Source organism: Astyanax mexicanus, chromosome 21 (genome assembly GCF_023375975.1).
Source record: "Astyanax mexicanus isolate ESR-SI-001 chromosome 21, AstMex3_surface, whole genome shotgun sequence".
NCBI classification, from domain to species: Eukaryota; Metazoa; Chordata; class Actinopteri; order Characiformes; family Acestrorhamphidae; genus Astyanax; species Astyanax mexicanus.
In genome coordinates, this window is record NC_064428.1 from 36,073,452 (window position 1) to 36,144,146 (window position 70,695).

A 70,695-nucleotide genomic window follows, 5' to 3' on the forward strand; every position below is an offset into this window, starting at 1 on the left:
AAAAATATATATATAAATATATATATATGAATAAAACATTTGGATTTATTTAGGCATAGTTGGGTTTACCACATAGTTCATTTAAATGTTTATTTTCTATTAATATTTTATAATTTCTACAGTTTAAATTAACTTGTTAACACTGTTTTCCTTAACTTTAATCCTGAACGAGTGGAAGAAGAACTGAAATAATAATCAGATTAGTTTTTGAAATTCTCTTTACAATGCTCATTTTAGTAGAGATTAAAAGTAAAGCAGAGTACTAATCCTTAAGGTAAATAAATAAATGAATAAATTACTGTAATCTACCATCAGTTAAAATATCTCTAATTATAAATTCAGTATTAAACTGTTTTTGTAGAAGAAGGTAAGAAATAAGTGCTATTAGGTTTAACAAACACCAGAGTGAAGAGAAATTAAATTATATTAATATTAAACTACTCATATTATATTAGCAGTATTCAGTGTAACCTGTAACAGAGGAGATTAAATACTCAAACACAAGAATATTAATGTGTAGTTTACAAAAACTAACCTAAATTATATTAAAATTAAATCTGATCTAAAAAGCAATACATGTATGTATACCAAGCTCAGACCTGCTAAAATATATATTAATAGAATACATGTATAAAACTATATAAACAAATATAAACATGATTAGTAAACCAAAACAAAAAAATCAGTAATTTGTGGGTAAAGGAAGAAAACATTTTCTAGGCGAGAACTACGCCTCTTTCCAGAACTGCGACCTGCTCTCCGATCTGTAGTTCTAACAGTTCTATAAGGACTACAAAAACCCGGTTGGTTCATTCTTTACAGAAGCTAACTAGTAGTTATGGGCACAGCAGCTCTTTTAGATGAACCGAATCATTACAATCTGTTCACTAAAAAGATTCGTTCAAAAGATTCGTTCATTTAAACGATTCTTTTGTTTTGTTCGTCTGTGCTGTACCAGAGAAGCTCCGGTAAGTTCAGAAAAGTACCAGATAAAGACAGATTATAAGTAAATCAGTGGGTATTTCTGTTTTTTGAGGAGCTTAAAATGTTAATAATCATTAGAATCCGTTCACTAAAAAGATTCGTTCATTCAAACGATTATTTTGTGCTGTTCGTCTGTGTTGTACCGGTGAGTTCAGATAAGTACCAGATAAAGACAGATTATAAGTAAATCAGTGGGTATTTCTGTTTTGTAAGGAGCTTAAAATGTTAATAAGAGAGTTAAAAGGTTATTAAAACAACCAGAGTGTAAATATGTGAAGTATAAGTTGAGTTAAAGTGTTTGTTTTAACTGCTAAAGCTGTAGGCTAGCAGGCGGAAGCTAGCAGCGATTAGCATTAGCGATTAGCATTAGCGATCAGGTTAAATATGTAAATATATCATGTTAAGTGTAAAATATGGCTGTTTGGAAGCTTAGCTTGCAGTATATTGCTCCCAAATAAAATATACATTTAGTCTGGGGTTTGTAAAAGCTTTTACTGATACTGTGTTTATGTTTTAATATTATTTCATGCTGTGCTTGTTTGGTGGTGAGGGCTAACAGTGCTACTCTGTAAACACACTGTTTTATCAGCTGTAGACACTGAAGAAATGTCTTGTTTCAGTCGTGTTTACAATAAAAAGTAGCTTATATTTAGTTGGATTTTCCGCTATTTATGTAGTACATTTTAGTATTAATAACAGTCTACTGTATATATTTAAAAATATATATGTATATGCCTATATGTATATGCTTATGAACAGGTCTTTATCTAACGTATATCCATTTACAACGATCATAACTTAGTAAACATATAATCAACAATGTTATGTTGGTATTGTAGATAAATTATGCCAGGAGATCCTACCTAGTGGGGCTTTAACTGCTTAAATTGTTTGGTACTCAGGTGATCTGCATTGAGGATCCAGAGCTGGTTACGCATCATCGGAAGGACTGGGATGAACAGTCTGTTTGAGGGAAAGACAGAATAAAGTAGAAATTAAGGTCAAATTAAGACATTTGATGTTTGTAGGAGTTCTTTCTGAATCTGAATGTCTGAGTAAATTGGATTTTTGAACATCTAGATCCGCTTACTGCAAGTGTCTCATACTCTTCATTATAGGATCTGGTCATGGGGTTAAGAGCTGTGTACGTGTCGTCCTGAGCATTAGCGTTCTGGAGAGAGGAGGGTTAGAGAACAGAAACAGTTTAAACACAGAACTAAATAAATTCACTCCTTCATTAAATCAGAATATTAATCAGAATATCCTCCTTTAACCAAAGCCTAGTTCTTCTGATCTGTTCTTCATTAAGTCTGCTTAATATCAGCACCTTGGACAGAGCTCTACTCTACACCTGTGCTTCTCTACACACAGGTCTTAGATCAGTACTGCCATCTACAGGTGAAGATCTGTAATAACTCCAGCTGCTGGAGTTCCTCTACACTGCAGAGTGGAGGGTTTACCCTGCTCTAACCCACTGAATCAATATATATGCACAATGTTTAATATAATAATAGATTAATTACAGAGCAATAAATACCATTATTAAATAATAACTAGTAAGCAGCCACAGTAAAAGATGAACAATGCATAGCGCATATTCAGCTCTGGAAAAAAAATAAGAGAGCGCTTAAAAATGATGAGTTTCTTTGATTTTACCAAATTGAAAACCTCTGGAATATAATCAACAGGAAGATGGATGATCACAAGCCATCAAACCACCAAACTGAACTGCTTGATTTTTTTCACCAGGAGTAAAGGCATAAAGTTATCCAAAAGCAGTGTGTAAGACTGGTGGAGGAGAACATGATGCAAAGTTATTCCACCAAATATTGATTTCTAAACTCTTAAAAAAATTATGAATATGAACTTGTTTTCTTCGCATTATTTAAGGTTTAAAAGCTTTAATTTGACTATTTCTAATTTCTGCAAATAAATTCTCTAAATGACAAATATTTTTATGTGGAATTTGGGAGAAATGTTGCCCGTAGTTTATTAAATAAAACAACAATGTTCATTTTACTCAAACATAAACCTATAAATAGCAACATCAGAGAAACTGATTCAGAAACGGAAGTGCTCTCCAGAGCTGTACTTATACTAGTAACAAAACCTTACTGAAACATGGAGTAAACTGCTACAAGTACATACTAAATAGGAAGAATAAAAAACCCTTTCATACCATGCATCCATTACAATGGACATCATTTATTTTCTTTATTATAAAATGTTTTGTTGCACATAACACTCTTTAAGAGCTGTTGTCCACCACGGAAACATTAGCATGGCCCCACCCACTGCACTGGAAAAACAGTAGTACTAGAACCATTGAGGCAAAGTAACAAAGTTTCTTTTTTACTATTTAGGGATGGTTTTATCTAATAAAAAGATCAATATGAAATATTACACAGAGTAATAAAAACTTGTATTAAATATTTTATTTAATTGGATTTGTTTGTTGTACAGATTTTAAAGTATTTAAATTCATATTTTTTCCCATCACTGAAGATAATTCAGGTCTGAAAGTATAACTGCAGTATTTACACTTTTTACAGAAAGGAAATGACAACATCTTTTAAATTCTTTTTTTGGCAGAAATATGAAAAAATGGGGAAGATATCACAAGTATGAAGCAAAACCAGTGAACATTATGGGATGGTAAGCCACATTTTATTTATCTATTTATCTGCTCACTTTTATTTACAGCATGTAGACTTTAATATCAGCTAATAGAATAACTAACCCAGAAACATTTTTTGGGATAAGTTAGAAAGTTGGTTATTAGGTATGTAAGTCTTGTCTCTAAATGCAATCAAATCTTCACAGCAGTGCTCCAAAATATAGTAGAAATTCTTATCTAAACACTAGAGACAGTTACTCCAATATAAGTATTATAAATCTTTTTTTTTTAAACTTAATTTTTTTAAAGAAACATTGAATGAGCAGGTGTCCCAATACTTTTGTTCATATAGTACATATTAACACTGTGCTAATGAGGGGAGCATGGAAAGCAGTACAAAAAACATATAAATTGCAAAAACATATATATATATATATATATATTAAAAAAATGTAAATAAGCATAAAAATGCATAGCCGCCAGCTATCTAAAAAACATTTAGATTAAAAATGATCTCAAAGTTACTAGTTTCTGACCACGATATTTGGCTTGTCAGTGTGTTGGCATTGTTGATTCAGATGTTTGTTGTTTTTGAAACTAATGAAATTCTTAAAACAATAAATCAATCAGAAGGTCTAATCAATACAATCTGATCTATCACAAACAGAAAGATGATGGTTTCCATACAGTGACAGTGTGTCTTCTCTTTCCAGTGGGGTTCCAGTAGATGTGCAGATGAAAGTCGTGTCCGTGGTCGAAACTTTTAAATGTGAACGTTGTTTATTTCAGGCTGCTGTAGATCACGGAATCATCCTCAATAAGGGGAGCATTAGACCTGAAATATCACAGCAAACACAGGAAGTGTGTGTACATGTTTACGTCAAGTCAGGCTGACTGAACCTAAAATAAAAGACTATTGTCTGTTGTTACCCAAATCTGTAAATAATACACAGCATGAACCACATCTTGTCAATTTATTCTGCTACTCTAAGTTGCACCCATTGCTGACACACATGTACCAATGCACACACAGATTGCCAATCCCTGTAGAAGAGGAATACTTTGAGAAACACTTTACCAATTGACTAGGACTCTCTGTAGCAGATAAACACATCTGAAACTATTGGCACTATGCCCTAATGCCAGACATGGGTTAAAGGTGTATATCAGCTGTAGATCAGTGGAACTGTGTTCCCTGGAATAATGGAGCTCCAACGAATAATTTTGGATGGAGTGAGTGTGGGTAATGCAATCAAATCCTCACAGCAATGCTCCAAAATCTGATAGAAAGTCAGTTACTCCAACAAAAGCAGAACAAACCCATTGTAATAACCATTAAGACATTTTATAAAATCAGTTTGTCTCACCTGCCTCTAGCACCACTTCGGGAAAATCGGACACTAGCGTACTCGACGTCGTCCCCTGCAGGTTTCTTCACCACTTTATCACGGCGGTGCTGGACAGTGGCATACTGGACCTCTTCATCAGTTCCATTAGAAGAAGCGTTCACTGCAGGGCTTGGTTTGAGTCTACGAGGTACAACTGTGGCGTACTGAACATCATCCTGATTGGATGGATGTGGATCAGGTGTTGAATTGGTGACAGCCGATATCTCTCCCACATTACTGTAGATATTATCCTGTAGTGAAAAAATATGTTGATGGAAGACTCAGATGTGCTCAGATGTGATAACAGGTGCTGTGATTAAGATTAACAATCAAACCTGTATATATTTCTTATGCTGTTAATATATTCAGTGTCAGAGAAAAAATACCATATCTAGATTGCTGCAAAAACTCAGCATGCAGTTAAGTCATATGTCAAAAGTCAGATATCTAAATAAAGGCTGTCAAATTTAAATCATTTAATCACAAAAATAATGAAAATGGCTCATGACTGAAGACCAGAGTAACGTACAGTGGCGTGAAAAAGTATTTGCCCCTGACAGATTTCTTTTGGTTTTGCATTTTTGTCATAATTACATTTTCAGATGATCAAACAAACGTTAAAATAAAAAAATATAACCTGAGTAAATATAAAAATCACTTTTAAATTATGATTTCATTTATCAAGAGAAAAAAACTATCCAAACCATTCTAGCCCTTTGTGAAAAAGTGTTTGCCCCCCATAAATTAACTGTGATTAATCACACTTTTTGGAAAATTGAGTTCAATTTCATTACTAAACACAACCAGGCATGATTACTGCCAGACTTGTAGAATCAAGAAATCACTTAAACAGAACCTGTCTGACAACATAAAGAAGATAAAAGATCTCAAAAACAACACATTATGCCCCAATCTAAAGAAATTCAAAAACAGGTGATAAAATAAAGTCATTGATCATCTATTAGTCTGGTCTTCCGCAGAAAACATGGAGAGCTATTATACAAATGGAGCAAAAACATGAACACTGGTGAACCTTCCCAGGATTGGCTGGCTGTCTGAAATTACTCCCAAAGGGCAGGGACAACTCATCCAGGAGGTCACAAAAGAACCCAGAACAACATTTAAAGAACTGCAGGTTTCATTTGCATCAGTTAAGGTAAATGTTAATGATTCAATAATAAGATAGAAACTGAAAAATTGAAAAATATTACTATGACAAAGAAGCAAAAAATAAAGCAAACTGTAGAGGAGGAGGCAAAAGAGTTTTTCATGCCACTGTATATAAATTTCATATCTAATCAGCACAGTAACAGAAATCTGCAATAATTCACCTCGGAAAACACTTTCCTTTCATTTTAATACTGTAATCACATACTTAATTCATGATTACATTCACAAATTATGTAATGTAATTAATTTCCTACAATTCCTTCTTGGTGCATTAATTTTCTTCATTGATTGGGGATGTTTATATGTGTATTAATCACCACCGTTATAAACTATAATAATACTGTGGAATTATAAAGTGTTTTAATTGACTTGCCTGTCTTGGATCTGCACCATCAGGTGAGCTGCCTCTTCTTTTTCTCCTAAAAAGTAATAATAATAATTATCATTATCATCATTTCAATACAAAAATGTGTTTTTACTGGTTAATTCTACCAAGTAAGATAAAATGTTTTTAATTAATTTTTATTTCTCCAGCTTGCTGATCATCTTCATTTTCTTACCTTACAAAGAAAATCACACCAACCACCAACAAGCAGACAGCAGACACTCCAACAGCTGTAAACACAACACTACTCTGAACACCTGCATGCAGATATAAGATGAGGTCAGTAAGCAATATTAGATTTTACTGTATGAATGATATTTTTTTATTTCACTAGTATTACCTCCTAGAGTGACCAGCACTGCAGCTGCTGTCTGAGAGCCGTATTTATTCTGGGCTACACAGTAGTAGGATCCACTCTCTACAGCAGTGTAACTGTTACCAGATCCTACAGGTGAGCTTCCACCACCCTCTTTAAACCAGGTGTAGTTCTGCACAGGTGGGTTTCCATCACTGCTGCAGGTCAGATTCACTGAACTGCCCTCCACTATTTCACCAGAGGGACTGATGGACACTGAGACGCTCTTTGGAGGATCTAGAAACCAAAGAACAACACCAGTGAGAGTATAATCACAGACTGTTAGACACTAGAAGTAAAGCTTTTATAGAAAACAGAATCAATAACTGAAACAAGTAAAGAAGAACTCACACAGAACATTCAGAGTTACAGTATCAGAGTATTTCACTCCATGTTCATTAATGCATTTACACTTGTATTCTCCACTGTTCACAGAGCTGATCTTGTTCAGTGTAAAGTTCTCTCCTTTTGCCACTAATGATGATCCTTTAAACCAGGTGTATTTCTGTACAGGTGGGTTTCCATCACTGCTGCAGGTCAGAGTCACTGAACTGCCCTCCACTATTTTACCAGAGGGACTGATGGACACTGAGACGCTCTTTGGAGGATCTAGAAAAATGTCATTAATGGAGCATCTTAAAAGTTTTGCCATGGCTGATTTTAAATTGTATAATTTATACATTAGAATCAAAGAAAATTTAGTACATAGAACAGTTAATGACTTGTACTCTGATGATTGAGACCCTTGTGTGTTGGTTGCCATGCACTGATATTCTCCACTGTCTGCAGATTTGATGTTTGTGATGCTGTAGATCTGACCGGTCAATTTCTGCTGAACGTCTTTATCCACCTTCTTAAACCAGGTGTATTTCTGTACAGGTGGGTTTCCATCACTGCTGCAGGTCAGAGTCACTGAACTGCCCTCCACTATTTCACCAGAGGGACTGATGGACACTGAGACGCTCTTTGGAGGATCTAAATATGAGCAATATCAACAAAACATTAATCACAGGAAATTCTATTTTTTAAGAAGAGAACTTTTACAAAATACATAATCAATAACAAGAAGAAATAAACAGTCACTCACACAGAACATTCAGAGTTACAGTATCAGAGTATTTCTCTCCATGTTTATTACTGGATCTACACTTGTATTCTCCACTGTTCACAGAGCTGATCTTGTTCAGTTTGAAGGTCTTTCCTGTTGCTACTGATGATGATCCTTTATACCAGGTATATTCCACAGGTGGGTTTCCATCACTGCTGCAGGTCAGAGTCACTGAACTGCCCTCCACTATTTCACCAGAGGGACTGATGGACACTGAGACGCTCTTTGGAGGATCTAAAGGTAAAAAGACACATTGCACTTAATGAGTCTGCTGCCAAATTTTAATAATACAAGTACAATTGATTTGAGGTATTTTCTATGTATTCAGTTCGCAAAAAACTGTTTTATTGCAGATATCCAAAATTAACTTCGGCATATGAAGATTACTGTACTGCTTTTACAGCTTCACAATTCACTTTACCAATTAACTCAGAATTACTGCTATTCAAAACTTCTCATCACTTTAGATAAACCATAAGAATTACATTACTGAACCCTGTATCACAGGTGAGTTCAGGTGTGTTTAAGTAGAGAAAACACTAAAACCTGCAGCTCACTGGATCTCCAGCACTGGAACTAAAATCTACAGTTTAACAGTAAAAGTGTGTTTTTACTGCATGAGTCAGGAAATCATGGTGATACTGAACACATACCATTACAGATTAAATAAAGATTAATGAAGTTACTAAATCAGCAGTAGCTTAGTTTTATTAGACCACAATTAGTTCAGCATGAATCCAGAATCTGTACTTACATCTGATATTAAGAGTGACCTCAGGAGACTGAAGGTTCTCACCCCAGAAATAACAGATATACCTGCCTGCATCCTCCCTGCTGACCGACTGCAGGTAGAGCTGTTCAGTTTTGTAGGATAAAGGAGATCTGTTTTTGTACCAGGTGAATGTAGTTCTGGAAGTCAGAGTGAAGCTTGGTTTACATGTGAGAGTGACTTCATCTCCCTCCATCACTTCCTCAGGACCCTCCACCTGCAGATCTGGAATAAACAGAAACAATGATTTTCTTACTAAACACTCTAAACTGTACTAAAAAGCAGCACAGACTTGAACACTTATTCCAGTTCTAGACTGTTTACACTTCTCAGAATTAGCTCTGCATTGTAGAGCTGATCTAGGATCAGATTAAATCTCTGTTAATAGTGATCACAATCAGACACACTGATCAGGAATCAGCACTATTACTATTACTGTACACTATTTAGTGTTTTCATAAACTGAATGAAAAAATCTGTACTTACATCTGACATTAAGAGAGACCTCAGGAGAGTGAAGGTTCTGATCCAGTACAGCACAGCTATACCTGCCTGCATCCTCCCTGCTGACCGACTGCAGGTAGAGCTGTTCAGTACTGGAGGAAAAAGTAGTTCCATTTTTGTACCAGGTGAATGATGTTCTGTCAGTCAGTCTGCAGGTAGTTTTACATGTGAGAGTGACTTTTTCTCCCTCCCTCACTCTCTCAGGAACCTCCACCTGGAGACCTGCCAACAAGAGATAACACACTTCTACTGCATCATCCTCACATTAGCTGAATGAATGCTTAGTCTTAATCAGCAGGAGTTCATTAACACTGAGAATTTACTAGAATGCAGCTAAATCTGATCTGATATTCAGTGAGAATACTGATCTAGGATCAGATCCAGTCCTGTTTATGAAGATCTCAGTCCCAGAAACTGATCCTAGATCAGCACTCTTACTCTGAAATGCTGTGTGGATTCTGGTTCTGCAGTTCTAAGCAGTGTTCTTCAGGTGTGGTTTGAAGGACTGATGTGATTATATTACAGAACTGCTGGAGGAATCCTGTTCAGCAGTGAATGAAATACAGTGTGTTATTTCTGCTGATGGAGCTTACCTGCTACTGAAAGATACACTCCATCTGCACCCGTATACTTTCCTCCTTCTTTATCTGTTATAAATCTGAAGTAGTAATTACTCTGGTCATTTTCTCTCACATCTCTCAGGCTGAGTCTGCAGGATTTATCTCTGAGGTACTGAACCCTGTCTCTGTACTCTGTATCATTTAACAGATCAGGAGGTTCTACACCTGCAGCTGGTGGGAGGGATTTTGTCCAGAAAGATGTTTTGACTGTGTAACTCTCTGGATATGAGTAAGTGCAGTTCATGATCACTGTAGACCCCTTTAGAGCACAGATAGATTTAGGGTAGTAAGTCACACCCCAATCAGACTGAGCTCCAACTCCTGCAACACAGAATCCAGAAGAGAGTAAATGATGAGTCTGTGGGGGTCAGTCAGTAAAAATGCTGCAGAAAGTTTCACTTCAGCTCATTTCTAAACCTGTTCATTTTAGCTGAGTGTGGAATAATCAGCTGCAATAAACTGAGATCATTTGGAGCTAAAAACACAAAGTGAGAAAATTCACAAGTCTTGCAGTAGAGTAAAAAAACTATGACTAAAATTTACTTTAAAAAAGTTTTTGCAACTTTCTGCATTTGCTTTTTTTTATAAGTAAATTTAATTTCAGATAAATTTAAGTAACTTCAACTCGGTTTCAAGACTTAAATGTTACACAGAGTAAATAAGTGAACTGAACTTCAGTCAATCTTTTCTTTTATTAAACTTTACATCATTTATTTTTGCTGAATCAATCCTTTCTTTTAGTAACCTTTACTTAATTTCTGTATTTATGTAATTTCCTAATTACGATTACTTTATTGGTACAATATTACTCAAATAATTTATGATACATAATATATTATAATTATTATTATTTTTAGTTAAAGCTCACATTCAAATATTTACATAATCTCAAAGATTTATTTTGTAAACCGACCAAGTCCACTAAAAAGAATGTATTACATGCCATCCATGTGTTGAGACAGTATTTTTAAATTTCAGGAATTATATTATGTATCAAAAATTAATTGAGTAATATTGTATAAATTAAGTAATTGTAATTAGGTAATATTGTATGCAGAAATTATGTAAGGTTTACTAAAAGAAAGGATTGACTGAAGTTCAGTTCACTTATTTACTCTATGCAAAATTTATGTTTTGAAACCGAGTTGAAGTTAAGTAAAATTTATCTGAAAATTATTCTCTTTATTTTATAAGGAAGAGAAAATATAATTTACCTGAGATGAAGATCAGGAACAGCAGAGGAACAGTCAGAGACATTCTGAGTGACATCATCACTTTATACACCTGTACAATCAGATCATATATGATTTTTATATAAATGATATAGATCTATATATAGATAGTTTCTATAATATGACTAATAACTGTTTAATAAACATAGCTAAAACTAAACTAAACTAAAATCACTGTTCCAGGTTAAAGCACTGTTATTTATTCAACTTTTAATCATGGTTACTTTAAACTACAGACCTTATGTTGATGATACAGTGATTATGGTACACTATAAATGTTCAAATATTTGTGGACGCCCCTTCTAATACATGCATTCAGCTATTTTAAGATGAACCCATTGCTGACACTGATGTGCAAATGCTCATCTCACAGATCAGATCTCACAGATTATTTAGTCCCTGTAGAAAAGTAGGTTTAGAATAGTTCAGTATTGAGCTGTGGAGCAGTAGAACTGTGTTCAATGAAAGAATGGAGCTCCATCCAATACTTCTGTAATGAGTTGGGGATGAGTTGGAATGGTGGAAAAGTGCCTGAAAAGGAGGAGAACGTTTTTCAGGTAGCTGAGTTTATTTAGTCTATACATTTTTTAATCCTTTCACCACGTTTGGCCACAACCTCCTCCCAAAGTTCACTAATTTAACAAAACCTGGTGACGTATTATTATTAGTTTTTTGTTTTGTTCTGTATGTATATAGGGCCATCTCAAAAAGCAGAATATCTTTAAAAAGTTACTTTATTTCAGTAGTTTATTTGTGCACAACTGTAGTGGAAATGATGGTTACACTTCACACACTCAATCATTTTGCCAAACACTGGCCTTTCACAGTGTTTGCACACCCTCTCAGTCTTCAGTGCAGGGTTGTGTTTCTGGGTCAGGAGCTCTGGCAGCAAGAAGGAGACAAAGGCATCTCTGGCTTTTGGTAAAACTTGAAGTAAGAACTCCTGATTGCTCTCTACACGTTGCACGATGACTTCTGATTGTGTCCAAAGAACAAAGTCACAGTGGCTAACACCACACACAAACATGTGAAGCTGAACTTGGTAGTAGTATGGGTGTGTGTCCTTAAGCACATAAGAAGAGTCCAGACAAAACTGTCTGTCTTCAGAACAGCCCTGTAGGCTCTCTCGATATTTGAATGGACATTTAATTTCAACAATTCCTTTGCCACAGCAGACACAGCTTGTTGTTCCATCAGGTGATGACCCAAGATAGGGCTCTTCTTGGTGCACAACTAAACCAGAGGAGGTGACTGTGAAATCTTGATGCGTTTTGGCTATATACTCAGTATAGCACTTCCTTGCAGTGTCCTCCATGCTTTTTCCCCATTGTACAGCTGGAACATTAAGGTGTGGTGTGTTGTATTGCATTATATCAATGATACATTCTATGGTCATTTTGTCAGTGGTGCATACTCGATGAAGTTTTGTGCTAGTTATACGACCTGCTCTATATGTGTGCCATGCACTGGATTGAGACTGCTGACGGGTGATAAGCTCAAGCCTTTCCCACTGTTGTGGCTGTGATGACCTCTTCAGTTTGTGAAACACATCTTTTCACATTTTACTTGCATTTCTTGTGGTGTGAGATCTCTGAGGGCCTCATCATACAGAGCTGTTAAAGGATCAGGTAAGTCTAGGTCTCCATCTGGGTCACTGTCTGAGGAAGCTGTATCAGTATCACTGTTGTCCATACTTGTCAGCACTGCAGCACCTGGGGCAATACTTTGAAGCTCCTGGATGTCATCATCTGTTAATTCTAATATATCCAGGGGAACAAAAATAGATAATTACTTTTTTGCCTGTAATGCAAGCTCGAAAGAATAAACCATGTACATGCTATGGAAATCTCTCAATGGAATATTTTCTCTTACTCTAAACTTCTATCTAAATCTTAAACACATGCCTCTAGAAGTGATACTGATTTTTCCTGACTTTGAAGCTGCTGAAAAGTCTGTCCCTGGTCTCTTTGGTTTGTCAAAGCTGATTTCCCTCAGTGGAGATGGCTTTACTTCTCTCCTGCACATGTCTTTCCATAAGCATGGTCCTGACGTAACTGCTGCCTTCTCAGTCCTGCCCATTCTAACACAAATCTCAACCTTGAATAATATTGCAGCTGCATGACTGCAGCATGAACCCAGTCTGAAACAAAAAGTGGAAGATATCACATATTGACATGTCTTTCTTTTTTCTCTCTTTCAAAAACAGCATAATTTTTGCTTAATAAATAATTGTATTTACAGTTGTATAGTACTAAGTAATAATAATAGTATATTGATAATAATGGCTTACAACACAATTACAAAACTAGAACAACACATTCTGGGTGTTTTTGTACTTATTTTAATCCAGTGACTTGTAGGCGCGCAGTTTCTCTTTAGTGTAAACACTAGGTTTCTCAATCAAATATGTAAAGATATCTGGCCACTGAACTGGAGGCCATTTAGACAAATCTTCCTCCCAGTCTACTATTCTGTAAGGATCTGGAAGAATTTCTCCTGTCGGCAGGGTAAGTTTGCTCATATAATTCATACGATCTTGATAATTAAGCTGATTGACATAGACACTTACAGTAGATTCCGCCATTATCTTGAAGGACAAAATTTTATCTAAACGCCTAGGTTTATGCATCATCGTTGTGTAAGAATAATAGTGGAAAAACATCTTGACACGAACACATACCATGTTGTATAATATTATTTTTTATTATTTCATTTATATATTAAAGAAAATGGATCAGCACTATGAATTAATGGGACAAATCTCCACTTCTGTTACCAAAGTGCGCGTGATCTTTTTGGTGACGTTGCTCGTGAAACCGTCTATAATGCAAAAAATAAGGTAGTAACCAAGACATCCCATCCTGCTAAATATACTTTCACTTCAAGAAAGTCTGCACAGGGTCGCGCCCCATTATGAAGAACGCCAATAAAGTTTTTATATATATATATATATTTCAGTGGCGGATGCTGGTCTTTCAAGGAGGGGAAGCTCAATTTCGGCCTACATCTTAACATATGTAGTTTTCTTTATACAAAAATTCTACTCTCCCTGAGATGTTTTTTTTTTGTTTTTTTTGTAAACAAAAGCATTATTTTCAAGTTTTCACTACACAACAAAAAGGTACCCATTCTTTACATTCAACAATTACATAAAAAAGACGTTATGACATGAATAAACATAAAATGATCAGTAAAAAAAAACATTACGCAAAATCTTTAAAGTTGGTAAAGGAAAAAATGCAGGCAAATTTAGTTCCTTTTTGGACAGTTTTAATTTTCTTGAATAATCCCTTTATTAATTTAAATTATTTAATTTATTTTTAATGATAACACAATATTAGTTGTTTTTATCAAAGAAAATGCCGCTATAAGGATCTCAGGTTCAACTCAGAACAGAATGAAAATGCACCTATCACGGAGTTTTACACTATGAGCTGATTCGCTCATTTCGCTGTCAATCAAAAAGGGACTCCGCCTCAGACAGATCATCCAATCATCACGCAGAAGCTGAGCGTCCGGGCCGGCCGAGGCCAGCCCACTGCTCCATAGACCCCCAGAGCGTCTGATGGGCGGGACAAAGCCCAGCGTTTATCCAATGACTCGTCTCCTTGTAATTTTATTTCTGATTTTTCCCCATTTTCTCCTAATTTGGACATCCAATTGTCCTACCCCTTTGTGCGTCCCCATCACCGGTGACGCCCGTGACCTTCGGAGGATGCAGACGAGCACACGCCTCCTCCGACACGTGTGAAGTCAATCACCCCTTTTTTCAAGCTGCTGCAGATGAATCACTGCCTGAGCAGCTAGTGCGCTCGGAGGAAAGCACAGCGGCCAGGTTCCGATACATCAGCTCACAGACGCCTCGTCCCGCCCAGCGCCACCTTAAGTGTGATGGGGAGAGAGCGCCATCTACCCACCCTAGAGGGAGCAGAGCCAATTTTGCTCCCTCTAAGCACCGGCAGCTTGATGGCAAAGCTGCATGAGCGGGGGTTCGAACCTGCGACTTCCTGCGCCAATAAAGTTTTAACAGATACTAGCAACAGATCCTATCACAGCTAGCAGTTAGTTTAAATAGTACCTGTAATATTGATAGTGATACATGTTCACTCCACAGCTAACATAGCCATGTAGGGCCTGTATTGGCAATGGGTTCCAGAAAGTTTGGTCCCCAGGTTCCATGTTGGCCCCACATATGGGTGGCTATGGAGTGAATTTTGTGCCAAAAGTTTTACGTAAAAAAATAAAATCCACAATCAAAATTTTAAGAATCAAAAGTAAAACATGTATGTTGCAAATTCAAAAGAGAAAAAATATATATCAAATATATATATTTAAATATACTTGGTTATTTTATTATTCTTTGCACTTATTTGAAAATTATTTTAGTTTGGATTTTGCCAGTCTTTGCTTTCATTTTTGGATTTTTTTGGATTTTCTGTGGATTTTTGTGGATTTTGCTGCTAAAGACTTTTGCTTCTGGAATCTCTCCTTTGCTTCTGCTTCATTTTTTTGGTTCTGATTTTTGGCACACTTTTCACGGGTGGGCGGGGCTTAGAAGAAGGCGTTCCCCTTTAATCTCTATTGGTCACCTACCCTGAACCCTCGTCTGAGACAGACCACGCCCACCCCGCCAGCTTCAAGCGCTCTTCCAAACATGGCGGAGCGAACGGGGTTCAGCTCACAGCAGCACCAGCAGGTACTTTTCCAATTAAATTTCATACAGACGTTATGTTTAATGTTATATTTCTTTTTTAAGTAAGTGTTTAACTCTATTAAGATGCTCATGTTAGCGGGGTGTGCTAAATATCCATGCTTAAATTATACTAGTTAGTTAGTGAACACTAACCTACCTAGTCAGTGAGTTAGCTAGTTTACCTAGGTCATCTGGTCAGTGAGTTAGTGGGTTAGCTAAGCTAGTTAGGTTACCTATTCAGTGAGTTAGCTAGTTAACCTAGGTTATCTGGTCAGCGAGTTAGCTAGCTACTTAACCTAGGTCATCTGGTCAGTGAGTTAGCTAGCTACTTAACCTAGGTCATCTGGTCAGTGAGTTAGTGGGTTAGCTAAGCTAGTTAGGTTACCTAGTCAGTGAGCTAGTGGGTTAGCTAAGCTAGTTATTATGCCCCAGGGTAAAGCCAAGTAAGTGCTGATTACGGTTAACTAGCTAACTCACTGACTAGGTAACCTAACTAGCTTTGCTAACCCACTAACTCACTGACCAGATGACCTAGGTAAACTAGCTAACTCACTGACTAGGTAGGTTAGTGTTCACTAACTAACTAGTATAATTTAAGCATGGATATTTAGCACACCCCGCTAACATGAGCATCTTAATAGAGTTAAACACTTACTTAAAAAAGAAATATAACATTAAACATAACGTCTGTATGAAATTTAATTGGAAAAGTACCTGCTGGTGCTGCTGTGAGCTGAACCCCGTTCGCTCCGCCATGTTTGGAAGAGCGCTTGAAGCTGGCGGGGTGGGCGTGGTCTGTCTCAGACGAGGGTTCAGGGTAGGTGACCAATAGAGATGAAAGGGGAACGCCTTCTTCTAAGCCCCGCCCACCCGCGAAAAGTGTGCCAAAAATCAGAACCAAAAAAATGAAGCAGAAGCAAAGGAGAGATTCCAGAAGCAAAAGTCTTTAGCAGCAAAATCCACAAAAATCCACAGAAAATCCAAAAAAATCCAAAAATGAAAGCAAAGACTGGCAAAATCCAAACTAAAATAATTTTCAAATAAGTGCAAAGAATAATAAAATAACCAAGTATATTTAAATATATATATTTGATATATATTTTTTCTCTTTTGAATTTGCAACATACATGTTTTACTTTTGATTCTTAAAATTTTGATTGTGGATTTTATTTTTTTACGTAAAACTTTTGGCACAAAATTCACTCCATAGGTGGCAGTGATGGGTAACATCAGGGTTAAACGTGGGCTCTTTCTGGGTTGTACTCTGCACATAAGGCCTAGACGCAGGGCTGCAGTGATGGGATGGATGTCCTAGAAACAACTCATGTACAAAACCCACTCAAAGCCCATAATGCTCACCTGAAATCCACATAGCTCTGAATTCACCTGTGTGATCCACACATGAGCATGTTGGCTGGGTTACCTCCACATGTCTTTTACAGTCATGAATAATAACACAGTCACTGCTGTAAAATGAGCAGCAACACTGTCATTATTGTAAATCCTTATTTATCAGGGGTTACTATAGTGCATTGTGAATTGTGTTTATATTCTGCAGGACTCTGGCCCTGTCCCATTACCCACAGATGGATTCTGCATCCATTGTTTGAGTATGGTGTTTATTTCTTAATATGGAGATATGCTCACAAACAGATGTTCTCACAAACGCCGCTATATGACTCATATGTCTTTCTCAGACCACTCTTTAATTATACTATTTTCTGCCACAGACCACTTCTCTGTTTTAGCAGCAGCTCGTTGAATCAGCATCAGGGTAACTGCAGTACTTCCTGTTTAAGCAGCGGTTTCATATAGAGTCAAAAAGACGTGAGGCGAACTGTGTCCCAATTCAGCTCTGAACTCCCTGATGCCTTTTACTCTTCAACAACTGCATAACACATAGGTGTACACTATAAGGAGGAAGCTAGGGCTTGGGTGACAATTGGGACAGGGCCCAACTGACCTGAACTGACAGAGTGCTTGACTGTAAACCCTGAAACCCACAGAGAAAACCGATAGGTCAACTTAGTCCAAACACTGACCAATCAGAATGTTTGCTTCCACTCTCTCTCTTTCTCACTTCCTGTTCTTACTCTCTCTCACTCACTTCCTCTCTCTAAAAAGATCAGTTTCCATAGCAATATACATACACTGCATGCACAAAAGTATTGGGACACTTGCTGTTTCATTGTTTCTCCTAAAAATCAAGGACATTAAGAAGAGTTTATCCTGCTTCTGTTGGAGTAACAGTCTCTACTGTACAGGAAATACTTTCTACTACATCATGAAGCATTGCTGTGAGGATATAATAGCATTCAATGACAAGACAAGTGTAAGTGAGGTCAGAATATTGGAGGGTCTCTAATCCACATCTTCATCCACAAATCCTCAGATCATCAACAACTCCCAACTCTTCCCAACTTCCCAATAAGTCCTGAATGGAGCTCCATTATTCCAGAGAACACAGTTTTAGTGCTCTAAAGCTCAATACTGGGGGGTTTATACCCCTCCAGCCCACACCTAGTAGCTCATGCCTGGCTTTATAGTGTAACTTGAGGCTGCCAGGAAGCGACTTTGAAACTATAGGGGCTCCAAGAGAGGAGGATTGTATGGGGGAAATGCTGTAACCAGTTGATCAGTTAACTATAAATCCATTCATTTTTACTCTTAGTACTCTTAATAAGACAAAGATCATTTTCCTACCTTCATTAAGCGACTCTCCTCTTCTGAACCCAGATATTAAATGCAGAGTTTGGGAGGAGTTTCACAGTTTTTACTGTAGAACAGTGCGTGGTTAAAGTGTTGCTGTTGACTTCTGTCTACAGAAGCTGTGAAGTGTTCTTCCTGTTGTCGCAGAATCAGTCCTTCCCTCTGTAAGTTTTACCAGAGACAGACCTCAATAATTAAAGTCCTGCTTCTAGAGCTGAATTAAAGTTCTGCTTGTGTTCTGTAGTCGGCGTGAGAAACTTCCACTAAGCAGTTGCTTAATTTTCTCACTCTAGATTCTACTCTTAAACCACCACACTCTGAAACCACGTCTCATTTGCATGATCAGATAAGTCCTGCCAGCTGCTGAGTGTCAAAGCTATAAACACACTGCAGCTCAACCTCTCACCCCCCACAAAAACAGAAAGTGAGAAGGTCCACAGATCTTGCAGTAGAGTGGAGGAGGATCAGATCATCATACACTAAAAACTCTAATATACAATATATACTAACAATATATTCTTATAAAGCAGAGTTTGCATTTTAATAAAAAAAAAATAATAATTTACCAGAGATGAAGATCAGGAACAGCAGAGGAACAGTCAGAGATATTCTGATTAACATCATCACTTTAGACACCAGTACAATCAGATAATATATGATTTTTATATAAATTCCACAAGTCCTACAAGAGAACTTTGTAATACTCAGACAAAAACATGCTCATCTCACAGATCTCACAGATTCTTTAGTCCCTGTAGAAAAGTAGGTTTAAAATAGTTGAGTATTGAGCTGTGGAGCAGCAGAACTGTGTTCACTGGAAGGATGAAGCTCCATCCATCCAATACTTCTGGGATGAGTTAAGAATGAGTGCCTGAAAAGAAGTTTATTTAATCTATGCATTTTCTAATCCCATCACCACGTTTGGCTGCAACCTCCTCCTGTAATTCATTCATTTATCAGAGCCTGGTAACATATTCGTTTTTTTTTAGCATTTTGAAATGTAACGACATGTGTAGGGGTTCCATTGACTAGTCGACTAGCACTTCCACTAGTCGCCACCGTGAGGAGCAGTCGACTAGTCGGAGGAAGAAAAAGCAGCAGCGAGGATGTAGGCAGAGGTCTGCACTTGTGAACCCGTCTGAATATCTAATAATAATAATATTAATGCATATATTCATTCATTCCATTTAACTAAATTTGATATATGTGTAGCAGACATTAACCGGACAATGGACACTGGACGAGAAAAAACAGCCACACTCCACACCGGAATATGATGCTCTGTGTTGTTTATTCTGAGTGAGACATGGGGCAGAATTAGTGCACAGGCATACACACACAGGCTCTGTCTCTCCCTCCCCTACTTCTCTCTCTCTCTCGCCAGCTCAGCAGCTGCAGTGCTTTTTTTTTTATATATATATATATATATATATATATATATATATATATATATATATATATATATATATATATATATATATATATTCACAAAATACATAAAATACATATAACTATAAAAATGGAAAGCTACAAAAAATTCACAGATCACTTGTATAGAACTAAATGCTAATAGAACAGCAGTATAACTAACTCCACATAGGAGAAACAATGCTCACATTTAAAACATGTATTTTCAATAACCAACAGTTAGCTATACTGTTAAACATTGGCAGAGCACATGACCAGTTAAACTACACAATAAACTAAAACAGAGAAAAATAACTGATTCAAATATTTTTTTTAATTCATTTTTTTTAACCAACTCTAAAGTTATAAAACATTAAATAAACCACTTTTAACATCGACTCATACCTGAGTGAGACATGGGGCAGAATTAGTGCACAGGCATACACACACAGGCTCTGTCTCTCCCTCCCCTACTTCTCTCTCTCTCTCGCCTGCACGAGGCATAAAAAACGGGTGGAGTAACACCAACATTAAAAGTATTAATTAACTTAAAAGTTTGAAAATATAAGTTCATATACATGTTAACCAGTGCTGTCAACCATATTTTCAGAAATCACTTAAAATATTAGCTTTTACTTATTTAGAAGTAGAAATTAACGGGAGAGAGTAAAATGCCTTCTTACCAGCTCAGCAGCTGCAGTGCTTTTGGGGCATTTTGCCGCGAAAGCTCAGTATCAACAGGAACGGTGCCACACTAATTAGCGCCCCACTCACAACAACAAAGGGGGAACCCCAAAAATAAACAATATATTCAATTATATTAACACTTTTTTTTTTTTAAAATATCTCTTAGGTTTTTACAATTTTAACTATTTAATAAAGCTTGGTGAAGTTCACTAAAAAGTTTAAGGGAGAAAAGAGCAGAGAAAAAAATATATATATAATAGAAATAAATATATATATATTTTTTAGAAAAAAATAAAACAATTAGCCGTTAACTCCTTTTACCATGGCTACATATGTTATATATATATATATACATTCCTGAATCAATCACTTCACCCAGTGTACGGACCAAAATCCACCTCTACTACAAGATTATTGATCTGGCTGCATTCAATGCTTGAATCCTGATCAATGGACTTCATAAGGATAAAAGATGCACGACTGGCACTCAAGCTGCAAAGAAAAACGAGGCGGTTTTAAGTTAAAAGCCAATGTAAGCAACAACAACAAAAAAAACTTAAAATATTACTGAGAATGGAGCGACGGACACACACATACACGCACACAGGTAGGACAATTTCAGCATCTCCAATTCACCTGGTAAAAAATAGGTCCGCACTATCCACAGCGCTATATTGCTGTTTTAATAAATATATAAGTAAATTTTAAGCACTGAATTTAATTAGTTCATATGAAAAGTGCATGTTGCGTCCCAGCGCGGAGTAAAAACAAGCGGGCGGGAACGGGAATAAAACAAGCGGGAGCGGGTTTAAAAAAGCAGTCCCAGCAGAAGGTAAAGAAGTTAGCTCTTTTAAACACTGTGCTAAACAAACCTCGATCTTGCCTAACTTTCCAAAGTGTATCTGGCTGTTCTAGCCACCAGTACCCGAGTGACAGGATTTTTTCCTGGGAGCAAGTTGAACACTTCATTGATGATGCTAAAAGGGAGAGAGTTTTTCATTTACTGCACAAGGAAGATATGTTTTAATCTTAATTTTATGTTGTTGCTTTATGTTCCATGTTGAAATATCCAGAATATTTCAAGTGAGAACGGGGGTCGGGTAGTACGTAATAGTAAAGTAATAAATGCATTTAATAAAAGGGCACTTTTCGGGCAGTAAGGGCACTAAGACCCAAAGGGGCAGACCCAAAGGGCACCCTCCGACACCCCCCCAACCCCAGCCACCCGCCCCCTTTGCACGTGCCTGTTGCAAATGCATTAATTTTCCTTTTTAAATGTGTTGCCAAAGAAACATTGAACATAGAGGTGTAATTTAGATTTCAGTTGTTGTTTAAAATAATATTTGACATATTTGTTTGTGTTATGAAGGATTGACGCAGCTATAATAAATAAATAAATGAGTAGAGAAATTTTGCATCTGCCGAAAAATACTCTCTCTCTCTCTCACTTCCCTTTCTTACACTCCCTCACTCACTTCCTCTCTATAAAAAGATTAGTTTCCATAGCAATATACATACACTGTATACACAACATTACAGAGACACCTCGCTTCTTCATTGCTTCTCTGAAAAGATAATTATTTTCTTTTATCCTGCTTTTATCCTGTTTTTGTTGAAAAAAAACAATTTTAACTGTCCAGGAAATACTTTCTACTACATCATGAAGCATTGCTGTGAGGATATAATAGCATTCAATGACAAGACAAGTGTAAGTGAGGTCAGGATATTGGAGGGTCTCTAATCCACCTCTTCATCCACAAATCCCCAGATCATCAACAACTCCCCAAATCATTAAAAACTCTTTTAAAAAGTCCTGGATGGAGCTCCATTATTCCAGAGAACACAGTTTTACTGCTCAAAAGCTCAATACTGTGGGTTTATACCCCTCTAGCAACCTAGTAGCTCATGCCTGGCTTTATAGTGTAACTTGAAGCTGTCAGGAGGCAACTTTGAAACCATAGGGGCTCCAAGAGAGGAGGATTGTATATAGAAACTGCTGTAACCAGTTGATCAGTTAACTATAAATCCATTCATTTTTACTCTTAGTACTTTTAATAAGACAAAGATCATTTTCCTACCTTCTTTAAGCGACGCTCCTCTTGAACCCAGAGAGCGAATGCAGAGTTTGGAAGGAGTTTCACAATTTTTAGTGTGTGGTTAAGTGTTGCTGAACTACAATAGAAGCTGTCAGGTGTTCTGTGAAGTGTGAATCAGTCCTTCCCTCTGCAAGACGTTTTACCAGAGACAGACCTCAGTAATTAAACTCCTGCTTCTGGATCTGAGTTAATGTCCTGCTTCTGGAGCTGAATTAAAGTTCTGCTTGTGTTCTGTGGTCGTAGTGAAGGACTTCAAATAAGCAGTTGTTTAATTTTCTCACCCTGGACTCTACTCTCAAACCACCACACTCTGAAACCACGTCTCATTAGCATGATCAGATAAGTCCGGCCAGCTGCTGAGTGTCAAAGCTATAAACACACTGCAGCTCAACCTCTCACCCACCCACAATGATGAAGACTGTCTTCAGCTTCTCCAGTGATGAGCACTGAAAGATGCACCTTCCCCTATTCTGTTCATCATCATCATCATCATCATCATGTAGAGAGAAATTAAGTTTATGGAAAATAAATGTAAATATAGAGATGAGTCGCAGTAAACTAGAAAAGAGCAGGGTTTAAACATAGAAACTTCTTCATGACTAATGTAATTTCCTGTGCTCAAGGGCATAGGAGCAGGTTTCCTATTAAGGGGGTGTTCACGTCTGCTAATATGAACTTATGTCTATTGTTAGTTACATTCAAGTAAAGGTCACATATATGACAAAAACTTTTGTTATCATCTAATGTTTAAAATAATATAACAGATGTGATTATTATTATTATTATTATTGTTATGTTTTTGCATGTCAATTCTGTTATATATTTGTATATTTACATTTACGCCGCTCTTTTTTTATTTATTTATTATTTTTTTGACTGAAAGTACTTCCTATGATGGTGATCAGTTATGTAAAAGAATGTAAGTTTACGTTTCATAGAGATTTTTGGCAGAAGTTAATAAAAACGTTAGTCTGTTAGTATCATGAACTTTTACTAAAGGACCAGATATATTCCATTAGCAAATTCATTCAAAACAGTACATCAACAATAGATTTCATTTAACAATGTAATAATGTAACCAAATGACTTGTTTCTAAATCGTTCTTTTACCTTTTACGACATGCTGAAACAAATTATTGACAGAAATATTAATAAATATTAGTCCTAAGGGGCCTACACTATTAATACTTTTTAAAAATGACTGATATATCCTGTATGCATACTCTTGCTTCTCTTAACCTGTTCTTTTTTTTTATTAGTTCAGTTCATTTCAGTCCTCGCCACATTTCCTCTCTCCTGCTTAATCATCTCTTCTACCCCTCTAAAAAATAAATTACACCACAGTACTTGGGAGCAAACTCTAACAGACCCTAACTCTAACCCTGGACTATTAAAATAAGTTCAATTTGCGACATTCACAACTCACCTATTAAAATAAAAATACTTTTGCAACATTCCCTTTCTCTAGATCAGTGTTTCTCAACCCTGTTCCTGAATATTCTACTGCATATTCCCACTGTCCTGCATATAATAGAGCTTTCTCTGCTTTAAAGGCTGAGATTCAATCATCTGAGTTCGCAAACCCTTTGTGTGGGTGGGGGGTGGGGGGGGGGGTGTGGGCTTCAGCTTCACGCTATTTCAGTGAAGCTGCCCCGAACTCATAGGGTGCCATCTACTGTTCCCACCCAGAGAGAGCAAGGACTATCATGCTCTCTCGGACTCTGGCAGCTGATGATCACCTGATCATAGTGGCAAAGATGTGTTTAAATATATATCTACGCTGATGGACGTGTGTATTGGTCTGGAATTGAGGTGTGTTCAGGTAAATTTCTGGTGAGTTGCTATCTTGGCAGTGAAAGACACTGGTGCTCCACTGACCCTGACAACAGTCAACTGACTGATGACATTCCTATCTTCACCTATTACAGGTTAAACACAAGTACTGCTGATTAATTGGACTCTCTGAATGTAGCAGATAAATATGAACCTATTGGCACCATACAGCTTCTGAGTATTGAGCTGTAGAGTAGTGGAGGAACTGTGTTCTCTGGAATGATGGAGCTCCATCCAATACGTTTGGGTGAGTTGAGTTGGTGTTGGCGATGAGGTGGTTGAAAATCATCTACTAACCTAATTTCACTAACTCTACACTGTAAAACCTAACTGCATTTCTTACTGAACTAATTAACTAATCCATAACTTAAATATTACAGAAACTTGGCATCACTTATGCTGATAAAGTTAAACTAACTCTAAACATTATTTGTTGCCTTTTCTTATTTATAGCTGCTCTTTAGAAAAGTGTTTGTTTCAAGTGTTTGATTTGAGTTAATGTAACATAAATCATTAAAGGCAGTCGGTTTCCTCAAATGAAATAAGTTGACGCTGTTTGATAGGAAGTTTTTATATCTACAGCCTATTTATTTATTTTACTTTAATAGTTATAAATGAGTTACCCTAACTTGATTTGCTGCAGTTGTTGTGTAAAAACAGGGACTTTAAGTTGTGTTAAGTATAATTTAGGTCTGTTAAGGCAGACATACTTAATTTTAATGAGTTGGCACAACTATTATATTTACATCCAAATGGAAAACTTTGAGTTAAACCAATTTATAATAACTGAGTTTAGTCTGTTGCCATTAACAACTTCTTTTCGATTGGCTTCTGGCACAATCTATTTGCATATTGGGTGTGTCCTCTATTTTACAGTGCATATGAGTCCAAAATACTTAAATAAACTAACAATTACACTGTGAACAGGGATCAGTACAAGCCAGTGATTTACTTAATTCTATATAACAATGATTATGAACATTTTTCATACTCATTTTGAAAAAATAATTTTTGCTCAAATTGTTTGAGTTATTAAACTTAAATGGTTTAAGGCAATCGGTTTTCTTTAAATAATTTGAGTTTACTTGATTTGTCAGGTTTTACAGTGTACTCTTATCACTGAGTGCCACTCAAATCCTCACAGCAATGCTCTAATATCTAGTAGAAGGCCTTCCCTAAACAACAGACAGAGTTTTATACTAATCTGGCAATTAGGCAATTAGTTAATTAGCAGAAGATTTAGATGCTACAGCTAGCAAACAAAAACCGTTGCATGACCTGGTTTCCACCATCCAGTTTTCAGGCAGCAGTATTAACCACTATCTTAAAAGCTCCAGATATCAGTGAGTCAGTGTTGGGTCTGTGGTACTGTGTTACAGTGTGTGTGCATGTGATTAAAACCTATGTTCCTCTAGATGGCAGCATATACTAAGTGCTAAAAGAGCTTGGATTCTCTGCCCGAACCAAAATTTCCCACCACTTTCCTCGAGCCATGTCTGTTTTTTAATGCTATTTTTATTTGATGTAAGGCTATGTTGTGATAATCACAATACAGCAAAGTAACAAATATTTTTTTTTTTTTAAAGTTGCACAGGTGTACAGTGTACACTCCACTTATTACACGTATTACACACTTAGACAATAAGCTTAATATAAAATTGTGTTTGTTTAGAAGGTTTTCTGTATTCCTAAACCATGTTAAATTATATTAGAGAAAAGTCATTCAGACATCATTCTTGCAGACTAATTTACAGATGTTTAAGCCTGTGGATCACTGTTTGCATTGTTCATGTTTTAATTTTTCATGGATCTGTTTCTAATTTTTTCTTAAGTAATAGTTCTATGCGTCTTTAGTGTTGCAATGTTTAATGTAGTTAACATCATTCTGAAAAGATTTTGCTCATTCAAACAGCACCAATTTTTTTTCAAAAAGCTCAGTTTTAACGCTCTTACTCAAAAAATGTTGGGATTAATTTGGGTTTGGGCTTAAAATGACAGTGTATGGGGTAGGGCAGGCCAGGTCGGGCTGGATATTTTGGGCCTGATCTAAGCTCTAGTTCAGTTCTTAGTCTGGTCACAGTGTGTGAGGAGTTTAGTATATTGAATGACAACAGTATAAAGTGAAAATTGCTTTATCATCCCAACATGTTTGCTTGTCATAAAGGCCTAAAATGAAAGAACATATGTATATTTACAAATTAAAGAATGTAAACATGTAAGAAACACTGCATTTTCCATTTTCACCCAGTTTTTTTCTCCCTAATTGGGGCTGTACACTGACTTCTATCATAATTTATGAAGGTCTGGCTATTTTGGAGAACTACGCGTGTTTCGTATGTGGGGGTGATGAAATGGCGCTGCTCTATATTAACTTTCTGTGGTGTGAAGCATAACCAATTTCACTGTTGAACGATTCTCTTCTTCCTTATTCTGAATTTGAATCGAGACTTCTTCTGATCTTTAGACAAAAGAGGATGTGGTTTAGGGGTTGGAGAAGCTGGTTTGAGACCAGAAGGTCACTTAACCTTACTCAGATTTAATGGCTGAGGTGGCCTTAAGCAAGGCTTCTAAAGGCTGTTTTAATAAGGGGGTTATTTGTGAATGAATTTTCTGTTAGCTATGAAGGACTTAAGCTTAATCCTAAAGATTGAAGCTCTTTCTGAATGCTTCTACTGGGCAACATGGAGGCTGACCCTGCCAAACTGGCACATAACCCACCTTTAACGTTAAAATGTGGTTGAAATATGACTAAAACAATGTTGCATCAACATTCAATGTTAAATGGTTGTGCTAACATTGAAATTTTAACGTTGAGTCAACATAATGTCCTCAACCTTCTGCCTTTTGAATCAGCATTTTACATTTCATCAACATATCATTTCTAAAAATGGTTGGATGCTTTTTAATTTAACATCATGTTCATGTTCTATTAGTTTTACTGTTTTAGTGTTTTTGAGATCAGAAGTTCAGTAATCAGATTGGTAGTGGTGATGGGTAACTTTCTTTATACTCAGATTTACTGCAGTGATGGAAGCTTATAGTTAAAACACTGTTAACCCCAGGATATTCTTATTTTAGTGAGCGATGGTTTATTAAAGGTTGAACGGATGACGTTGAAACAGCGTTGCCATAACAACGTTGATTCACTTTTCAAAATCAACGTTGATTCAATGTTGATTCAACGTTGAAATGCCAGCTGGGTGCGTTCACACTGGGAAACGACAAAGCGACCATTCATTTCCTATGGCAGGACGTGATTTGTCGCCACAATACACAAAAGCAACAAAGCAACAGAGCGACAAGAGACGTGGAGTTGAAATTTTCTCAACTTTGTGCAAAGGAATTATGACACGGTGAAGCAACACTCCAACCCAATTGGCTACTAGCATTTCTTTGGACCTATCACATACAAGACGGTCCATAGTCCTCAAGCTTCTGCTCTCTGAACCTTTGGTTCCTTTTGCATTTCTTTCCTACCCTCCTAGAGAAAACATGGGAATGGCCAGAGAGTAACCAGAGCAGGTAAATCTTAAAAACGGCCAAAAATTAAGCAAGCTCAGGAGTCCTAGCTGCAGAATAAAGTGGTCAAACGATTCCTCATATTTATTCTCTTATTTAGTTTCCCTCCAAAACATACAGGCCAAAATGTTTGGACACACCTTCTCTTTTTCAATGCGTTTTCTTTATTTTCATGACTATTTACATTGTAGATTCTCACTGAAGCATCAAAACTATGAATGAACACGTGGAGTTTTATGTACTTAATAAAAATGAGCTGAACCTCCACAGTCACCGGACCTGAACCCATCCAGATGGTTTGGGGTGAGCTGGAGCACAGAGTGAAGAAGACAAAGGAGCAACAAGTGCTAATAAACACCTCTGGGAACTTCTTCCTTTAAGACTGTGGGAAAACTTTTCATTTCAGGTGGCCACCTCTTGAAGAAGCTCATTGAGAGAATGATGCAAAGCAGTAATCAGAGCAGAGGGTGGCTATTTTGGCTATTTTTTTGTTATTTCACATTTTTTGTTAAGTACATGAAACTCCACGTGTTCATTTATAGTTTTGATCCCTTCAGTGAGAAGAAAACACATTGAAAAAGAGAAGGTGTGTCCAAAATTTTGGCCTGTACTCTACATTTTTAATGCGGGACTAAAAATGACTGGATGATGAAAACTCTTATATTCTGATCTTATTAAAATTAAGTAATTTATTATCTTGATTTAGTTATCAAATACATTTTTAACACAAAGACACATTTAATTAATAATGTTTTTTAGGGCCAATAAAGCAATACAATGTTTTGTGCCTTTTTTTTGTCAGAATCTGGATACACATGCGTGTGTTGAGCTTTGACACGCCCACAAGCGACATAAGCGGGGCGACACGAGCGACTCTAGTCCCTTTCTAATGTGAACGCAAGATTAGTACTTAGTACATTCGCCTCCATGGGGTCTTGGGTTCAAGTCCCTCTGTGGGTGAGATTTCCACGTTCTCCCTGTGGTTTTGCTTGGGTTTTCTTCCTACAGACCAAAAACATGGAGATCATTGGATACTCTGAATTGCAGCAGCCTGTTAATGTTAACAGATTGGCTGTTGTTAAATAACCCATATCTTTTCAAATGTATGGTTTGAATTAGGGGTGGGCGATATGGCTCTAAAATAATATCACAATATTTCAGTGTATTTTTGTGATAACGATATACTTGGCGATATAGGAAAACTAAAATAATTAATTAATTTCAGGAATATAGTATAATAGTATAACAGTATAATCATAATGTGGCAAAATAAATAATATAGCATAAAATATTATTACTGCATTATTGCAGAATATTTAGTGCATGCATATAAACTGCAAACTAAAACAATTATACAATAAATACACCTAAAGCTTCACAGTAAATAATAGACTACTTTTAAGACAGAACAGCCCTATTATCACGATATGGATTTTTAATATCATGATATTTCTGTGTCATGATATATTGTATACGATATAATATTGCCCAGCCCTAGTTTGAATATGTTTTTTTTAAACAATCTATGCATTCAAAGTATTAATTAAGCTATTTTCCTACATATTTAAGCTATTTATCATCATGCATGCTAGGAAATAAAAGGTGGTAAAACTGTAATTTATGTTTTTGTGTAGATAGAAGTCCTATAAATATGATAATCCATATCTTAGGTAATTTTCCATTCTCTGAAAGGGAAAGCCCACATCCATCTTTCTCAGTGACCCATGCTGATGCTTTTAGTTCTTGTCACTGGAGGAAGTGAACAGTCTAATCAGACAGTCACACATAAACCACATAGTCTGCATGCGGCGATGTTTACTGGTAAAACTGTGAAGCGTATTTGAATCTGATCATGTTAACACGCTGTGGGCTGGAAGCTCAAAGAAAAAGAGGAAGTTCTATTGTGAGACTTGTTTGGAGCTACTGATGCTTTTAAAGCCGCCCACACAACAGTAAATGGAAAATAATGAGTGGATTTAAGTGGGGAGTCGGCTCTGGTCAGCAGTAGTTCCAGTGGTTTATAGGTAGATATAAATATACTGTAGAGAAATTAACGTTTATTTAATTTATGGGAAAGTAAATTAGGGGCAGGAGGAAAGACTGATTGACTGGAAAGAGGAAGAAGAATCACATTAAGAGACAAGACAGCATCATTATTTCATCCATAGTTTTTTTTTTTTTCTTCGTCTGTTCAATGGATGGAAGAGGCAAGAGTTCAACAAAGGTAAGAACATAAGCTTAATTGTTTGAGAACATGTTTTTTTTTTGTCACTGTTAGCAAAAAAAAAATGGTTTTATACTATTTATTTATTTATTTATTTTACTTATGGCTTAATATTTGAACTATAGTACATCATATGTCCAAATGCACTCAGCCACTTTTAGTTGAATCCATGGCTAACAAATATTGTATATGTAAATGCCCAAAAACTCACATCTTAAAAAAGTATTGCCAATAGATTAGGACTCTTTACCATTGAGTTTTAAGCTGTGAAGAACTGGAGCTGTGTTCTCTGGAATGATGGAGCTCCATCCAATACCTCCAATACTTTTGGCTTGATTTGGATTTTGAGTTGACTTCAGTAGAACTTGTACAGCAAAGAAACATTTAATCCAACAAAAGAAAGAAAACACATTTTAAAAGTTTTAATATTCCAGCATTTGTCTTTTAATTTTGAAATTACACACCCAAATTACACTGAAATTACACACCCAAATCTTAAAGATTTATTGCTCCAGCAGTATATCGTCGCTGTCCAATGAAAAACACTTATCTCTAAAACACAACTTTTGTATTCTTTCGATGGAAGTCAATGTAAAAAGAGTTTATTTCAGGCCATTTTGTGGAGTTTCTATTGGTCTGTTTATCAAGAAAGTTTGGCACAGTGATAGGGAGAGTTTGTCTGTTTAAATTATGTAGTAAACTAAAAATCGACAAAATTGAGAAGTGTTTTTCAGGCTAATCGAAATTTTGAATAGAAAATGCTTAAACACTGAAAAGGTTATGTTGTCCGCCACTTTATGTACAGCAACTGTTTTAGTGAGGCTACAGCTCCAACTAAATGTTCTTTAATACTAATTAATACTGTTTAATTAATCTTTAATTAATACTGTTTAATTTAATGTATTAAATATGTTTTTTGTTTAATCAATCAATCAATCAACTTTTATTTTGACCCGGAAGTACATACAGGGTTCATACACCTTTTACAAGGTAAAATTCAAGCACTTTTAAGTAACACTCAAGTTTTTCCAGCACCTTTCAGCTGTAGTAAATGAATAATAATGGTGATATCTCAAAACTGCAATTCAGCGATAATCAATATATCAAAAAACTATTCTCCACACTTCATAGCGAATATGCTACTGAGAAAATAAACACTTTTAAGTAAGTAAATAGCAGAAATTATGGATTTATACATAATACACTCAAAAAAATGTATTTGTTTTATTACACACTGCAAGAGATGGTATTATGTTTATGTAAACTCAAGCAGAATAGTGTTTGGTAATCGCAGAAGGAGAAATTTATTAAATGTAAATTTATTGTAAATATATTTAGAATTTCAAGCATTTTTAAGCATTTTCCAGGATTTCATGACCTGTATGAACCCTGTACATTGAGGGCAACCCTTATTTTCAATGTAGCCGAGCATTTACAAAAACAGGGATTGACACGACAAAGAAAATAATAGCTAAATTTAATTATTTTAAAATAACAGTAAATAGAATACAAAATAAAAATAGAATACAATTAAATTAAAAATAATTATAATAACTATAATAAAGCTTGTTTTAATTGATTAAAAAATTAAGATCAATAGAAGATAAGATTAATACAACAAAACTTTAAGTTAAAAATAGCTAAAACTAACTTTTACATAATACAATAAAAATACAAATAAATAAATGAACTAAAAAAAATAAAAGCAATAATTAAAAAAATAATAATAATAGTAATAATAATAATAATAATAAAAGAAAATCAATTTTTATTTTTTGTGCCTTGTTTTTTAAATACTTAGAAATAAGGCATAAAAATATTAAAATACTGACCACAATGCACAAGAGTTTAAAGTGTTGATTTTGATTGGCTATAGATATAGCTGTCAGTCATTGATAGCCTCTTCTTTATTAGAATATAACTTGAGAACATGTTATATGTGTAAGATATTGGATGTTGTAGTCTGAATCATTGTGTTGTTGACCAGAGGCCCTGTAATGTCTATTGACCCAACAGACAGTGTGAAAATAATTAGTAAAATTGCATTGAGGAAATAAATTCAAATTACATTCAAATGCAACATTGTCCTAAACAATCACTCATCCAGGTTTATAGCAGCAACTAATGCTGCTATGAACAATTCTTCTTTTTATATCTCCTGGGAAGTTTACTCCTAGACCACCTTAAATTCTGCAGTCAATATTATAAACTAGATGGTTGTTACTTTTAATTTCTCTTTCCACCTTAAATGCTGCAGCTGTTACTATAAACCAGATGATTGCCCCTACTTTTCCACCTTAAATTCTGCAGCCGTGACTATAAGCCAGATGGTTGCCCCTTACATTTCCACCTTAAATGCTGCAGTCGTTACTATAAACCAGATGGTTTCCCTACATTTCCACCTTAAATTCTGCAGCCGTGACTATAAGGCAGATGGTTGCCCCTACATTTCCACCTTAAATTCTGCAGCCATTACTATAAACCAAAAGGTTGCCCCTACTTTTCTACCTTAAATTCTGCAGCCTTTACTATAAACCAGATGGCTGCCCCCTTTTTTCCACCTTAAATGCTGCAGCCGTTACTATAAACCAGATGGTTCCCCCTACATTTCCACCTTAAATGCTGCAGCCGTTACTATAAACCATATGGTTCCCCCTACATTTCCACCTTAAATGCTGCAGCCGTTACTATAAACCAGATGGTTCCCCCTACATTTCCACCTTAAATGCTGCAGCCTTTACTATAAACCAGATGGTTGCCCCTACTTTTCCACCTTAAATTCTGCTGCCTTTACTATAAATCAGCTGGTTGCCCCTACTTTGAATTTCCCTTTCCACCTTAAATGCTGCAATTGCTAACTACTATAAAACTAATTGCCCTATTCCACCTTAAATGCTGCACTCCTTACTACAAGCTTGATGGCTGCCCCTACTTGAATTTCCCCATTCCACCTTAAATGCTGCAATTGCTAACTACTATGAAACTAGCTAACCAATAAGCTAGTCAATGCTAGCCAGATAACATTAGCTAGCCAATGCTAGCTTAATAACATTAGCTAGCAAATGCTACCTAGATAACATTAGCTAGATAATGCTAACTAGATAACCGGTTAACTTGCCAATGTTAACTAGATAGGATTAGCTAGCCAATGCTAATTAGATAACATAAGCTAGCTAATGCTAAGTAGACAACATTAGCTAGACAGTGCTAATTAGATACCAATTGGCTAGCTAATGCTAACTAGACAACATTAGCTACACAGTGCTAATTAGATACCAATTGGCTAGCTAATGCTAACTAGATAACATTAACTAGCCAATGCTACATAGGTAACATAAGCTAGCTAATGCTAACTAGATAACATTACATATCTAATGCCAACTAGATAGCATTAACTAGCTAATGCCAACTAGATAACATAAACTAGCTAATGATAACTAGATAACATTAGCTAGCCAATTCTAACTAGATATCATTAGCCAGCTAGTGCTAACTAGATAGCATTAGCTAGCCAATGTTAACTAGATAGCATTGGATAGTCAAAGCTAACAAGATAACACTAGCTAGCCGATGCTGCCTAGATAACATTAGTTAGCTCATGCTAACTAAATAGCATCTAGCCAATGCTACCTAGATAGCTAGCTAATGTTATCTCGTTGCTAGCATGAGCTAGCTAATGTTATCTAATGTTATCATTGGAAAAATATGGCTTTACGAAAAAATAAAAACATGCATACTGTAACTTGCAATGTATTTTGTTACTAAAATATTTATTAAAAATTATACAATTATGTTTTAATATGGTATCTTGATTAATCTTGATATCTTGCCAATATTGACCCTGGAGTGCTTCAGATATACTGATGGATGTTCATCATGCATATCATTTACATTGTCGCTGTCCAATGAAAAATGAGTATCTCCAAAACAGCAACTTTACAAGAGGAAGTCAACATATAGAGAGTTTACTTCAGGTCACTTTGAAGAGTTTCTATTGGTCTATTCATCAAGAAATTTTGGTACAGTGTAAGGAACAACAAACCCTTGCAGAAACCTACTTTTAAAAAAGTCCAGTAAAATATTAAATTAAAACTGAGCTCTAATGGAAAGTCCTGAACTACACACTTGTTGAATACAGCTATGAGCGAATTAAATAGACTAAGAGATTTGCAGATATCAGCGATTTCTAGACACAGTGTGAATAAAAGATGTTTTAATCATGCAGGTTTCGGTGATGATTTTACTCAGAATGCGTCTGACTGTTCCACTGCTGATTATGATCTTCAGCTCAGGTGAGTCCGATCTGTATCTTTTCATCAAAGAGTCACCTACACTTCAACTATTCATTTTGTTTGTGGGAGACCAGGAAAAACCGCAACGCCTTCTTACACAGAATTAATTTACCGTTGGTTGTTTACAAACTTTGAAATACGAGAAACATATTTTGTGTTGCAAATTAGAGCAGGAACAATACCAACACTATGCAGCATGCAAAACATTTTACACCTACAGTCTGAGTTTCTGTCTGAGTTTCTGGAACTGGAACTGGAACTGCTTTTTAACCCTTTCAGACCTGACGTATGTTCTGGTGATGAAAAAAAAAATATATATATATAAAGGCTGTTTCTGTCTATAATGAGCTTAAAAACAGGATTCAGTAAAAACCCACATAAAATAACAAATAATTAAAAAATCTAAATCAAACATGTTATTTGTATTTTGTCTGTTAATTGCAGTGCAGTCATTTGTTAAAAAAATGTTATTTTTATTTCATATAACATAAAAAAGTTTTTTTACTCTACAAACATTTTAAAATATATTTATAAATATTTTCACAAATTATCCCTAAGTGTTTTAAAACTGCGGGGAATATAACTTGAGAACATGTTATATGTGTAAGATATTGGATGTTGTAGTCTGAATCATTGTGTTGTTGACCAGAGGCCATGTAATGTCTATTGACCCAACAGACAGTGTGAAAATAATTAGTAAAATTACATTGAGGAAATAAATTCAAATTACATTCAAATGCAACATTGTCCTAAACAATCACTCATCCAGGTTTATAGCACCTGTAATGCTTTACTGTAGGCACTTTTACAAAGCATGCTTTATTCTTCCTCTTCTAGATATACTGTGTATCCAAACATACCTGAAATGTTCCGGTTTTATTTTATTCTTGTATCTTTAGGGATTTTGTTCTGTGGAGCAGTGAAACATACAGGGGTTGGACGATGAAACTGAAACACCTGGTTTTAGACCACTATAATTTATTGTGGTGACGGACAGTTCTGGTGGAAACAGGAGAAATGAGGTGCACATTGAATTCTGCGTGATTTGATCAGCCGTGGTTTCATGTTTTTTGGATACAACCCGGGTTAGCACCCGAACATCCCTTTCAGATAGCTTCCTCTTACAGCGTCCACAGTTAATCCTGTTGGATGTGGTTGGTCCTTCTTGGTGGTATGCTGACATTACCCTGGATACCGTGGCTCTTGATGCATCACAAAAATCCTTGCTGTCTTGGTCACAGATGCTCCAGCAAGACGTGCACCAACAATTTGTCCTCTTTTGAACTCTGGTATGTCACCCATAATGTTGTGTGCATTGCAATACGTAGAGCAGAACTGTGCTCTTACCCTGCTAATTGAACCTTCACACTCTTACTGCTCTTACTGGTGCAATGTGCAATTAATGAAGATTGTCCACCAGGCTGCTCCAATTTAGCCATGAAACCTCCCACACTAAAATGACAGGTGTTTCAGTTTCATTGTCCAACCCCTGTAGGTGAAGTTATTTGGGCCTATGGAAGAAGAAGATTGAAGCATACACTATATAAACAAATGCCCTGCCTACAGTTAAGCAGTTAATTGGTAGAGGATCAATGACACTGCTTTGCTTTTTGTGGCACTGGAAACCTGATTTGTATGAATGGTACATGAATTTAATCAATCAAGTATCAGGAAATCCTGGGAGTAAACCTTGTTCCATCTGTGAGGAAGCTGAATCTTGGACGTCATTGGCCTTTCTAAAAAAGATGATGATCCCAAGTGCTTTACCTCAAAGTAAACCAAAGCTTGGTTTTAGAAGAAGTCCTGGAAGATTCTGGAGCGGTCATTACAGTCACCTGACGTATACCCCATAGAAAATCTTTGGTAGGATTTGAAGAAGGTGGTTGAAGCACATAAAATCTAAGAACATTAGTGAACTGGAGGCTATTGCCATTGATGAACAGGCCTGGGTTTCTCAGGAACGCTGCCAGAAGCTCATGTGTGGCTATGTATCATGTTTGCAGCAGGTCACAACAGCAAATGGGTGCTCTGCAAAGTAATAAGGCTTCTTGTTGCTTAAGGCATAAGTGTCTGTGATACAGTAGTAGCCATCAGAAAAGTGCCATTTTTTGTTAAATTTGAAAAAAAAAAAAAAAACACTGGTTATATTAGCTGTGTTGAGCTGTATACAGTAAATTGTTATTTTAGCTGTAGATGATCTCGGCTTATTGCAGCTCATTATTCCAACTCAGCTGAAATAGACGGGCTTAAGGCCAATTTTTAGATACTTATGCATTTTGCCTACAGCGTAGAGCAGGGATTTTCAACTGATGGGTAGGGACTGAAAAAATGGGTCGTGGACAAGTTCTGGGCTGGTCGTTTACAGCTTGTAAAAAATAAAAAAAAATACATAAAAAAAAAGAAATTAAAAATAATTCATGCTCATCTAATTTTTACTTGTCTTTGTACTCTGAATGCAGAGAAGTGCCATGTGTGTGGCCTTATTTATTATGTGCATTTTTGATATTTTATTTAATTGTAGTAACTTTTATGCATGTAGTCATGTTCCTTTCTTTTAAATACACTTTGCATGCATATGTATGTTTAATGTGTTTTTAAGGATTTTTTTTATATACATTTGTTTGGTTTGTATTCCATAAAAGTGGGGTCGCAACTTAATGACCATGAGAAAATGTGGGTCCCGGGCTGTTACCAGTTCAGAACCTCTGGCGTAGACTGCGAGTATGTTTATACTTCTGCGCTTTGCACCGCCCGGCAGTTTAAATAGCAAAGAAGAGAAGTTCTTGTTTTTTCGCCTGTTTTAGGGCTTAGGCTCCCTATCTCCTTATAAGGTAGTTTTTGGCCCAGCCGAGTCCCAATTCACTAGCCAGGGCAGCAATAGTGTATTGGACCCCAACCCTGACGACACAGGTATGATCCCACGTGAGGAGCGGTTTGTGTGTTTATTTATTTATTTTTTACCTTTCTTCTTGGGTTTACCTGCTTTGAGATCAACTGTTCTGCAATTGGGTTCAACAACCCTCTGAGTTGAAGAGCTACTAGTCTGTAGCACTCCATCCCATTACAATTATTTATACAAAACAGAATTTTTGGCTTGGAAAATGTCTGGCCCACATACAAACTTAATTGCTGCCCCCTTAATTTCCTACAGTGTAGGTTCCACGCAGAAGTAGAAATTGGCCTTTAGTATTGAGCTGAAGTGAGACCTTTTGGAGCATTTTACTAACCAAACAGACTCATCATTTACTCTCTTCTGAATTCTGTGTTGCAGGAGATGGAGCTCAGTCTGATTGGGGTGTGACTTACTACCCTGAATCTATATGTGCTCTAAAGGGGTCTACAGTGAACATGAGCTGCACTTACAAATATCCTACATCTTCCACAAATCCTTACATCGTCCAAACTGCTTTCTGGACGAAGAACGACAGGCTAACTTCAGGATTTTCAGAATTTCCCAATCTGTCAACTGAATCAGAGTACAAAGGCAGGGTTCAGTATTTTGGGAATAACATTAACTACAGCATCCTCAGCCTGAGTAATGTGACAGAAAACGACCAGAGAAATTACTACTTCAGATTTATAACAAATAAAGAAGGAGGAAAGTGGTGGGGTGCAGGTGGCATTGCTCTTTCAGTCACAGGTAAGCTCTGCTTAGAACTTAGAGAACCTAAACTATTATCAGCTACATTACACTGACGAAGACTGTGTTGCCTTTACTCCTTTACTCTAATGATGCTGCTGCTGTGTGTTATCTCTTGTTGGCAGGTCTGCAGGTGGAGGGTCCTGAGACAGTGAGAGAGGGAGGTAAAGTCACACTCACCTGTAAAACCACCTGCAACCTGACTAGCAATTCAACGTACACCTGGTACAGAAATGGACTGTACATAGACTCCAGTACTAAACAGCTCTACCTGCAGTTGGTCAGCAGGGAGGATGCAGGCAGGTATAGCTGTGCTGTACTGGGTCAGGACCTTCGCTCTCCTGAGGTCACTCTTAATGTCTTATGTAAGTACAGATTTTTTTTACTAGACACATACTTGTGGCATTTAAAGATTTTGGCACATCTGGTCAAATGTTTGTTATAGAGAACAGTTAAGACCACTTGCTCCATTAGTTTGATATATTCTGTGAAGAGTAAAAGCTGTTTTCAAGTTCAGAAGCAGCCCAGAGTACCGTTCTTGGCACCGGGGTTAACCTCAAGCAGACTATGTTGAAGTTACACTGTGGGTGTAAAAGCTATCTGCTCCCAGTGCTACTTGTGGGGTTGAGTGATTGGTTCTGAGGTGTATTGGTGCATTTCACAGATGTTATGTTTTTGGAAAAGTAGGCCTCTTGAGAGAAAGAGTGTTTTTAAGATCCAGAGAGTAGATCATGTTAATCTTTTCCAGAAGTTAACTCTAGTCGATAAACAATCAGTCTGTCGGCCAGAGAAAGGACGGGAAATCAAATTGGCTGCACCTTTTTCTCTCCAAAGCATTCGAGAAAGCTTGATCAACACTGTTCTTCAATGTAAAGATGGTGTTAGCAAAGACTTCCTTTATCATGATGCTTCAACTTACCCATCACCTCCCTTTCCATCAGTAAATCCTAATAAAGTCACACTGTGATAGGACTGGAGCGAGGGTACTGCAATTAGCTCAGAGATGTATCAGAGACAGGGTTCCAGCACATCCCTCAGATCGCATTGGTCACCTGATGACGCTGGTTTAGCGACAATTAAAAGAGAAGCAGAATCTGAATTTACATGTATCGGATGGCAACATTCATGTGATGGGAAGTCCAAGTGAGGGGGTGGGTTATTTGGCTCTAGCCACGCAAGGCATATTTTTTTATGCCCTCATGTTACCAAAGACACATCGACATGCCCTAAATCTATCTGCCAGGATCCATGGTGCAGGAAATGTGAAAGAGTTCAGGGTTCAGGGACCCAGCAATCATAATTTTCACACATGGATTAAGAGAGTTCACCACAGAGTCCAGATCTTAACCTCATCTTTGGGATGTGCTGGATGAAGAAGAGCTGCTTTGTGCAGTGGTCAGACTCTACCATCATCAATGCTGCTGCAAGACCTTTTTTTTTGGCCAGTCAGTGTAGGGCCCTAAGTAACAGTTTGAACATTTCAGGAGATTGCAGCTCTCAGATAACATTCATCAAAGGATCAGACCATACATAGTTTGTTTGTACTGTGTTTTGTTCACAGTCATTGTTAGAAAAGGCCAGGTAATGCAAATTCACTCCTCTGTCTAGGCACCTGTTTATCTAAATCAGACAATGCAGCCCACTGTTTTTTTTTTTGTTCTGTTTAAATTGTAAATAATCCCTTGCTGAAGTATCACCAGAATTAAAAAAAAGGAGAAGTTCATTGTTAAAAACATCCATGCCTGGACAAAGGATTCAGATGGGGAGCTGAAGGGTTGTTTTTTTGCGCTACTAAATACATTTTATACTGCAGTGATCAGGTTTCTGATAATAATCCAGAGGCCTGGATAAATTACCCTGTTAGCCGTATGTAAACCTCTTTGTTGACTTATCAGTTATCAGTACATCAGTTACAAACCCAAAGTGGCTGTATATGAAAGGAACAGCATTGTATGACTTAACAACCCTGGACTGTTAAGAATATTCATTATTATTGCATTTATTAATTATAATGTATCATTCTACCTTTAGATGGCCCAAAGAGCACCTCAGTGTCCATCAGTCCCTCTGGTGAAATAGTGGAGGGCAGTTCAGTGACTCTGAACTGCAGCAGTGATGGAAACCCACCTGTACAATATACCTGGTATAAAGGATCATCATCAGTAGCAACAGGAAAGACCTTTACAATGAACAACATCAGCTCTGTGAACAGTGGAGAATACAAGTGTAACTCTAGTAATGACTATGGACAGATATCCTCTGCTACTGTAACTCTGAATGTTCTGTGTGAGTTCTCGTTTCATTCTTACTGATACTGATTCAACTATTCTGCAACAGTTCTCTTCTTAAAAAAAATCATTTTCTGTTGATTGCTGATATTTAGATCCTCCAAAGAGCGTCTCAGTGTCCATCAGTCCCTCTGGTGAAATAGTGGAGGGCAGTTCAGTGACTCTGACCTGCAGCAGTGATGGAAACCCACCTGTGGAATATACCTGGTATAAGGGATCAACATTAGTAGCAGCAGGAAAGAACTTTACAATAAACAACATCAGCCCTGTTAACAGTGGAGAATACAAGTGCAGATCCAGTAATAAACTTAAAGATATAAACTCTGATATTGTAACTCTGAATGTTCTGTGTAAGTGCTGGTTCACTTGTTTTTGGTTAATCATTTTCTATCTTGTAACGGTTCCCTAATCCACTTTTTTTAATGTCCTGTCTATAATTTTTAATGGTTTTTTAATGGTTCAGTGACTTTGAATTAAGCTGAATAACTCAACTATATTCTTTTACAAATATGTAAATTAACTTTGTAATCATTTACAACATTTCCTTGCTCGCAGTATCGACGGAAACCATTCTGTATGCAGTTCTAGGAGTGGGCACTGGAAGTGCATGTTTCTTTGTTATTATTGCTGTTTTGTGTTTAAGGTAAGCACATGTAACGTTATACAGTGTAATTTAAATGTTTTAGGTAATGATTATTAGGGTTGCACACTGCAAACAACTGTAATGTTATTTGCTTTATACTGTTACTGCCATCTTAGTTTTTGAAGTATTGACACATTTCCGACTCCACATTGTAATATTAGCAAATTCATTGCGACCGCTTATCAACTGTATCAACCACCTGTGATACCATAGCAAGCACCTAGCAACACGACAACAGCCACCTATCAAGTAATTAACGATAGGTAATTAACCACCTGGGAGACAATAGCAGCCACAAAATAACAGCATAAAAACCGATATGATTTCACTATCGTTTTCCAGTTGGTCATGCCTACATTTTTGCTTCTGTGTCAAATCTACTTCATAGTCTATGTATAAACCACCTAGCAACCACTTAAAACATTATAACAATCACATTAGATACCATAGCATCCACCCATCAACCACTTAGCTACACTATAGCGTCTACCCAGCAATCACTTAACATCATAACAACCACTTTAGATACCACAGAAACCACCTATTGACCACTTAGCTACAGCATAGTATCCACCAAGCAACCAGTTAACATCATAACAACCACTTTAAATACCATAGCAACCACCAAGCAACCACTTAGCTACACCATAGCATCCACCCAACAACCACTTAATATCATAACCACATTAAATACTATAGCAACCACCCATCAATCACTTAGCTACACTATAGCATCCACTTTGCAACCACTCAACATTATTTACAACCACGTTAGCTATCATAGTAACCACCTTAGCTACACCATAGCAACCTTTAACAAACATTTAGCAACAACATAACAACCACTTTTGATACCAAAACCACCCATAACCCACTTACCTACACCAAAGCAGCCATCTAGCAACCACTTATCATAAAAACAACTACTTTAGGTACCAGTGTTACCACCAAGCAACCACTTAGCTACACCATAGCATCCACCTAGCAACCACTTGACATCATAGCAACCATCCATCCACCACTTAGCTACACCATAGCAAACATTTAGCAACAACATAACAACCATCCTGGAAATCATAGGGTCAGCCTAACAACACCTTAGCAACCACCTAGCAACGCATTATCAACTACACTGTGTTCTATAGCAACCAGTGGGAACAACGTTGGCTGTGCAGCCATCCTGCGTTTCCTTTAGGAAATACAGTTCATTAGCAGTTATTAATATATTTTATTAATTTATTTTTCAGGAAGAAAAGACGGATGAAAGATGCAAAGGATGCTGTCGAGCAAAAACAGGCAAGGCACCTAAAAAAACAACAGATACCACAGACTGATCTGCCATAACTTTAGAACCACCTAGTTAATATTGGTAAAGTTTTTCCTTGTGCTCTGACTCACTGAGGTGTGAACTTCACAAGAGTTGTGAAGGTGCCCTTTGGTTTCATGGCACCAGGACTGAAGTTAGCAGCAGATCGTTTAAGTCCTGTAAGTGGTGAGGTGGGGCTGTAAGTGTTGAGGTTGTTGCATGTGAGCATGTTCTGTAGGTACTGATTACTGCATATTTTGAATCACAGACAAAATCTGCTTGATGTTTTGAGGATGTTATATTGTACCGAGTCTTCTAGTCATCACAATTTCGCCCTTGCTAAGTGACTACCCCGATGAACAAAATATATTGTACTTGTATTAAATGTACTTAAAACATTTAAAGAAATGTCTACAGATTTATGTACTTACTGAAAATATATTAAAAGTACCTTAAAATTATGCTTAATCAAATGTTTGAAAGTAAACTTTTTTAAAAAGTACAATATAGTGTTTAAAAAAAAAGACTACTATAAAGTACACTTTTAGTTCAATGAAATTCAATACACGTCTAAAATACTTATTTCCAAATATACTTTTTTACATTTTTAGCAAAAAAACAAACAAACAACTGTTACAGTAGTTCACTTAAAATGCAATGTATCATGTAACTTTTTTAGGAAAGTAAATTAAATTAATTCTACTAAGTTTAAAATTTTTAAGTAAATTTGTAACACGCTAAAATTGTAGTACATTATATTAAATATTTTTTTTATACCCTGAATGAAGTATACTAGAAGTGTGCTACTTGCAAAAGCAAATTTGTACTCTAATGTAAATATAGATCATATATATTTAACATCAATTTTTAGTACATTCCTAACATACCTGGTGTATAATAATAATAGTGATACAGTTGTAATACTCTAATAATTAAATGTATTATAATTTTACTGTAAGCATATTTAAAATATGGGGTTACATACATGAAGTAGTTTAAATATTTAAATGTTATATAAGTATTTTTAAAATAGTTTATTTTAGTACAGTTAAGTTAACTTTAAGCACAATTTAAGTAAGAGTTTTTGTACTATTTTACACTGTAATTAAAGTATAATAAGTACAAAAAAGTAGTTTCATTTTAGCGCTCTTTAAATATACTGATTAATAATAATGTGGCTACAAGAACACTGTAGTGCACTATAGCATAATCATGCTTAGTATACTTTTAGTATCTACTTTTTTTTCACTAGGGTAAGATTCTTATGGTGCCTATTGTTATTTGATTGATTTACACATGGATGGTGTGTCTGATTGGTGTATATTCTTTTTGTTATGTTTTAATTTTGTATTCTTTTGACACTAACTATCATTTCTACTGTACTGTATTTACTACAGGAGCATATTTACAATAACGAGGCAGCGATATCTTCAGCCGGTAAGACTACACATGGTACGGATCCATCCAATCAGGACGGCATTCATTATGCCAGTATCAAACACCCCAAGAAAGCTGGAAGCCCTGCAGTGAAGGTTTCTTCACCAGTAACTGATGAGAAGGTTGAGTACGCCAGTGTTCAGCACCGCCGGGATGAAGTGGTAGAGAAGAACGAGGATGGCCTTCAGTACTCCAGTCTCCAATTTACTCAAACCGGTGCTTCTGACAGGTGAGAGGAACGTACCTGTAACACCAGACAGATAGGAGTAACGCTGGCCGAGTAAAAAGTAATGACAGGTTTATTTGCAAGATAAATAACAGGAATTACCAGCCAGATAGGTTGATAAACAACACTCTCACCAAATACAGAAACCGTAGTCGTGAAAACTGTCCAGGATCCAAAACCAGAAAGAAAGAAAGAAAGAAAGAAAGGTAACACTTTACTTTAATGGTCCATTTGATGGCCTCTTTGATGCTCAACTGACATTCAACTAACATTCAACTACATGCCTACTAAATGCAAATGAACTAAAAGGTGAAAGTAAATGATTCTCTATTGAATATAACCCTACATTCAACTCTAATCCAAACTCTTATCTTAATAGTTTAGGATTGGGTTTAGGGTTAGATTTTAAGCTTAGGTTAGGTTTAGGGTAAGGGTTAGGTGTAGGGTTAGATTTTAGGGTTGATTAAGGGTTAAGGTTAGGGTAAGATCTAAGTGTAGGGTTTGATTTTAGGGTTGGTTAAGGTTAGGGTTAGGTGTAGGGTTAGATTTTATGGTTGGTTAAGGTTAGGGTTAGGTGTAGGGTTTGATTTTATGGTTGATTAAGCGTTAAGGTTAGGGTTAGGTGTAGGGTTTGATTTTATGGTTGATTAAGCGTTAAGGTTAGGGTTAGGTGTAGGGTTAGATTTTAGGGTTGATTAAGGGTTAAGGTTAGGGTTAGGTGTAGGGTTAGATTTTAGGGTTGATTAAGGGTTAAGGTTAGGGTTAGGTGTAGGGTTTGATTTTAGGGTTGATTAAGGGTTAAGGTTAGGGTTAGGTGTAGGCTTAGGTTTTAGGGTTGATTAAGGGTTAAGGTTAGGGTTAGATGTAGGGTTAGATTTTAGGGTTGATTAAGGGTTAAGGTTAGGTGTAGGGTTAGATTTTAGGGTTGATTAAGGGTTAAGGTTAGGGTTAGGTTTTAGGGTTGATTAAGGGTTAGGGTTAGGTGTAGGGTTAGATTTTAGGGTTGATTAAGGGTTAAGGTTAGGGTAAGGTCTAAGTGTAGGGTTTGATTTTAGGGTTGATTAAGGTTAGAGTTAGGTGTAGGGTTAGATTTTATGGTTGGTTAAGGTTAGGGTTAGGTGTAGGGTTTGATTTTATGGTTGATTAAGCGTTAAGGTTAGGGTTAGGTGTAGGGTTAGATTTTAGGGTTGATTAAGGGTTAAGGTTAGGGTTAGGTGTAGGGTTAGATTTTAGGGTTGATTAAGGGTTAAGGTTAGGGTTAGGTGTAGGGTTAGGTTTTAGGGTTTATTAAGGGTTAAGGTTAGGGTTAGGTGTAGGGTTAGATTTTAGGGTTTATTAAGGGTTAAGGTTAGGGTTAGGTGTAGGGTTTGATTTTAGGGTTGATTAAGGGTTAAGGTTAGGGTTAGGTGTAGGGTTAGATTTTAGGGTTGATTAAGGGTTAAGGTTAGGTGTAGGGTTAGATTTTAGGGTTGATTAAGGGTTAAGGTTAGGGTTAGGTGTAGGGTTAGGTTTTAGGGTTGATTTAGGGTTAGGGTTAGGTGTAGGGTTAGATTTTAGGGTTGATTAAGGGTTAAGGTTAGGGTAAGGTCTAAGTGTAGGGTTTGATTTTAGGGTTGATTAAGGTTAGAGTTAGGTGTAGGGTTAGATTTTATGGTTGGTTAAGGTTAGGGTTAGGTGTAGGGTTAGATTTTATGGTTGATTAAGCGTTAAGGTTAGGGTTAGATTTTAGGGTTGATTAAGGGTTAAGGTTAGGGTAAGGTCTAAGTGTAGGGTTTGATTTTAGGGTTGATTAAGGTTAGAGTTAGGTGTAGGGTTAGATTTTATGGTTGGCTAAGGTTAGGGTTAGGTGTAGGGTTAGATTTTAGGGTTGATTAAGGGTTAAAGTTAGGGTTAGATTTTAGGGTTGATTAAGGGTTAAGGTTAGGGTTAGGTGTATGGTTAGGTTTTAGGGTTGATTAAGGGTTAAAGTTAGGGTTAGATTTTAGGGTTGATTAAGGGTTAAGGTTAGGTGTAGGGTTAGGTTTTAGGGTTGATTAAGGGTTAAGGTTAGGGTTAGGTGTAGGGTTAGATTTTAGGGTTGATTAAGGGTTAAGGTTAGGGTTAGGTGTAGGGTTAGATTTTAGGGTTGATTAAGGGTTAAAGTTAGGGTTAGGTGTAGGGTTAGATTTTAGGGTTGATTAAGGGTTAAGGTTAGGGTTAGGTGTACGGTTAGGTTCTATTTTGAATCATTTACATTCAACATAGGGTTAAGTTAAATTTAATGGACATTCAATTCAGTGTTAGTTGAATGTCAGTGGAGCATCAACAAGGCCATAAAATGGACCATCCAAGTAAAGTGTTACCAGAAAGTGCAACGATACAACAAATCCGATAAGGGCAGAGACGAAAGACAAAAACCGTAATACAGAAAAATAGGTCATAACAAAAGGTAGATAGAAAAATGCAGGGAATTAACGTTCAGTACGCAACGAAAAGTCGACAATACCTCACAAAGTATGAACGCAAACTGAAACCTTTTAAACAGGATGTAAATTACATTGAACCGGAACTTCCTAGAATACAGGTGACTCTGAACGGGGGAGTGTAACACGATTGGGTGAGGGTGAGCGGCTGATGGTGACGTCATTGTCAGTGGGTTTTTGGGAAATGGAGTTCGGGAGTGTGGAAGGAGAGCACTGCGGCATGACAGTACCTTTATGAAGATGTTTTATTAGTAGTTAATTAGTAGTTTTGCCGACTTAGAAACTGCGAATATTCAGTGTTTCTTCTGAAATCAAAAGTATTAAAAAGAGTTTATCTTGCTATTGTTGGAGTAACTGTCTCTACTGTCTAAAAAAAGACTTTCTACTAGATTTTGAAGTGTTGCTGTGAGGATTTGATTGCATTCAGTAATAAGAGTGTTAGTTAGATTAGGATGTTGGGTGATCACCACCTCACCTCATGCTTAACTCCATAACTCATCTTCAAAAAAACTGAATGGAACACCATCATTATCATTAGGCCATTGGTGCAATTTAAATTTGTACTAAATGCATTACTAAAAGTTGTTTCCACAAACTTTTGGACATATATTTTACCAGTTACAGGTTGATAACATCATGTTCATGTTGTTGTTGCAGGCCTGCACCACCTGAGGATACTACTGTCATCTACAGCAGCGTGAAATAAACATGCAATGTTTAGACCCAAAATGTATAACTTTTATCTGCAAAGTTGTACTGAAACCCCACTTCTATTGGAAGGCCAATACACGCCATCAGCTCCATGGAGAAAAAAGCTTTTTATGTGCACCTATTGTTCCGTTTGCTCCATGACGATTTTTGTACATAAGTCTGCAAAATTTACCAATTTTAATCTAACCCGAACTGTCTAAAAACTTTTCAAATTGTGGCCTTTTTTTCACTATTTCAACATGAATCCTACTACACCCTCTACAGCATGGCTTGTGCAACTGCAGGCAGTACTTCAAGAACATGACGATGACCACATATTAATATTTATTCACCTATGTAGAACTTTATTGAGAGAACTTTTAAACTTATAGATTCCAACAGCTTTTAAACATTTCCTGTCTGTTCAGATGTTTTGTAATACTGTGTTTCTACTGTATTTTATTAATATATTAAATGTAATTAGAAAGTGCAGTTCCTGAAAAACTGAGTTTGGTTGCAGCTCAAAAATGTTTCTGTGACGTAGGTTTTGGTTGCTAATGTGTTGCCATGGTACAGCTGTTGGTTGCATAGGTGTTGATAAGCAGTCCATAAGACATTGCTGTGGTATAGGAGTTGGTTGCTAAGGAGTTGCTATGGTACAGCTGTTGGTTGCTTAGGTGTTGGTAAGTGGTCCATAAGGTGTTGCTATGGTACAGCTGTTGGCTGCTTGGGTTTTGGTAAGCGGTTCATAAGGTGTTGCAGTGGTATAGGTGTTGGTTGAAGTGGTTATTAAGTTGCTAGATGTTTTTTGCTATGTTATTGCAGTCCATAAACATTTGGCTAAATGAAGGAATGCAAATGTTTGTCATATATATAGCAGTGTCCACAAACTTTTGAATAAAATGTGAATTGCCAATTTTTTCCCCCAAAGCTTTGGAGAGAAAGGGGAATTCGTAATATTTTGTGATTCATTCCTATAGATAAAAATTTACGACAATTTTATGAAAATTTAAAGTTGGGTTGTTTCTAAATGTTTGGGATTAAAAGTTTGCAGACATGAAAAATGACACATACTTAAATTAACGGGACTAGTAATAATAACAATAAAACTAAGAATAAAATGTGGCTACTGCTATTATACAGATACACTGTAAGTGGAATTCCTGTATAAAATGATAAAGTAAATGATGCCAAATAAGACTGAACCTTAGACCAAACATCTGTCATCATCCCAATGAGAAATTTTTATATTAAAAAAAGGTTTTCCTGCTTTTAAAGTGTAAATGTTATTTTAATAGACTTTTTTTTTTTTTTATTCTAAAAGGTTTGCTATATACTGTATAACATAAATTGAATAATATAATATATTGATATAATTATTTATGATAATAAAAGGTCTTATACAATGTTGCACATTGTTTATCTTATTGTGTGAATAATGAGAATGCAGGACGAGAAAGTCAAAACCCTGAACCTCAAACACTGTTCCTCAATGGAACAGTACGTCCAGCAGAACCAAACCCCCAAAGCATTAGCTTTTAGTACATACTGTAGGTTCCTTTAAAGGAGGAAACAGCAGTGTTTGTGGTTCATGGTTTGTCAGTTTCATGTACCGAACTCACATTATTGTATTGTTTTTCATGCTAGTGAACATTTAGGTTCAATCAAAGTGTACAATGTAGTGTACAACATTACAATGTAATTGTGCTACAATATGTATGTAAAGTGAGTAAATAAACACAGCACAAAAAGTAATGTAATGTGTGTTGGGTAGATTATTTCTTTGTTGTATCAATGCTTATTGGCAATTTGAAATGGGGACACATTTGTAAGGAACATGAAATTGTGGGATGAGCAGCAGAGCTGCCCATTAAAAATGTACCAAATTTTTAGCTCTGCTTATCCAAAAAAATGTGTAAGAAGGCAGACTATACCGCCAACCACCAGCAGAGGGCCTGGAAGCTGCAGTAGAAAAGCTGGTGGATCTGGGCCAAAAAACTCCAAGTCCCAGAATTCCCCGCGGTAATTAGCACTGACCAGGCTCAGCTGTAAGACACAGCATAAAAAAAACCCATCTATGTAATGCTGCAGGCCGGAGTCCCAGTGGGCGTGGCTAAAGGGCGGAGCATGTGTCAATCATTTTCGACTACAGCCTATCAGATACTACACTTTCGTTGTCAATCACTTTTTATTAAGCCAATCCTCAGAAAGACCAAGCTGTCCATAATTTTTTACTGCAGCCAATCACCTTAACAGATCTGTCAAAAGAAGGCGGAAACTGCGGTGCTGCTGAATGTGTATAAGTATTTTACAAAATACTACATTAACAGTTTAAACACACACTACTGTAGTTAGTACTGCCTATATGCCGCTCTTAAACAGAAGTAACTGAATGAAACGTTAGAAAAGCTCTGACTTTAGACATTTTTAAATCAAAGATTAAAATACTCGTTTTTATGGAATGGCACTTTCGTGTTTTTTTTTCCTTTATTGCAGTAATTGCATTAAATCGTGTATATATATATATATATATATATATATATATATATATATATATATATATAGAGACAAATCTGACATAGTTTTTTTTCATTGTAGCCTACACTGATTTCCTGATTATCAGTGCAAATCATTTTTGGCTGGGGTAGCATATATAATCAAACTATAGAGCCCATTAACACTTTTCAATTTTTAAATGACAATGAACTTACTTTTGATCCCTTTTCCAATGGAAACTTCTAATCACTGCCAAATGATTATTTCTACACTTGTCTTAAGTTCATACATTATGCATCTTTATCTCCTTTGCATAACATTTAACACATTAATCATCTGTAATGTTACTATCACTATTAATTTCAATATTAATATACATCGCCTTTTTTACTGTAAGGCTGTGTGTGGTATACAGAAATTATTTACTTATTTAGGAGTCCCACATTTGCATCTATGTACTGCAATAAAATTAATAAATAAAATTAAATTGTGTATATGTATGTGTGTGTATATATGTATGTACATATGTATATGTATATATATATATATATATATATATATATATATATATATACATGATTTAATGCAATTACTGCAATAAAGAAAAAAAAAACACGAAAGTGCCATTCCAGAAAAACAAGTATTTTAATCTTTGATTTAAAAATATCTAAAGTCAGGGCTTTTCTAACGTTTCATTCAGTTACTTCTGTTTAAGAGCGGCATATAGGCAGGACTAACTACAGTAGCACATAAATGTGTTTGAACTGTTAATATAGTATTTTGTAAAACACATTCAGTTTCACCGCTGTTCAGAAATTTAAATCGCGCTACGTTTAACCGGTAGCACCGCAGTTTCCACCTTCTTTTGACAGATCTGTTAAGGTGATTGGCTGCAGTAAAAAATGACGGACAGCTTGGTCTGTCTGAGGATTGGATTAATAAAAAGTGATTGACAACGAAAGTGTAGTATCTGATTGGCTGCAGTCGAAAATGATTGACACATGCTCCGCCCTTTAGCCACGCCCACTGGGGCTCCGGTCTGCAGCATTACCCTTCTCAAAAAATCCCTGTCAAGCAACAGTTACTTGTCACACCTTTGTTAGAGGGGTGGCTGGTAACAGTGGGTAACAAAAGGAGAGAAAAAAAGAGAGAAAAAAAATCTTAGAAGAAACAAAGGCTCACAAAAGAATGAAAATAGATCTTAAAAGAAGCCACAAAAAAAGAAAAGATCTTGAAAGAAAACAAAAGGCTTGTAAAAGAAAGAAAAGAGATATTAAAAGAAGCCACAAGAAAAAAGAGTAAAGTTTTCCCAAGTTTTCTTTTACAGAAAGTCTTTCCTAAGTTTCCTTGAAGGAGAACTCTATTGTAAAACGTACTTTTGTTGTAGTAAAACATGATAAAAAGTTCTTACCTTTAATGAATAACACACCTCCTATTTTTCCACAGCGTTCTGAGATCCAGAAATTTTAACAGTTTGTCCAAACACCCTTCAGACTGGGTGACACGGGGCATAATTTGCCACAGAAAATCACTTTTTCCACTTAAAAATGCACAAAAAGCTTATTAAAAACCACTGTTTACATCCCATAACAACTTACTGTGCATTTTACTAAGTTACTAATTTTAAATAATTACTTTGAGCCTGGATAACCATGGAAAAAGGGATTTATCAGGGCAAATTATGTCCCGTATCACCCAGTCTGAAGGTTGTTTGGAAAAATGGTTAGAATTACTGGATCTCTGAACGCTGTGGGAGAACGGAGGTGTGCTGTTGATCAAAGGTAAGTACTTTTATCATGTTTACTACAACAAAAGTCCATTTTACACTACATACTAATATATATATATATATATATATATATATATATATATATATATATATATATATAAATATACACTACCGTTCAAAAGTTTGGGGTCACTCAAACTATTTTGTGTTTTCCATGAAAAGTCACACTTATTCACCACCATACATTGTGAAATGAATAGAAAATAGAGTCAAGACATTGACAAGGTTAGAAATAATGATTTGTATTTGAAATAACATTGTTTTTACATCAAACTTTGCTTTCATCAAAGACTCCTCCATTTGCAGCAATTACAGCATTGCACACCTTTGGCATTCTAGCTGTTAATTTGTTGAGGTAAGCTGGAGAAATTGCACCCCACGCTTCTAGAAGCAGCTCCCACAAGTTGGATTGGTTGGACGGGCACTTCTGGCGTACCATACGGTCAAGCTGCTCCCACAACAGCTCAATGGGGCTCAGATCTGGTGACTGCGCTGGCCACTCCATTACCAATAGAATACCAGCTGCCTGCTTCTGCTGTAAATAGTTCTTGCACAATTTGGAGGTGTGTTTAGGGTCATTGTCCTGTTGTAGGACGAAATTGGCTCCGATCAGGCGCTGTCCACTGGGTATGGCATGGCGTTGCAAAATGGAGTGATAGCCTTCCTTATTCAGAATCCCTTTTACCCTGTACAAATCTCCCACCTTACCAGCACCAAAGCAACCCCAGACCATCACATTACCTCCACCATGCTTAACAGATGGCGTCAGGCATTCTTCCAGCATCTTTTCATTTGTTCTGCGTCTCACAAACGTTCTTCTTTGTGATCCAAACACCTCAAACTTGGATTCATCCGTCCACAACACTTTTTTCCAGTCTTCCTCTGTCCAATGTCTGTGTTCTTTTGCCCATCTTAATCTTTTTCTTTTATTAGCCAGTCTCAGGCTTTTTCTTTGCCACTCTGCCCTGAAGCCCAAAATCCCGCAGCCGCCTCTTCACTGTAGATGTTGACACTGGTGTTTTGCGGGTACTATTTAATGAAGATGCCAGTTGGGGACCTGTGAGGCGTCTGTTTCTCAAACTAGAGACTCTAATGTACTTATCTTCTTGCTTAGTTGTGCAACGCGACCTCCCACTTCTTTTTCTACTCTGGTTAGAGCCTGTTTGTGCTGTCCTCTGAAGGGAGTAGTACACACCGTTGTAGGAAATCTTCAATTTCTTAGCAATTTCTCGCATGGAATAGCCTTCATTTCTAAGAACAAGAATAGACTGTCAAGTTTCAGATGAAAGTTCTCTTTTTCTGGCCATTTTGGGCGTTTAATTGACCCCACAAATGTGATGCTCCAGAAACTCAATCTGCTCAAAGGAAGGTCAGTTTTGTAGCTTCTGTAATGAGCTAGACTGTTTTCAGGTGTGTGAACATGATTGCACAAGAGTTTTCTAATCATCAATTAGCCTTCTGAGCCAATGAGCAAACACATTGTACCATTAGAACACTGGAGTGATAGTTGCTGGAAATGGGCCTCTATACACCTATGTAGATATTGCACCAAAACCAGACATTTGCAGCTAGAATAGTAATTTAACACATTAGCAATGTACAGAGTGTATTTGTTTAAAGTTAGGACTAGTTTAAAGTTATCTTCATTGAAAAGTACAGTGCTTTTCCTTCAAAAATAAGGACGTTTCAATGTGACCCCAAACTTTTGAACGGTAGTGTATATAAAAAACTCTGTACTTGAGTCAATCTCCCCACTACACTGTAACAAAATGCATGTTTCTTACAAATGTGACTCCATTTAAAAGTGCAATTAACAGTCTTTTCAATAGTATAAGTGTTAATATGTGTGCAAATCAGCATTACAACAAAGAAATAATCTACCAAACACACATTTCCTTACGTGCTGTGCTATGTTTAGTTTAAATTGTCTTTATAGATTAATTGTAAAGAACCAGTTAAACAGAAGGCCTAAAGGCCTGCAAGTTGCTTGTATATCTATGACACCATGACCTTCCCCCCAAGGTCTGTAACAGCAGCAGAGTGTGTCTGTGTGGGATGTGGCCTGTTACACTGGTAGGATATTGCATTATCCAGACTTCCTCTTTCTAGATTACTCAACTCTCAACTCTCTCTCTCTCATTTCTCTATCTGCATGCCCATCAGTCAGTCTGTCAGTCATGCCCTTTCTCTTTTTTGCATTACTGACCACAAAACAGTACTCCCTAAAAGCAGTATTAAGAATATATTACCTATAGTACCTATTAAGAATATATTCAGGCATATATAAATTAACCAGTCTGCTTGTCAGGTTTGTGACACATTTGAACATTTTTATCTGCTCGTGTAGTGGGGTGTGTCTGCAGAAAGAAGGACTTGCGCAATAAAAAAAGAAAAAAGAGCAGTGCTAAAACTGCGAATGTGTGAACGTTGTAAATGTAAGAAGCCACAGACTTCTTAGTAATTGACGCAGTTGAAAAAAACTCAAAGCTGCTTGTTGCTTCAGTTGCGCTTCGGACTGTGAGTAATGAAAGTGAGAAGATTGCTGCCAATCAGGTAAGAAATACTATATTATTTATGATATTCTAAATTAATTATATTAATTTAAATTTGTATAGAAGCTCCCAGATCACAGCTGAAAACAAAAGCTATGGGTTTACGACTGACTTGTGTTAGCTGTTTTACTGCATTTGGAGATTGAAAATGGCTGAAAAATCTGTTTGGAAACAGAACTTCTACTGAGTGAAGTTAAAAAAGTGTGTTAACTTGTTAAGTTGCTGTTGTGCATCCTATTTAATATCTCTAAGGCATTCAGGGCCTTTGAAGGCAAATCTGAAAGTATGTCAGGAACCTTCTGAATATAAACATGTGGACAGTTTTCTGGAGTTGAATGAAGCTGGTGATAATTCAAACCTAAACTTAGTTTACCCTAACCATACACAACATTCTACTATTTTATTATTTTAGTATGCCTTTATTTACTAAACTCTAATGGTGATTGATTGGCTGAGTTAATCGAGAAAGGAGTCTTTAAAGGGAAGTATTCGGATGGTATTTGATTGATTGACTGAAATCATTTGGAAGAGAGTCAGAAAGGTGTTTATCTGGCTGAGGAGAGGGTGAGAGGGTTTGAGTCAGGGAGGTGTTTGATTAGATTATTTAATCTGGAAGAGGGTCAGGGAGGTATTTATCTGCCCTAAATATGGTAGAGAGTTAGGAAGGTGTCTAATGAGGTATTTGATTGGCAGAGAGTCAGGGAGGTGTTTGATTAGATTATTTAATCTGGAAGAGGGTCGGGAAAATGTTTGATAAATTGAGTTAATATGGAAGAGAGTCAGAATGGTGTTTAATTGAGTTCATCTGGAAAAGGGTCAGGGAGGTGTTTATGAGTTAAAATAGAAGAGAGTCAGTGAGGTGTTTAATTAGATTAGTTAATCTGGAAGAGAGTCGGGGAGGTGTTTGATTAGTTGAGTTAATCTGGAAGAGTCAGTGAGGTGTTTAATGAGTTAAATTAAACTAAAAGAGAATCGGGGAGGTTTTTGATTAGATTATTTAATCTGGAAGTGTCAGAAAGATATTTGAGTTGAATTAATTTGAAAGAGTTTCAAGAAGGTGGTTGATTAGTTGAGTTAATCTGGAAGAGTGAGGTGTTTAATGAGTTGAGTTAAACTAGAAGAGAGTCGAGGAGGTGTTTGATTCGATGATTTAATCTGGAAGAGTGTCATAAAGATACTTGAGTTTATTTCATTTGGAAGAGTGTCAGGAAGATGTTTGAAGAGTTTAATTAATCTGGAAGTGAGTCAGGGAGGTGTTTGATGAGTTGTGTTAATCTGGAAGAAAGCAGGAAGGTATTTAACTGGCTGAAATATAAGGTAGAGAGTCAGGGATGTGTCTAAGGAGGGAAACAAAACAAGAATGTAATTGCTTGGCTGATGTGAGGTTTTGACACAATATGATGTTTACGATGTACAATGGTAAAGGTACAGATTGTTTATGTAAATAAACAAAAAGCAATTATTTCCTGTTGTGTTTATAGATATGCTATTATGATGTCACTCCAAGTAACTCCACCCACACTTATGGTTCTGCTCATTGTTAATGGTGAGTCTGTTACATTATGAGATCTTTCTGCACAATGCTTTAAAAATATTTCAAATGTGAGTACACTGTCTGTGCCATGCTATGTGTGTACAGTGTGTTGATTTCTGCTCCTCCTACACTCTACTGCAAAACCTGTAAAGCTTCTCTCACTTTGTGTTTTTAGCTCCAAATGATCTCAGTTTATTGCAGCTGATTATTCCACACTCAGCTGAAATGAACATGTTTAGAAATGAGCTGAAGTGAAACTTTCTGCAGCATTTTTACTGACTGACCCCCACAGACTCATCATTTACTCTCTTCTGGATTCTGTGTTGCAGGAGTTGGAGCTCAGTATGATTGGGGTGTGACTTACTACCCTAAATCTATCTGTGCTCTAAATGGGTCTACAGTGATCATGGGTTGCACTTACTCATATCCAGAGGGTCACACAGTCAAAACAGCTTTCTGGAGTAAAGAGCTGGTTAGAGATGTAGAACCTCCTGATCTGTTAAAGGAAGAACAGTACAAAAGCAGGGCTCAGTATATTGGAGATAAAGACCACGACTGCAGCCTCAGCCTGAGAGATGTGAGAGAAAGCGACCAGATTAAATACTTCTTCAGATTTATAACAGATAAACCTGGAGGAAAGTTTCAGGGTAAAGATGGAGTGTATCTTTCAGTAACAGGTAAGCTCCATCAGCAGAAATAACACACTGTACTTCATTCACTGCTGAACAGGATTCCTCCAGCAGTTCTGTAATATAATCACATCAGTCCTTCAAACCACACCTGAAGAACACTGCTTAGAACTGGAGAACCAGAATCCACACAGCATTTCAGAGTAAGAGTGCTGATCTAGGATCAGTTTCTGGGACTGAGATCTTCATAAACAGGACTGGATCTGATCCTAGATCAGTATTCTCACTGAATATCAGATCAGATTTAGCTGCATTCTAGTAAATTCTCAGTGTTAATGAACTCCTGCTGATTAAGACTAAGCATTTAATCAGCTAATGTGAGGATGATACAGTAGAAGTGTGTTATCTCTTGTTGGCAGGTCTCCAGGTGGAGGTTCCTGAGAGAGTGATGGAGGGAGATAAAGTCACTCTCACATGTAAAACTACCTGCAGACTGACTGACAGAACATCATTCACCTGGTACAGAAATGGAGCTTCTTTATCCTCCAGTACTGAACAACTCTACGTGCAGTCGGCCAGCAGGGAGAATAGAGACAGGTATAGCTGTGGTGTATGGAACCTTTTTTCTCCTGAGATCCCTCTTGATGTTTTATGTAAGTATTCATTTGTCATTAAATACTAAAACAACACATTTAGAATGAATGGTATCTTTATCTTTTTTTATGTATTCACAACTGTAGTGTGCCATTCTACCTATAGATGGCCCAAAGAGCATTTCAGTGTCCATCAGTCCCTCTGGTAAAATAGTGGAGGGCAGTTCAGTGACTCTGACCTGCAGCAGTGATGGAAACCCACCTGTGGAATATTATTGGTATAAAGGAACATCATTAGTGACAAAAGGAGAAAACTTCACACTGAACAACATCAGCTCTGTGAACAGTGGAGAATACAAGTGTAGATCCAGTAATAAACATGGAGAGAAATACTCTGATGCTGTAACTCTGAATGTTCTGTGTGAGTACTTGTTTACCTGTTCCTGTTATTGATTCTTATAAAATCCTTCATTTTTAAAAGTTTAACGGCTATGACTATAATCTCATTCTTGTTTACTTTGGTTTCTAGATCCTCCAAAGAACACATCAGTGTCCATCAGTCCCTCTGGTGAAATAGTGGAGGGGAGTTCAGTGACTCTGACCTGCAGCAGTGATGGAAACCCACCTGTACAGAAATACACCTGGTTTAAAGATGGTGGAAGCTCACCTGTAGGATCTGGACACAGTTACAGCTTTACCTTGGACTCTGAAAGCAGTGGTCAGTACTACTGTGAGGCTCAGAATGAACACGGATCTAGAGGATCAGAAGCAGTGCTGCTGAATTTTAAAAGTACGAATGACTGAGAACTCCTCTATTATTCAATATTGTAATTATGTGAAACAGTTATGACCTTTGTTTTTTACACAGGGAGTGTTACTCTGTATGTGATTGGTGGAGTCGTGGTCGGGTGTGTTGGGTTGATCCTCGCTCTCGTCATACTGTTTATAAGGTAAGATAATAGGTTGTTTTTTGATGCAGTTAATTTGGAAATGCACTACATTGCCAAATCTATATTTGCTAGCCTGCATTGTTTTTGGATGGAGCTGCTTGGCCATTCTACTGTTCTTGAACTAATCTGAAGCTACATGAAGTTTGGAGGTGTGTAGTGATGAACTCTGAAGCTACATGAAGTGGACTACGCTCCTCAGCATCCGCTGACCCCGCTCTGTTATTTTACACTGATAGAGCACAGAGTCGCTGTCGTTCCCAGTCTCTTCCACTTTGTTATAATATCACTGACAGTTGGCTGTGGAATATTTAGTAGTGAGGAAATTTCATGACTGGCCTAGAAGCTGTATGCATGCCTATCTGCTGCTTTTATACTTCTGTGGCCATGGAAGTGATTGATACCTTAGTTCAGTGATTTGGATGAGTGGGCGAATACTTTTGGCAGTATCATGTACATAATGATGAACACTGTACCTCATATTAACTGTAGTAGAGCTTACTCATATTATAATGCATTTACAGCACAGTGGAATGCTGTTGATTAACACAGATGCTGGAGAGAAAGCTTTATCTTACTCAATTCTGTAATGTTTCTGTTGCTGTGTTTTTTCAGGAGAAAGAGAAGAGGTCCTGTAGCTGAAGACCCCAAAACAAAAGAGGTAAGTCTCAAATGCTTCAGCACATCATTACACCATATTCCTGTGTATCAAGGAATGCAACACAATTTTAGAAATTATAGATTCCATCTGTCCATCAGTGTATATCCTCGTCAAGAAGTGGATGAATTAGGTAGTGATTAAACAATAAGTCCTTGAAGATGATGTTCTGGAAGCAGGTCAAATGTAAAAATCCGAGACACTAAACTGTGATGGTTAGACACCTGGGTCAGAACATCTCCAAGACATCTCGCAGACCTTGAGATGGGGTCCTGGTCAACACCTAAGAGGGTACCCTCCCAGAGATAGCAAGGTGAAGTATGTTTACTGGAATTCCCAGCCAATTATCTGATCCCAACCATCCCCAAATTTAGCTTTTCAGTTTTATTTCAAGTGCTTTTACAATAACTGTCTGTTAGCACTTTTCCTCCGACATGGAACCGGCACCGTTCTGGTTTGGCAACCTAATTTTAAACCTGTTCGCTGCGTTTACACTAACAGAAGTAGATTCCAGAACCAGAGTTCCTTTGGTGGAACAAACTACCTTCCACTTCCAGATCAGGAGAATCTCTTGCTATCTTATAAACTCCTGAAGACAGAGCTCTTTAAAGAGCACTTACTCTCCTAACACCTCTAACAAACTAACTACTTCTAACCTCATTTCCTTCTTTCCCTCCTTCACTCCTCTATCCCATTATTCCCCTTTTGACCTCATTTAAGCCCTATCTAAAGATGTTTTACCTTTAACTTCTATTACTTTTGTACTTGAATTTTGTAAGTCGCTTTGGACAAAAGCGTCTGCCAAATGTAATGTAATGTAATGTAATGTAAAATCGCTATGAGTGTACGTTTCATTTTGTTTTTTTTCTGAACTGCATCATTTTTCTAAACTTTAGGAAAGCATCTACAACAATGTTGCAGCCAATCAAGATGATGGTCTTTATGCCACAGTTGAACCCCCCAGACCAATGAATCCTAGGACCGAAAAACGCTCAGCAGTTTCCCATGAGGAGGTTCAGTATGGTAACATCCAGCACTGCCATCGTCAAGATATAAAGATGACAGAAGAAGATGATGTTCAATATGCTAGTGTCAACTTTTCCCGTACTTCTCAAGACCACAGGTGTGTTAGAACATCAAATACATTCATTTGAAATAAAAAAGAAGATCTTTAACATGCTTTCCAGATAATACTCTATTTAATTTCTGGTTTACAGAAATGCACCTGAGGATTCCTCTGTGATCTACAGTGGGGTAAAATAATCACCTAAATTACTGTTCATAAATTACCTTGGTTATAATTGTTTGAGAATTGGGGCTGTTTCTTTTAATAAGCTTTTTAAATAGGTGTATCCACCCGCATTTAAACAGTATTAATTATAAATACATGAAAAGTGCCTACTAATGGTGACATTGGGAACTGCTAATGTGGGCAAACATGGGAGGTGGTACAGAAGCAACTATAAAGACTTTCCTTTTTTTAAATGCTATTTCTTCTCTAATGTTTTTTTTTTACATTTTAGATTTTGGAGAACATGAGCTCATTACTATAAATAGTTATGAGTGTGTTTTGTGCCGTATTTTGTTGTAATGTAAAATATAACTGATGATTTTCAACTGTGGAGATTTCTTAAATATATCAATATATTCATACAATCATGCTGTTGTGTCTTGTTTTATTTAGAATCTGTTTTTAAAAACTGTTGACTGGAGCTGTACAGTCTATCATTGGTCAGTAAGATAATACAAATATAACCTAATTACAGTCATAATAATTAATGCCATTCATTATTAGAAGTTATAAGAAGTCTGAAAATGCTAATTAATAAATAACAGTATTATACATCATAGCAGTGAATGGAGATACTTGGTTTTGTAATCACTGTTTACGTGGAACTAGACTGCCCTCTTATTATTATTTATTAATTAAATTAATTTGTCAGACAAGATAAAAAAATGTAGATTCAAAAATATATAAAAACAACACACAAACGAAAATAATTTAATATGAAATATAAACACTCTCACCTAATAATTTGGGATTTTGTCAAATTAAGTGTTTATAGTGATTTTCTTTAACTATAACTTTCTACCAGGATTTTATATTTAATTTAATTGTATATAATGACATTCTTTACCTCTTTTTGGAAAATACCTTCCACAAAAAAGGCTTTAATAATAAGAGATATTTTAGCTGATGGTAGATCCACCCTAATTTACGTGTTCTAGTCATTTATTCTCCTTTATTTTGAGATTTTTTTCACACATCAGTATTCTGATGTACTTCTACCTCTTCTATCTCTCCTAAAATGTACATTATGAAGAGAATTAAAGATCTAATCTGATGATTATTTTAGTTCTTCTTCCACTCGTTCAGGATGGAAGCTGAGGAGATTAGCGTTAGCTAACTAGCCCAGTTCCATGTTTACACTGTATGAGGAGAGAAATCCCGTCAGAAAGTTGAAATGATGTTTTGTAAGCTTTGTGTAAAGCGGTCAGCAGTTCACAGCGCGGTTCTGACAGACTTTTAGTGGTTAATATTTACAGAAAACTCTCTAAATCACTCACATTTCCTCCATTACTGCTGTCCTGTCAGGAGCTGCGAGTTCGGTTGCTGAGCAACGGCGCCGCGCGCGCGACTGATAAAGCGCGGGAAAGCAGCTGCCTGTAGGCTAATGGTGAAGATTCAGAGCAGGTTAGCTCCAAACAACACGACTTTCCACAGCAAATCCTCTCAGATTCAGAGCCGCTTTTCTCTCCATATAAGATCAGCTCACTCAAACACACCTGCCTGAAATGCCTCACCTGTTCTACAGAGTTTATGGGGAAGAATTCCTCACACTAAATCACTGCAGAACGCTAGAGGGAGCCCGCGAGAGAGACCAAAATGAATGAGAGTGAATGGAGCTAAACGGCTAAAAACACTAATTAAACATAGTAAATCTACACTTAGCTAGAATATTCATTTAATTTTAGAAAGTAAAATGATGTATTTCAAAAAAAGCAAAGAAAACTTCTTCATTTGTTAGGGTTTCTACAGTAAAAAAAATGTGAAAGTGTGTTTATACTCAACATTAAATAGAATCTATGTATATTTATCTTATTTTTTTTTTTGTTTGACTGAACAGTTTTAAATATATTTGCCTGCTAATTGATTAAACAGTGTCTGACTGGGCATGTAATAAGTTAATTTAGATTTTATCTGATTTGAAGAAAATCTCACTGTAGAGTTTTAGCCACAAGAGGGCAGTCTCGTTACATTGGTATTAACAGTGATTACAAAATCCCATAACTACATTTACTGCCATAATATATAACACTATTACTTTCTAATTAACCTAACCCTTTTTCAGACACACCTCATTAGCTAAGATACCAAGTTCTAATTAGGAATGTCATGAATTATATTGACTGTAATTTGGCTATATTCCATTAGAACATCAATAAATTCACACAGCCAAAGCCTAAAATCGCTGCTAGTTTTGTTATATAGTGCTCTGTTGTTATACATGGATCAGTTAAAGATAAAGCAGAATTTTGAGCCACTTGAAGGGACAATTGTAGTACATCTGGAAAAATTGTGCTTTATATTAATTATATTGTAAATTAATACTTTAATTAATAAATTAAATTGATTATGCGGTGAATTTGCATATGCTCAGCATGATTCAGGTGTTTGCATTTGTGCTGATTAGCTGTACTGATTTTTGTGGACTCATTTTATATTATATATTATTGTATAATATTATAAAGTAAAGTTATTATTATTATTTTTATTGATGTTAATTAAATGTACAGTGGTGTGCAAGAGGATAAAGTCAAACCAGGCAGCATGGGTATTTTAATAAATATCTAAATTTTAAAGCTTAAAAGCAAACAGTAAATGAAGCCAACTATAATCAAACATTGCAAACCCCAAGCCTGTTGACTAAAATTAAAGTGAGCTAGATTCATCGTAGGAACCTAAAAATTTCCACACAACACAACTTATTAGATTCAGAAGATCATTTTCACCTATAACCTGCTGGTCTAACTAGTAGAGTGGGCCAGCGGTGCACCATGGGATACGAAGCACCATGCCCACACCCAACTACTTTTGGAGATACTCTGCCTAATAATTTCCAGCCCTTGGAATATATCTTGTTCTATTGAAACCAGATCATCCATGTTATTCACTTCCCTTGTCAGTGGTTTTAATGTTATGGCTACTCAATGTCTATTGGTATTGCTGTCATTAACCAACAGTTGTATATTGAATATTACATAATAATGAATATTACATAATAATGATAATGATAATGATAATTAAAGATGCTTGTTTAAGGATAATATACAGATTAAGAACATAAAAAAGTGTTGCACTTTTCTGCTGATTGTTTCATTGTTTATTTGCTGTTCACAAAGAACTGAGGAGACTCATATTAACCAGGTAATAAATACTTTACTGTAATTTATATTACGCTACATTGGTACAGATGCTAAGCTTTATAACAACATACTGAGTGTGATTTCTGTCTGCTGTGTTGAGGCCTGTTCTAGCCTCTGCTTCTCCCACACTCTAAATTTAAATCAGGCTACCTCTGCACTCCACACACACAGTGACATCAGTGCAAAACTATAAACATCATAGCTTCTATTTGTAAACACAGATCGAACCATTACTGCAGCTCTCTGAAAGGACACGCCCACTTTCATCTTCATCTTCCTCAGTCACTGATGAAGATAAGGATGATGATAATGATGATTTTCAGGTTTTAGTGCTCATCATCACTGGAGAATCTGAATAGAGTCCTTTTCACCTCTGACCCATAAGAGTGTGTGAGCTGTAGTGTGGTTTTAGCGTTGACTCTCAGCACCTCAGAGAGACGTGGTCGGAGTAGATCAGGTATAAAATAAGATGTAGTGTGAGAAAGGGGGCAGAAGTCACTGACACTGACCGTACCCAACGACGACATCTTAACCACATCCCGCCTGCCAGTTTAAACTGGTGAAGCTCCTCCAGTTCTCTGCATTCGTCCTCTGGGTTCAGGAGATGATCGTCGCTTGATGAAGGTAGGAGAACTCTCTCAGTGCTTTTAGATTTAGTACAGAGTCAGGAATTTAGATTAATGGAATTTATGTACCGATATTATCTTAAAAAAGTCAGTTTCTATCAGATTAATGATGTTTATTAAATTTCTTCTTAAGATCAGTTGGTGATTAAGGCCTAAAGAGTGTAGAAATGAACTGGGTTAAGAAGTGGAGTTGGACTGTTGGTCTCCAGTGGAAGTTTCTACTATAAAACATTAAGTTAGACACTCTGGTAGATAAGAGCTCATATGGAGAGCAGGACAGACCCACCTGAACACACTCTGTACATTCAGCTTCACTCATAGGGGGATTAATGGAGACACACTGAGGGGCTGATTGTGCTGCTGAATAGAGTGTAGACTGTTGGTAGGTGGATGCTGTACTATTGAAGCTAGACGCTGTGTGGTTGCTATGATGTTAAAGGTGGTTGCTATGATACTGCTAGATGCTTATCTTGATATTTGTGCTTGAACACACTCACTCTCTCTCTCTCTCTCTCTCACTCACACACACACACACTCACTCATTCTGTCTCACACACTCTCACACACACTGGCTGTCTTACACTCTCTCACACACACACTCACACATACTCTCTCTTTCACATTCACAGACACTCTCTCTCACTCATACTCACTATATCCCTTTTCACACACACAGAGAAATTACACAAACACTCACTCACTCATACACACTTTCTGTCTTTCACACACACACACACACACTCTCTCTCTCCAGCTCACTTTCACACAAACACACACACCGTGTCATTCTCTCTCTCTCACACACCCACTCTATCTCACTTTCTCACAAACACACTCATTCTCTCTCACACACACTGTCTCACTCTCACACACTCTCACACAGAGATACACACACTGTCACACACTCTCTTCTACATGCACACACACACAAATGCACACTCTCTCTCTATCACAAACACACTCTTACACACACACACACACACACACACCTAATCTTACACACACACTCTCACATACACACACTCTCACATACAAACACTCTTACACATACACACACTCTCACACATACACACACTCACACACACACTCTCACAAATACACACACTCTCACATATACACACTCTTACACACACACTCTCACATACAAACACTCTCACACACACACTCTCACAAATACACACACTCTCACAAATACACACACTCTCACACATACACACACTCTCACAAATACACACACTCTCACACATACACACACTCTCACACACACACTCTCACATATACACACTCTTACACACACACTCTCACATACAAACACTCTTACACATACACACACTCTCACACACACACTCTCACATATACACACTCTTACACACACACTCTCACAAATACACACACTATCACATACACACACTCTCACACATACACACACTCTCACACACACACTCTCACACTAGGGGTGGGCAATATTATATCGTATACAATATATCGGGACACAGAAATATCATGATATTAAAAATCCATATCGTGATAATAGGGATGTTTTGTCTTAAAGCTTCACAGTAAATAATGGACTACTTTTAATTGTATTTATTGTATAATTGTTTTAGTTTGCAGTTTATATGCATGAAAATATTCTGCAATATTTTTGCTGCATTATATTATTTTATGCTATATTATATTATTTTATGCTATATTATTTATTTTGCCACATAATGATTATATTGTTATACTATTATACCATATTTATAAAATTAATGAATTATTTTTCTGTTATCCTATATCGCCAAGTATATCGTTATCGCAAAAATACCCTGAAATATCGTGATATTATTTTAGAGCCATATCGCCCACCCCTATCTCACACATACACATACTCTCACACACACACTCTCACATACACACTCTCACATACAAACACTCTTACACACACACTCTCACACATACACACACTATTACACACACACTCTCACAAATACACACACTCTCACATATACACATTCTTACACACACACTCTCACACATACACACACTCTCACACACACACTCTCACAAATACACACACTCTCACACATACACACACTCTCACACACACACTCTCACATACAAACACTCTTACACACACACTCTCACACATACACACACTATTACACACACACTCTCACAAATACACACACTTTCACATATACACACTCTTACACACACACTCTCACATACAAACACTCTTACACACACTCTCAAATACACACACTCTTACACACACACACTCTCACACATACACTCTCACATACACACACTCTTACACATACACACAACTCTCACACATACACACACTCTCACACATACACACACTCACAAATACACACACTCTCACATATACACACTCTTACACACACACTCTCACAAATACACACACTCTCACATACACACACTCTCACACATACACTCTCACAAATACACACACTCTCACACATACACACACTCCCACACATACACACACTCTCACACACACACTCTCACACATACACACACTCTCACACACACACTCTCACATATACACACTCTTACACACGCACTCTCACATACAAACACTCTTACACACACACTCTCACACATACACACACTCACATACATACACTCTCACACATACACACACTCTTACACACACACTCTCACAAATACACACACTCTTACTAAAAAGCCTCTTGACTTGACACACACACTCACACATACACACACTCTTACACACACACTCTCACACATACACACACTCTTACACACACACTCTCACATACACACGCTCTTACACACACACTCACATACACACACTCTTACACACGCACTCTCACACATACACACACACTCTCACATACACACTCTTACACACGCACTCTAACACATACACTCTCACATACACACACTTACACATGCACTCTCACACATACACACACACTCTAGCATACACACACTCTTACACACATACTCTCACACATACACACTCTTACACACACACACACACTTTTACACACACACACTCTCACATACACACACTCTCTCACACATACACTCTTACACACACTCTCTCTCTTACACACACACTCATTCACACACACTCTCACATACACACACTCTTACACACACACTCTCACAAAGCATTAATACACACAAGTGAACTTTCTGAACATTTTTGAACAATACAGATGTTAAACCAAATATAAATACAAAAACATAAAATCTATTTAACACTATTAAAGCATTTGACCAGCTTAATAGTAATAATAATAATAAAAAGGAAGTCATAATAACAATAATATAATAAATTAAAGATGTTCACATTCAGGGCTGTGTGGTGTGGTGTGTGTGTGGTGTGTGTGTGTGTGTGTGATGGGTCACTCACTGTTCCGCATGTTGTGACAGGCTGAAACGTATCGTGCTGCCAGGGCACTGCAGTCTCTCTCTTCTCCTACAGGACGGGTAGTTTATGGGTATCAGAGAGACGGCTGGACTGGGGGTGAATGTGATCAAATTGTTTAAACTAAAATTCCTGTATTTGATTGTATTTCTCACACTGAGTGAGAAAGTGCAGCTCGGTCTCTACACTGTCTCTCTCTCACACACACACACACACTGTCACTCTCTCACACACATACACACACTCTTACACTGTGTCTCTCTCTCTCTCACACATACACACACTCTTACACACTGTCACTCTCTCACACACATACTCATACTCTCACACACTGTCTCTCTCTCTCTCTCTCTGAGTGGGCGGAGCGTTTGCGAGTGTGAGAGCGCGTGCGGACCGTTTGGTCCGCTCGTGTTATTTTTTCTTTATTTTCCATTATTTTCCTTTCTTTTTTCACTTTTTTTGGTTGTTAGGTTTAGTTTAAGTTGTTTATAGTTTAGTTTCAGTTTCGTTAGTGGGTTTAGGGGTGTAGGGAGGGTGTTTAGGGGGTAAGGGGGTTTGGGGTTGGCGTCTCTATTGTTTAGACGCCATGGCGGCCGGGGAGAAAGTGGCGTGTGATTATGAGCGGTTGAGCCGCAAACACGCAGTCAAGGTTCCCACTAGCGTGGACATTTCTGTGGAGGAGTGTACCTTAGCTATTGGAGAAGTTGTAGGATGTGAAAATGTGCTGTCTGCGTCCAGAATGAACGGCTCAGTTGTGCTGTTTTTAACTGACGTGGATAAAGTAGCTGAGGTGGTGGGTCAGGGAATCACTCTTAACGGCAGTTTTTATAAGGCTCTTCCACTCGTCACCCCTTCTAAACGAGTCACCCTGTCCAACGTGCCGCCGTTTATTAAAGACGACGTGCTGACCCGCGAGCTGTCCAGGTTTGGGCAGGTAGTATCACCTGTTAAAAAGGTTCCTCTCGGCTGCCGATCTCCGCTCCTAAAGCACGTCGTATCCTTCAGACGTCATGTTTTAATGATTCTGAAGGATAACGCTGACGACCTTAACGTTACTTTTAAATTCCGCGTGGACAATTTTGATTACACCGTTTTTGCCACCACGGAGTCTATGAAATGTTTCGGTTGCGGGAAAGAGGGCCACCTGGTGCGCTCGTGCCCGGAGAAGCGGGTCGCCCCGCTGCCGCGCGCTGAGGTCGCCAGCACGGCGGACGCTGAGGGCGGAGAGGAGCGTGCCGAGAATTCCGCGCCGGAGCCCGGGTCTGACGGCGAGACGGGAGCTGCGGGGAGTGACGGAGGTAAGGAGAGCGTTGGGGCTGGGGACAGTGTAACTCTGGAGGCTGATAGCGAACAGGTAACTGAAGCTGTGGATACTGTAAATGATTCTGATGAGGTTAATGTAGTGCTTGGTGACGGTGGGGAAGACACCGCGGGGGCGGCCGAGGTTCAGGGGGAGCAGGCGGCGCTCGGCGACTCGGCTGAACCCGTGGTTAAACCCCCCGTTACCAAGGGAAAAAAAAGGCTGCAGGGTCAGTACCAGACCCGCAGCGCTAAAAAGAGCTCAGCCTCCAGAGTTCAACCTGAGGACGGAGCGGCAGCTAACGCTGAATCCTCAGACTCCAACATCTCCCCATCTTCACAGCCCTGTGGCTCCCGTAACATTTATACGTTGAAAATGATCAGGGACTTTTTAACTTCTACGAAACATGCTAAAGGGGTGCGAGTGGAAGAGTATTTCCCTGATCGCCAAGGTTTTATTCAGTCAGTCTATTTTATTAAGAGCACGCAGGGGGAGGAGGGGTTCACCGAACAGGAGTGGTGGAGGTTAAAGAGTAAAGTTTCAGCGCTACAACAGCCACCAACAGCAGATAAATGATGATTCTGATTTGGTCTAGGCTTTTCTGCAGAGCTTTGCTCTATGCTTTGTTTGCTGTGTTTTTAAGCTCTCTTTTTAACATGTGTGATTTTAAAATGGCAACATTAAATATTAATGGAGCCAGAGATCCTTTCAAGAGAGCTCAGCTGTTTGAGCTGATAAATTTTAAACAAATTGATGTTATGTTTTTACAAGAAACGCACAGTGATGAGCAAAGTCTGCAGATTGGCTGAGAGAGTTTGATGGGCAAGGCTTCTTTAGTCATAAAAGCTCTTTATCTGCTGGTGTAGCTGTACTGCTCTCTAGGAGGTGGACCCCTCTGTCTGTTGAGGTTGAGGAGGTGGTAGCAGGGAGGTTTTTAAAAGTTCGTGCTGTTTTTAGTCATTGTGTTTTTATTTTTTTAGGTGTTTATGCTCCTGTATTGGGGGTTGATAGGATGCTGTTTTTAAACACACTTTGTGAAGCCCTGGATAGATGCAGGAAGGAAGAATATGTGTTTTTAGCGGGTGATTTTAACTGTACAGAGTCCAGCACAGACAGAAATCACTTTGAGCCACATCCTGCATCACGGAGGAAGCTCACACAGCTCCTTAAAAAACACGAGCTCAGTGATGTATGGAAAATCTTACATAAGGGTCAGACCCAGTACACATGGGCACATGCCAGGGAAAACTTTTTATCTCTAGCAAGGCTTGACAGATTTTATTGTTTTAAACATCATCTTAATGTTTTTAGAACTTGCCAAATCTCACCAGTTGCTTTTTCAGACCACAGTGTAGTTCAGTGCACTGTTGGACTTGCAAATGTTAAACCTAAAAGCGCCTACTGGCATTTTAATACAACCCTTTTAGATGATATACATTTTAGAGACGCTTTTACTTTTTTTTGGAATAATTTTCGTTTAACTAAAGCATCTTTTAGCACTTTGCAGCACTGGTGGGATTTTGGTAAAGTCCAGATTTCACAGCTATGTCAGCAGTATACTCGCAGTGTCACAAAAGACATTACCCGGTCTATGAAAAGTCTTGAGATAGAAATAGTGGAACTTCAACATTTGTCAGAATCCACAGGAAATCGAGAGCATTTTGAAGCTCTCAAAACTAAAAAAGTTGCACTAGCAGACCTGGTTGGTGTAAAAGCACAGGGGGCTCTGGTTAGGTCTCGGTTCCAGAAGATGACACAGATGGACGTTCCGTCCAAGTTCTTCTTCAGCCTGGAACGCAAGAACGGTCAGAGCCGGTGTATGCATGCCCTGCGGGCTGAGTCTGGCGAATTACTGACAGACCCCGCAGGGATTCACCGGCGGGCCGTTCGTTTTTACACCGAGCTGTACAGCACCGAGTACAGAGAGCAGCCCGAGCTTGAGCGGGTCTTCCTCGACGGTCTGCCGCAGCTCCCAGAGGACTCTCTCCAGGGCCTTGAGAGGCCGCTGTCCCTGGTCGAGCTGGGCGACGCGCTGCAGGGTGTGGAGTGTGGGAAGACACCGGGTATTGATGGACTTCCAGCTGAGTTCTACAAGTCCTTTTGGTCAGTGATTGGCGAGGACATGCTGGAAGTCCTCAACAACAGCCTGTCTAGGGGAAGGCTGACATCGAGCTGCAGGAGAGCAGTCCTCACACTCCTACCCAAAAAAGGTGATCTGCAGGAGATCAAAAACTGGAGACCCGTCTCACTGCTCTGCTGTGACTATAAGCTGCTCTCTAAGGTGCTGGCAGCCAGGCTGGGAAGGTTATTGGTCGGATCGTCCACCCTGACCAGACCTACTGCGTTCCAAACAGGTCCATTTTTGATAATATATCATTAATTCGTGATGTTCTGGACGTCTCAAGTCTATTGGGTTTAGATACTGGTCTGATTTCTATAGATCAGGAAAA

At 37.3% G+C, this 70,695-nt stretch overlaps 2 protein-coding genes and 2 long non-coding RNA genes across 4 annotated transcripts in view; 2 read left to right on the forward strand and 2 right to left on the reverse strand.

Annotated features, from left to right (window-relative positions):
• Nucleotides 1-5,599, forward strand: part of LOC125785657 (uncharacterized) — a 7,668-nt gene extending 2,069 nt beyond the window's left edge. The window contains exons 2-3 of the long non-coding RNA XR_007427976.1: nt 3,577-3,639; nt 4,979-5,599. This is a non-coding gene — a long non-coding RNA (uncharacterized LOC125785657). The remainder of the gene's footprint in view (nt 1-3,576; nt 3,640-4,978) is intronic.
• Nucleotides 5,600-6,456: 857 nt separating this feature from the next.
• Nucleotides 6,457-10,144, reverse strand: LOC111189727 (B-cell receptor CD22-like). Its single transcript, XM_049469490.1, has 8 exons — nt 9,874-10,144; nt 9,263-9,502; nt 7,987-8,241; nt 7,605-7,874; nt 7,251-7,508; nt 6,885-7,136; nt 6,720-6,801; nt 6,457-6,578 (listed from the first exon to the last, which is right to left on the reverse strand). Exons 1-8 carry the CDS (start codon nt 10,142-10,144, stop codon nt 6,482-6,484), a joined length of 1,725 nt encoding a protein of 574 aa, XP_049325447.1. The 3' UTR covers nt 6,457-6,481.
• A 9,662-nt stretch (nt 10,145-19,806) lies between these two features.
• LOC125785796 (uncharacterized) lies at nt 19,807-20,951 on the reverse strand. Its single transcript, XR_007428148.1, has 2 exons — nt 20,625-20,951; nt 19,807-20,432 (listed from the first exon to the last, which is right to left on the reverse strand). It is a non-coding gene; the product is annotated as an uncharacterized LOC125785796 (long non-coding RNA).
• Nucleotides 20,952-30,042: 9,091 nt separating this feature from the next.
• Nucleotides 30,043-60,129, forward strand: LOC103033703 (B-cell receptor CD22). The gene is made up of 12 exons (XM_049469989.1): nt 30,043-30,300; nt 34,526-34,592; nt 37,864-38,232; nt 38,358-38,597; nt 40,264-40,518; nt 40,616-40,870; nt 57,044-57,298; nt 57,407-57,667; nt 57,746-57,827; nt 58,440-58,485; nt 59,379-59,605; nt 59,700-60,129. The coding sequence occupies exons 1-12, from the start codon at nt 30,271-30,273 to the stop codon at nt 59,743-59,745; spliced, it is 2,133 nt and encodes a 710-aa protein (XP_049325946.1). The 5' UTR covers nt 30,043-30,270; the 3' UTR covers nt 59,746-60,129.
• The last annotated feature ends 10,566 nt before the right edge of the window (nt 60,130-70,695 follow it).

Coding starts and splice junctions, on each gene's coding strand:
- LOC111189727 (XM_049469490.1), bottom strand. CDS start 10,144: ATGAACTGCACTTACTCATATCCAGAGAGTTACACAGTCAAAACATCT. Junction 8,242..9,262: donor GGTCTCTCTTAATGTCAGAT/GTAAGTACAGAT, acceptor TTTTACCTTTAG/ATCCTCCAAAGAGCGTCTCA. Junction 6,579..6,719: donor GGTGTGATTTTCTTTGTAAG/GTAAGAAAATGA, acceptor ATTACTTTTTAG/GAGAAAAAGAAGAGGCAGCT.
- LOC103033703 (XM_049469989.1), top strand. CDS start 30,271: ATGGATGGAAGAGGCAAGAGTTCAACAAAG. Junction 40,519..40,615: donor TGTAACTCTGAATGTTCTGT/GTGAGTTCTCGT, acceptor GCTGATATTTAG/ATCCTCCAAAGAGCGTCTCA. Junction 57,668..57,745: donor AGTGCTGCTGAATTTTAAAA/GTACGAATGACT, acceptor TTTTTTACACAG/GGAGTGTTACTCTGTATGTG.